Source organism: Scomber japonicus, chromosome 14, assembly GCF_027409825.1.
Source record: "Scomber japonicus isolate fScoJap1 chromosome 14, fScoJap1.pri, whole genome shotgun sequence".
NCBI classification, from domain to species: Eukaryota; Metazoa; Chordata; class Actinopteri; order Scombriformes; family Scombridae; genus Scomber; species Scomber japonicus.
In genome coordinates this window covers 12,520,921-12,581,868 of record NC_070591.1, presented here as the reverse complement: position 1 = coordinate 12,581,868, position 60,948 = coordinate 12,520,921, and the positions used below count along the sequence as shown (strand labels likewise).

The window sequence follows — 60,948 nt, the reverse complement described above, 5'->3', positions numbered from 1 at the left end:
AAAGTCAGTGATGTTTGCATGCATGCAACAGAATGCTGCGATTACATGGTCGGCATCTTAAACCCATAAACCATTGCGACCCTCCATAAAGTGTTTTAATGATCAGTAATGAGTGTGTGATTAAATCATAGGTGGAGCTAAACCATTAAATAAGACACATAGATTTAACATCATTCAAACAGTGTTATATGAAACTCTTTATTTAGTGAGGGTTACTACTCAAAATTGTGACTCCACTGGGGTAAAAAAAGCACATTCCTGTTAGTTGCTGCTGAGTTTCAACCACAACACAGGTTATGTTAACAGTGAGGAGGAACAGGTGCAGTACATCAGGTGGATAAAACAGTCAGTATGTCTATGGCACTCCGTAGTTTGATAATAACAGTAGATCTTTGTTGTATGTCACAACAACCCCATCTCTCTCTCTCTCCTCTTCATTTCCTGTCTACTCTTTCCACTGTTGCTATAACAAAGGCATAAAATATGTATACATTTAATATATGTATATTTAAAAAACAGTCAAAATTTGCGAGCGTGAGTTCTTAAGTGGTATTTCAGGTGTTCCTTCTGTAGAAACCCTCTGCCGCAGACGTCACACTGGTGCGGTCTCTCTCCTGTGTGGCTCCGCATGTGCTTCTTCAGATGTCCGCTGTGGGTGAAACTTTTAAGGCAGTGAGAGCAGCGGAAAGGTTTCTCACCCGTGTGGATCCTCATGTGTATCTTTAAATCCCCTTTCCGGCTGCACTCTTTCCCGCAAACGTGGCAGCGGTGCAGTTTCACCCCTGCGTGGCTGGCCATATGCTCAGTCAGAACAGTCGTACTGTTGCAATGTTTACCGCACACGTGACAACATTTTGAGCCCTTGTGCGATTTAAGGTGCTCGCTAAGACTTTCAGTGGACTCGAAGTTCTTCCCGCACACAGCGCAGAGGACACCTGTGTCCTTTGAATGCACGCGGAAAGCGTGATTTATCAAGTGAGGATTGGAAGAGAAGGATTTGTCACATAAATAACAGTGATAGCTGGGTGCAGCTGAGTTTAAATGAGATAAATCAGAGATAACACAACTCTGACTTTGTTCTGTCTGTGTTTGGTTTAGCCTTTCTCTTCCATCCTGGACACTTTCATTTTGAATCAGAAGCTGTGAGGGCAGAGGTAGCATTAAATGTGCATCTTCTGTTTCCTGCAACTCGTCAAACTGCTCCCCACTTTCACTGACCTGAGTCTGATGTTTTGTGTCTTCTCGCTCATTTTGTCTCCATGATGAAGAGGGATGAGGTAGGTGCAGGATATCTGTATCCTTAAACTGAACCTGCTCTTCTTGTTGCTGATTGGCCCATAGTTCCTCATCTTCCTCTTTAACGTGACGGGGTTCTGGTTCCCTCTGAGTGACGCTGAGACTCGACTCCTGCTGATAGTGATGCTGCTGCTCAGGGCGAGTTTCCTCTTTACAGACCGACGACTGAGAGATGTCTGTAGAAAACAGTAAGGATTTTATTTTCTATTCTGCTTTAGTTTTATCCCCAAAACACAAATATGTGCTGGAAGAACATATTTATCTTTTATATAGACATGCTGCAAAATTAAAAGTAGAAAAGTATTAAAAATCACTTGAAAAACGTTCTGTGTTATTCACTATTAAGACACTGTTTCACTAGAGCGAAATCCTAGGCCGTTCAGGTTGAGGTTCAGATTCAGGTTATTTTATTGATACCTGTAGGTATATTTGTTTTGCAGTGAGATGACAACACAAATATACAGTAGACAACAAATTGAACCTAAGAGACATAAAAAAGGACACAGAAAAGAGAAAAGGCATCAATGCCGAGAAACTGTCTCAATAAAGTAAATAAAAACCAATTAAGAGCTCTCTTACTAAAACCAAGCTGAAGCAAGTTTAAAACCAAACAAATAGATCAATAATTTTATAAAGCTGCTGTGCTATGTGTGTCTTTTTATGTACATGTTGCTACAGCTTGTTCAGTTCAATAATAGCAGCATACATCAACAGAATAAAATACATACATTTATTATTTCATTACTTAATTATCTTCATCAAATTTATTACCACTACTTGTTTGTTCTCATTTTTCTTTTTTTTTCACTTTTCTCTTTCTTACTTAGGGATTGTCAGTACAATAGTTATTGTAAAGATGTTTGAACCTTCCTCTTTTTCTTTTTTTTTTTTTTTTTTAAGAGATGTAACTATTGTAAGTTATCACAATTAAATATAGTAGGATACAACTAAAAATTAAAATTAAATACAAATAAATAAGTTTAAACAAATAAACAAACATGAACATAGTAAACGGTGAGACCACCTATGATTATTCTTACTGACACAGACAGATGTGTTTAAAGACAAACTAAACGTACCTGTTTTCTGGTTGGAAACTAAATCGAGCAGCATCCCTCTGAGACGCTCAATCTCCTGCTGAGAGCTGCAAGCTTCCTCTTCATATTTTGCGATGGTCCGCTCAAAAACATCAAATATCTCCTCGGCAGCAGCTGTCAGCCGCTCGTTAACGAAAGCCCTGAGCAGCTGCGGAGTGGACATCTTCAGATAAATGTTGTTTAATGAAGTGTGACAGGGCAGGTTTTATGGTTTTATGTCCTGTGGTGTTAGCTTAGCTACCAGACAGATGCTACGGAACAGACAAATCACCAGAGCGGTCTGCGCATGTCAGGTATGTGCTGCCCTCTACTGGACATCATTAGGTATGAACAGATGGATGCAGAGGATGAAAAGTGTCATTATTACCTCCTAATTAACAGTGGTGGGAAGCACATTTACTTAAGTGTACTTGTAGGTAGGCCTACTTGTATTTCGAATGTATGCTTTTTCTACTAGGAAAAGTTGCACTGAAAAAACAACAATACAGGCATTAAAAATATGACAAACTTGATTTGAATTTATTTACATATATTCAGTGTTGGGGAGTAACTGGTTACATGTAGCATTACGTAATCTAATTACAAAATAAATGTACTGAGAAAACAAATGTGTAATTAAATTACAGTTACTTATGAAAATGTTGACGATTACAAAGGGGATTTCATGAAGAATTTTGAAGAGACAACTCTTATTGGTAATAGAGCATTTTTAAACTATACTGTATATTTTTACTTAAGTAAATGATCTAAGTATTTCCTCCACTACTGCTAATTAAAGTAGTTTATATTTACATATTGGAGCAGCTTGGACTAGTTTTTAGCTGTTTCACTTTGCAGCGTTTTGTCAGTCTGAGGCAGAGTTATGCTGCAAGTGAAGAAATAAGTTATATTTTGCATTAATTAATGAACCTTTATTAATCTCATTTGGACTGACCCCACTTCATTCCCAAATCTATATAATCATTTTGCATTCACTGAAATATTTTTCCTCCCTTTGCCTTTTCCTTTTTAAATAAGATGTTAGATTTTACATGTCAGATGCATGATAACAATTAAGGTAAAAAATATAAAATATATTTTAAATATAAAATAGTTTAAACTGACCGTAATGAAATAACACCAGAAAATAAACTAATGAAATATATATATTATATATTAATGGTGCATTGAGCAAATGTTAGTGCATTTATACATATATACAGTACATACGGCTGTTTGACCGGCCATACTCAGGTACACATGTTATCAAGTACATATTACTCTCTCACCCAGGTGAAAACACTCACATGAAATCAAATGCTGTGTGAGGCAATGAGATGTATTTGCTCTGAAATTCTGTGACCTTGACTTTTGTTTAAAACACACATAAAGTGAGCGTGAACTGGACATTTTCATGAAACAAAATCAGTGTGTACAACAATCAATATTTTTTAAGGGGCCCTTATGTCGAGGGTAGCCTGAGTCGTGACCTGTGCCCGCCGCTCCCAGTTCTCATCCTCATCCACCCTGTTGACCATCTGTCCCACGCTGAGCTCAGAGGGGATGAAAGGACAGTCGTGATGTGAGATCACTGTGCATCTCCATCTGCAGCAGGTACACAGACACAAACAAGAATGTACTGAAGTATTAATGATTGTTTTATGTTGCTTTTTGTTTATATTTGTAACCTCTGAACATGGAGCCCTATTTAAAGAAGGACTGTAAACATGTTAAACTGGTTTGATACACCTCTTCATGGTCATAATTATCCATAATGTGAAACAATGAGGCTAGTGCATGACTTTACTCTCACCACTAGAGGGAAGCAAATACTTTAGGATACAACTGTGCCTATAAAGCTCGATTTAAAGCTGCAGTATGAATAGTTAGATTAAATGTCTGCTGTCTGTTGACTGAAAACAGCAGTGTTGTTAGGTGACAACTCATCTGCATGTTTCATTCATACACAGTTTGTGGGACAGGTGGGTGCTTGATGCTATTGTTTGACAAAACAACCACATTCAAAAAACTATTCAAAACTCTCAATTTTTGGTCTGCTTTTAACATTTGATTTAATGTCTTCTGCTACTTAATGTAGTTTTACTGTGCCCTCTTGCTTTTAGTCTGTTTTATTTATAGATTATTTACTTTCTTCCACTGTAAGGAGCATCTAATGAGTAGCTTGAAAAGCATTGTATAAATGTATTTTCTTTCTGGATCTAAAATATATCATTATTATTATTATAACATTGATATAAATATAATAGAGTTTCACTCAGAACCCTGTAGGGACAGTAATATAATTAATTTTTAAATGTAAGGTACTGTTCATTATTTTTGAATATGTATAAACTAAGAGAGGTTTTACATCCTTTTTGAAAACTATTAATCAAGATGAAATCATTCTAAATCACTGGTGGAAATTATTATTTACTCAAGTAGTCTACATTGTTCTTAATGTTGGGGTGCTTATATTTTACTTGAGTATATACATATTCTGCTGCTTTATGTTTTCACTGCACGTCATTTCAGAGATTCAGATTTCATTTCTATTCCACTACATGTATTTACTTTAATGGAGGACTATTAAATATTGATTTAACACAATAGTCAGGAGCCAAAATAAACACTGATTTTTTTTTTCTTGCAGTAAACATTCCACTGGTTCATACTGACCAATACAAGATCCTTTCATAATGTATTTACAGTGTATGATGATACACAAACGTGCCTATTCTGTACAAAAAATGCATTTAAAAGTCCATCTGAAGCTGATATGAAGCTTCAGGTATCAACGTGTGTCAATTCAAGTAAATATCTTATACTTTAAGGAAACACAAAGAGTGAATCTGATGCTAAAAGGACTGTAAATGTGTCAGATATCCACTAACTCAGACTGCTGTAGCCTCATAAACTTCAGATACATTTTTAATTCATTTTTGCAGAAAATGAATGAAAAATGATTTTGGCCCCTGTCACTTACTGTACAGTGAAAACACGTTTAAAGGGATCTTTTAACAGCCAGTATGAACAGGAGGAGTGATTACAGAGAGGAAATATGGTCACCTGACAGACATGAAAAATGGTGAACCCATCCTTTAATTGTATTTTTTTTTTTTTAGCCACTTGTGCGCATGTGCGAGGCAATTTCTTCTTTGCTTGACATCTCTTGGCTATCTTTGGTGCAGCGCAGCGTGTAGTCCAACCAGGGACCCAGCAGAAATGTCGGAAAGTGGGAGTCAGGAGCCCGCGGCGGGGCCCCTGAACGGTGGCGGCAGCCCGACGACAGGAGCCCCAAGACCGCCGGTCGGCAACAAAGTGACGGTGGTGCTCGGGGCTCAGTGGGGCGACGAGGGGAAAGGAAAAGTTGTGGACCTGCTGGCACAAGACGCGGACATGGTGTGCAGATGTCAGGTTGGTTAGCCTCCTCCGTGTTGCCGTCATTTGTTATGCGTGCGTCCCCGGAAACCGAGCAGGTAGCCCCGGCTGAGCACACCCGCTCTCCGCCGCCATAAGTCGGGCTTCAAGCTCACCTCCAGCCGGCTAGCTAACCAACATCTTCAGCCACTATTTCTGCTAATGTCACCTTGAATTCCTGCTAGCTGCTTAGCTGCACAGACACCTGCATACTGCTCTGATGATCTGTCTCCTGTCGTGTGCACATGACAAGGCGGCTGAAGGTACCCCTATCCGGCTGAAGCTCCCCCGGTGCATGATCCGCTTCACCGGGGCTTTTATGGCACCGTCAGTGCGTTAAAGCTAAAGGGCTGCACTGATGTTGGGCTGCAGGTTTGCTTTATGATTCACTGTCACATCAGTTCTTTACATGAGTTTAATTATAGAGCAGAGAGATGACCATTATGTGGATGTTATCCATCACCTCTGTGGTATTCATAATATTTCCATATGTCATATTTTAGTGTGTGTAATTTAGCCTTAGTTGCTTTGCCTGTTATAGTGGACTCATGCTTCAGTCTGTTGACCTGTGTTGGTTTTTGCAAAGTATATATATATTATTGTAGTTGAAGCTTTGGGAAAGGTGATTTGAGTGAACTTGACCATAAGTCTTCGAACTAACATCTAACCTTACATACATACATACATACATATTAGGATATGAGACTTGCTGCAGCAGTCGTGTCCTCGTCATGAAGGCTGCAGTAGTTACATTATAGTTGTATTATTCTGTTCAGTAACTGGACTATTGTATCAGGGTGAAATGACCATTATACCCACAGTACTAATTGTGATTATACTGCAAATAATGATTCTTCTCTTGATGAATCGTTTTGTCTGTGACTTGTCAGTAAATAGAGAAAAATGCTGTTATTATTTCCACACGCAGCTCAAAAAGATGTATTCAGATGTCTTCTTTTGTCTGACCTGCAGTCTAAAACCTGAATATATTCAGTTTACTGTCACGTATGACAAAGAAAAGCAACAAAATGTTCACATTTCAGAAGCTTGACTAAATGATTTTTGGCAGGAGTCAGACCCAAAAATGATGCAACGTCATGTGGAAAATATTGTCATAGTTGAGTTTGTTTGCTTTGCCCAGTTTGTTAGTTAGTTAGTTACAAACTGTGACTAAAAATGAACTAATCATTGCAGGTCTATAAAGCAGGATAATTGACAGTACAGGATAATGATGAGGATAAGCGTAAGGGACACAGCATCAACAAATAACATGATTCAAAGTACATAAATACTGTAAAAAATAAAGTATGGTAACCCTTTACCTATAAAATGGGAGAAGGACAATGGACTACGTCAAAGTTTACAGTCTAACAGGAATGTTGTTCTTCAGACAACCAATTATTGACCGTTCAGATGCACATATTTAAAATATTGTTCAGATGCTGTACGCTGCACTTAGACATACCCACATTGTATTTACACACTAGGTACAACTACGTAAACTTCCTTATCATTTCACACAGACTGGGAGGGTCGTGCTACAAAACAAGACAACACTGATCACATGTTGAACATACAGCTCAGCATGTCTGAATGTTCAGACAGCTGTTGTTTTTTTACCTAACATCAGGAATTTAAGGGTGTGTCAAAATGTACTCTCATACAAGACTAAAGAAACCAGGAAATATTCACATCTGAGAAACTGGAACCAAAGAATTAAGACTTTTTTCTTTAAAAATTACTCAAAATCATCAAAATAGTTGCCGATTAAAATTCATATTTGGCAATTAATCAATTATTTGTTGAAGCTCTACAGTTAACAACAGTCACTTCAGATTCAGGGCCCATGCAGTGTGTATAAATATATGCTAATTTGACTGTACAGCTAATGTCATGCTGTTGTTCCCTATCAAAGTTTCAGCACATCAAATGCTTGTGATTCTTTTTATCTTATCAAACTGTAATTTTAGCGCCTCCACTTCTTCTTTATCTGGACTCTGTCACTGTGTAGCAGTGCACATCGTTGCAGGAGAGGGACTCACTGGCTCAACTCCTGTCGCTTCTGTGTTGAATTTGCATGTGGCCTGGTTTCCTAATGCAAAGCAGGTGGCTTTTGAAATAAGAATGTAATGCCAGTGGGTGTGTGTGTGAAATTTTGTTTTGGGCTTGAGATGCGGCTGTGGCTTTCTCTGGAGTGTACTCGGGAGATGCCAGTCCCTGATCTGCTCGAACATTAAGTAGGTAGGGCAGTGAGTGAGAACAAGAAGGAGGACTGAACTTATACCTAAAATGTTAAAAAAAAAAGGTCCTACTTTGATGGGCCAGAGCCACATACTTAAATTACATTTGTTCCCAACATGTTGATGTACAGCCAGCTTGTGAAAGACAGGTCAGACTTGGTCTGCTGGTCTCTGATGTAAGGTGTGTAGCTATTAGCATGAATAAAACAAGTGTATTCAGTTCACCTCTCTGGATCCAAATGTGTTTTAGCAATAGTTTTACTTGGGCAACAAGACATTTTAAGTTCAGTTTAGTTTGAACACTTCCTGTTTCTTTTGAATAGACTTCAGTCAGTTGGAGCTTCTGGCTCTGTGTGTTTGTTGATACTTTGCCTGCAACACAGTCTGTGCATATATAGTAGTGAGCGACTAAAGCAGGATATGAGGTCAGAATGATAAGATTACTGCAGTGTTTTTGGATGCTTTAACCCTTTTAATACAAACAAGGACATTCATTTCATATTTAATAGTTCTTATACTTGCAATACATTTGTTTTCCTGTCATTTGGCAACTACTGGTTTCCATTTATTTCATTTTGGTATGAAAGTCCAGTTTTAATGGTTTGAGACTAAGATGAAATAAGTAATCCATTATCTTACATTATAGGGTTTTATTCTTTTTGAGCATAATGTTATAGTTGTATTAAAGCCAACAATAACACCGCCCACAGTTTTATACTCTTTAACTGACAACACTTTTTTGTGCTTTTTTGCACTTTTTCTTTTGGGCATGTCCCAGCACTCTACTTGTTAAGATGCATGCCCCATAACCACAAAGTCTGCAGTTCAGCTCCCACATTGGTTCTTTGATGCTTTTCATTCCCCCCACTATCTCTGTCACCTTGTTACTTGTCATCTATCAACTGTTGCTAACGAATACAAACTTCATATAAATCCCACGTCTGCAATCTGCCCCCAACCTCCCTAAAATTAAAATCATTTTTTCCCCCTTAGCTTTTTAAATACTAAATGACAATGACTCTTCAATAGAATATAATAAAATTACCAAAACCTATGATTTAAACCAGGTGTTTGATCAAGAAATAAGTAAAGACATTTGATGCCCAACAGTTTTCAATACTCTGTGTTATGGTTATTATTGATTTGGCCAGGACCACAAATGTAAAACTTATACCATATTATTCTTCGTCATTAAATAACACAGCCAGAGTTGCTAATCTTTTGAGTGTGCATACTAACTGTGGCGTTCAGAGGACTATTTGTGGTCTCTGTTGATAAGTTGACATAACAAGGATTCTCCTGCCTCTCAGATATGTCTTCCTGCACTCCTTCCAAGGCGACAGATATGTAAAAATAAACTCCTCTCTCCGGCTGTGTTACTGCACAGCGTCCACCCATACATTATGGCATGCATGCGTTTTTAGGGGTGAGGTGGTGGGGGGCTTGTGTGTGGGTCAGCAGGGAAGTGTTGGCGCATATAGTGTTGATCTTTTTATAAAATAGGCTTTGACAGCACTTCTGCACGGTGTTCCTTACAGTTCAGACCTTGGAGATTGCGGAAGTCACAGTTGGGGAAAGATGGGTGTGTAGTTGAGAAGGCGTCTTACCCAAAACACGAATCAGGAGACCAACGGGAGGGTAGTCAGCGGGCATAATTGTAAAATATCGTATATCCGTATCATGCTTCACGTATATTTACTCATTAGACTACTGCTCCAGTGTACTCCCATTCAGAGTTGCTGCAGCTGTATCTCCCATCCATTTATCATGTTGCATTGAAGAAGTAATAACAGTAAAATAACCAAGTTTATTTAATTTATTTTTAGAGCTGTAATGATTAGTTAATTAATTGAGTAGTACATGATAGTAAAGTGAATATCGTAGAGATGCCATCTTGGTTGTAAGAAATTTTAACAGGCACATTCATACATTATTCACAATTTTCTGATGTGAATAATCCGTTAATCGATAAAATAATTGGTAGATTAACAAATATAGGAAATAATGGTAAGGTGCATCACCTTATGTGATGTTTTAGAGCTGAAATCATTAGTCAATAAGTTGAGCAGGACAATGTAAATTAGCATTTTTTTCACTATTTAAGAGACAAACCAGTTGATTAATTGAAAAAAACAACAGGCAAATTATTTGATAATGAAAATGATTGTTAGTTGCGCAATATTATTCTGAATGAATACTGAGTTTGTTTTCAGCATGAGAAATCAAAAAATCAGCTGAAGACTGAAGCCAGGTTAATGAACTTTATCTCACAGTTATATAGTCTGTAAAGGGATTATGTTTTTATGACTTAAGTTAAAATTTAAATGAAACGCATTAAAAGGTCAAGTACAGTTACAGATGACGGTATGGTTAAATATTCCCTTTCTGTTGGAGCAAATGTCTGAAAAATCCAGTCAAGATTACCCTGTGGGTTCAGTTGGTGTGTTGCATTTGTGTTTCTTAGATACAGGTTATTCGCTGTTAGCTGTGTCATAATAATATGTCGTTTAAGCTGGAGGCACCTGTACCACACGCACATTCAATGCAACGTGGTTGCTAAGGAGATATTTGCTGAATCCAGGGCTTGGTTGACTAACTATTGTCTCTATTGTCATGTCGTGGCTTCTTGTGTGCAAAACATTCCCTAAGACACATAAGAACTAATTAAAAGGTCACACCTAATTTGTCCTATATAAAAACTAACCCTGCCCAGCACACATACCTATCATCTCAATGCGTCATCCATTGCAGATTAATGTCCAGGTGCTTTCAGTTTCCTGTTAAACAATACTTGAAAAAGGTAGGTGGTTGCCAACTTTGGGGCTTAAACTTAAGACAATTCATCTATTCAGGAGGTGGTTTCTGTACTCACCATGGCACCATGCTGCTCAGAGACAGTCTGATACACAACCTGTGTGTTTGATACAAGATACTAAACCTACATCTGGTCACCATGTTTGACACAAGATATAGTTGTAATGAGTTCTAGGTCTTCAACACATTACTACACTTAAAGCTCCAATGACAAGTTGATGAATTAATCAAGGAACTATTTTGACAATCGATTGTTTGGGTCATTTTTTTTTGTCGGGTGTCTATATTTAATGTCGTCAAAGTATAAAAACTGGAGGTGAACATATGTAAAAATGCTGCCTGCAAGTCAAAAACCAGGGCTTCAGCCTTCACTGAATCCTTTGCTTGTTATGTTACATCTACTTACTCCTCGATGATGATCTGTAGCCTTGGTTAACAAGGTTGCGTAGTTTTCCATCTGATTCAGCATCAACCATGTATTTGAGCCAATAGGCATCTTCCATAAGCAAACCAGGCAGTTCACAGTGGCCTCATCAGGACCTTAAAGCTGGAGTGTGGGACTTGATGCCGCCTTAAAACGATGGACACGTTGTTTTCAGTGTCACGCCACCTCTGTGAAATGATTTGTTTCACTATCAGAATTTAATCCATTCAGTCCGATAACATATGGAAAATCTTGAAGAGCCACGTGATTAACGGCCAGTGCAGGAATGTTGCGCCTGACACAAGATTTATATTCTGTGAAATACATTTATCTAGCAGTGGTAGGCTTAATCAGCATTATGTAAACTCATTTGGCAAGGGCTTGAATGTAACAGACGTTCATTTATATGCACTGCACTGCAGGTTTAAAGAGACGAGCTAAAACGGACTGTTTCAGTCAGAGGCCAAACTGAGGATCTGCATAAAGAGCCAGTATGCAACAAATAGAGCATTTTTGTGCGGATCAAACTGTTCTAATTTCAGCCATAGTAGCAAAGTCTTCCCTCTCCACATCAAAGCACAGCACTGCCAGATCCATGTCGATCTCCGGTCAATAGCACTGTTGCAGCTCCAGATCAGGTAACACATCTTGATCCATCAACGACAACAACAGTAAACTCAGGCTTTACTCAGGTCCTGTCTTCGTACTGAAAGAGATATAAGGCAAGGCAAGGCAGCTTTATTTAACCAGGAAGTCACATTGAGATGAAAAACCTATTTTTTTAAATTAAAAGTTTGAAACATTAAAACACACAATTAAAAAAGAAAACCCAATTATAAACATAAAACAAAGTACAGAAAAATAAGAGAAACGCTAAAAAGTCTAATTTCATACTAAACTTTTTAGTTTTATATTTTTTTCCCACTTTGTGTCTGTGAATGCCTCCATCTGTCATATCTGGAAAATCACTGATCTCCAGTCGGGTCAAGTGAAATTGTTTGTGTCACAACAGCCCTTCAGTTTGAGCAGCTCATCTTTCCTGACACCCCTGTGTTAAGCCAAATCCCTTTTTATTGTAACCTTAATACACAGTTGGATAATCTGTGCAGCACTTCACAAACCACAGAACAGCAGCAGGTGACCGAGTATATGAAGTTTCTTGTGGTAGGAATGAGAGGCCCATCACGGGACACTATGAGGCCCGGAGTTACCTTCTGCCTGGGGGTGGCATGGATTGTAAAAGTATCTAAAAAGGAGAGGCATTTACTCCCCCTCCCACCTGTTCCTCCACTCCACCTTCAGAGCACTGCTGTGACCACGAATAACCCTATGTGTTCAAAGCACATGTTGGTCATGATTTATATCCACAGGCTACAGCAGTGGTAAAAACGTCCCGGTCACAGGATGGTGTAAGTTGAGTTGGCACCTCAGGTACTGAACAGTGACGCAAGCTGCACAGGCATGAACGAATCCACAGCTGCTTCATTATTCAATCCCTCCAACCCCCCCTTAATATTTGTAATGGACCAGACATGTCATTTGATTTGAATCCAAAAGCTGAATGAAAACTATTCCCCTCAGTATTCAGCGTTAAACAACGTGTATCATGGCTGAACTCCTCTTGTTTCCTCATGTACATAAAATTGTGTTCATGTCAGTCAGCAGCGGTGAACACAACAGCCACTTTCATGGATTACAAGAGAGTGCCAGTGTGTGTTTTTGGTTGTTTCTGCCTCCTCGGCGTGTCATGCACAGATCTGTCTGATCATGTGGTTAAATCGCAGCATCACTGAAGCACATGGTAAATATAAACCAAGCTGGAAGATGATCCCACTGCTGAACGTACTCATTCTGTTCACTCCTATTATCATTCTCTGGGTTTTCTCATCTGTATCTCATCATTTATTCTTTCTCCAGAAGTTTCTAATTTCATGAGCTGCAGAGCTTTGTATCTCGGTCTGTGAAGTGTAAAGCAGAGAGGAGCAAAACAGGTCAGATTGTGACGCCAGAGGACTCACTGTTCCCTTTCCGGGCTCCACTGTTGCATTTTTTTTTATCTTCATTCTCAGCTGTTGTAAATCATGTGCAGGCCTGCATGCAGTGTCCAGATTAACATCAAGTGAGCACATACGGTCTGGCTTTAAATAATTAGTCAAAAGATGTTTGAATGATTTGAACCTATTGATGTAGTAGTTGAAAGTGTGTTTTCCTGCTGTCTGGATGAGGCTTAATCATTAAAATATTGTTTCTGAGAACATTTTATTTATTTCAGTACATGTGCACAAAAAACATATTTCAATTTAATGTTTCATAATTGTTTTTAGCCTAAATATAAGGTATTCTTGTCGGGTTATTATTTGAGGCATCACCACTGAAGGTGTTAGTAGGTGAGCCAGAAAGGTAATGTCAGTGACTGCTTGTAGAGCTATAACTATGAGTTTATTAATAGATTAGTTTATCAGCTAATGTCTTGATAATTGATCTTTCAGACTTTTGCTGGATCCAGCCTCTCAAATGTTATAATGTAATGCTTTTATTTGTTATACAATACAATAGAGTAAACTGAAAATCTGGATTTTGACTTTTGGTTGGGGGAAAAAACTTCATCTGAAGACTTCAACTTGGACTGTGGGAAATTATAACGCCCATTTTTCACTATTTACTGGCAGTTTATGTACAGACAAAATGATTAAGCAATTAATCAAGAAAATATAATTGATTGAACTAGAAAATAATCAATAGTTGCAGCCCTAACTGCTTGTATTGAAGAGTAGAATAAAAACATTATTTGTCTCCCACTTTTAGCTTCTTGTTTTCTGAGCTAAGTGACAATGACTGCCAAACCTTTGATACTTGATAAGTGCCACAAAAGGCAGGTAAGCTTGTTAGTGGCTTGTAAAACAACATGTCATTGGTCGCGCTACCTGTCCTCTGTTGCAGTATGGCGTTGGCTTCTGGCTGCACATTTGTTTTTATGTTGGTGTTGGGAGCAGCAAGTCTTGCTCGGACATGTCTCCAGTTATGTTGTAGAAGGTAGATGACTATTTAAACCACAGTACCAACAATCCACTTGACATTTCTGTTACTGACACCTTTGTCAGTAAGTTTACACTGGAGAGAAACTTTAACTGAAGTTTGGGTTTGAGTTCATAGTGAGCAGATGTTTCTAAGCAACAGCACAGAGCAGCAAACATACTAACACACAGTGGCCAGAGGTTTATGTATGATGCTTGTTGCTACTTGCCAAACTATTCAGCCTGCCTTCCAGTTTCAGACAAACAAACTTTCAGAGTTTCCATTAAGCTTGTGCTTCTGTGTCTCTGCTTGTCTCCCTTCATTGGTCTCTGTCTCTTATCTGCAGGGCGGCAACAACGCAGGACACACGGTGGTGGTTGACTCAGTGGAGTACGACTTTCACCTCCTCCCCAGCGGCATCATCAACCCCAAGGTCACCGCTTTCATTGGTGGGTACAGACGCAAGCAGTTGTGCGATCTACACTTTGATTTGCACATACATACACACACACGCACATTTATGCACACACTCTCGTTCCAAGGCCATCTTAGCTCGCTATTTACTTGATGAATTGATTGAGCCTCCTTTTAGTCTGGCACTCGTCATCGCCAGCAGAACAGCCTCCATTTTAAAGACTGCCACAGTGAGTGTGATCGGCTTGACTCAGAGCCAGACTGCAGGCTACATCATATCCACTCATCTGCAGTAACTTCATTAGCTAATGGTGTATTACTTCTTCTTTCTGGCTCTGCACATCTGCGCTTACACATACACAGCTGTAAGATCTGTCGATACTTAATTAAGTTTGTCCTTTTTCCTCTTTGATATATATACGACACGTTAATGCCATTCTGCAGGTTCAAGCACTCTGAGAGGTTTGCAGTGCAGCGTGTCAAGTGTGACCTGCACTTCAGCACATGGTGCACTTGTTACATCATTTGTTGTTTTTGTCATTTTAGCTTCATTATTTTAAGTTTTTATATAAAAGAAAAGGAAGTGTATTTGTTCATTTTGATTGAAAAGTGAAATTGGACAAACAAAAGTTATTGCAGCCATTTTTTTCTTAGTCATGATGACTCTGTTGAACTTTGTATTCTCACCACTTTTCACCCCACTTCTTACCAGAAGCTTTTTCTGTGTTGCTCTCGTCAAAATGCCACCATTAATCCGAACACTATGCACAGCATTTCCTTAACAATACGTCCAATTTGGTGGAAGCTTTTACCCAAAGTGCCCAACAGTACCACCACTGTTTTTTAAAGCTGAGAGCTCCTTGAGGGTGCCTACTCTCTGACAGAGACTATTTATGCTCTGCACATCGAACCTTCCACGAGACTAAAAACTGTAAAACACAGCGACTGAGCTCCGGTGATTATTTGGCATGTGTTAAGATCATTTTTAAAAGAACAGCAGGCTAGTTTGTCATTCATGTCTGCCACTTTCTGTCTTTCTCATTTCTAACATCCACAGTGAATGGAGATAGAACTATAAATGTAGAGCTGTAGTGTTTCTTTCTATGATGAGGCTGTATTTTGTATATGTGATTCATTGTCATACAGAAAATGAGCCCAAGCTGTAGTTCATCATGCCTCACAGTAACTTTCCCTCATGTAATATGTCTCTTAAATTCAAGACTGTGATTCAACAGAAAATTTAATTAGCTTTTACTGCTATCATAACTGAACTTTAGACTTTAGCCATTTCACATCTGTGTGTCATTTTGAAAAGAAAATCTAGGTTTGTCTTGTAGCAACAGGTCTAAATGTTCAGTGTTACTCGGTAGTGACAATTTGCATCGATACATGAAGCAACTTCAACTGTACACTGTGTGCTCATAAAACTGTGAGACGACTAGAAAATGCTTGTGATTGTATTCACAGTGGTATCATTATATCTTCATTGTGCAAAGAGAGTGGAGAGGTATTTCTGTTTATTTTTATTCTCAGACCATATGTGAGTACATTCATGCCCCCCAGCGCTGAAAGTTCAGGTCTTTCCTGTTCTCGAGCAGCGAATGTTACATCTCTCACATTTATCTCCACACTGTCATTTCACACTGATCATTCATCATTCCTTACATTTTTACATTGAATTTGGTCAAAGTAATTACTTCACCCACACCACTTAATGCAACCCAATTAAAAAGATAATTAGGGACAGATGTTTGAATACTCTTGTGAGCAGGCAAAGTTTGGGCCAGCTCTGTCTGATAAATACATCCTGTTACATCACAGTTAGGCTGCCAGTGCTCACCTGTGGCTGCTGTTACAATGATAGATGTTGACTTACTCGGGTTTAGATGTGACTTTATTTTAATTTACTTTATTTGTTTGGACTTTAATAAGTAATATTTTCGATAGAGATACGTTTATTGAGTCCAGTAGTTTAGAATTTTTCAATGAGCAGGCATAGATTTAACTAACTATGGAAGAAGGGTGTATTCAAAAATAAGTGTTCATTCATTCTTTCATTCATTCTGGGATTTCATCTTTTTCTTTTTGGATATTTTACGAAATATAACATTTGACAAATAATACAGAAAAAAACAGTATTAAATTGCAGCCATTAATCATTTTTGGCTTATTGCTATTTCACTTTCTATTACTAGAAGCTTTGTATGAGCTGTGCTGATTTCAAGGCACTTCTTAATCCCAGCACGAGACACTACGCAAAGCATTTTATTAACAATATATACAATTTGGTGAAAGCTTTTACACAAAGTACCCAAACAGCACAATGATTGTACATTTAAGGGCTGCTGGCTCCTTTTTAAAGAACCCACTCTCACACAGAATCAATCAATCAAACTATCAATCTATCTGATTAAAATAAAATGATTAAAATGTAAAAATGATTAAAATGAATCAATATAACACGATTTTAAGTAAAGCTGTTACGATTAGTTGCAGTTCATGATCAACAGAAAATGAATCAATAGCTATTTAGATAATCAAATAGATGTTTTAGTACTTTTTTAAGGAACAACATCAAACTATTTGATTGTAGAAGCGTCTCAAATAAGAAGATTTGAAACTTTTATTTGTCAGATATGAAAGTAAACTCAATATATTTGTATTTTGAGCTCTTGATATGACCAAACAAACACAGCAAAGACATTTGTTCATAATTTTACATTTTATAGGAAAAATGATTCATTGAGAAAATGATAATCAGATGTAATTAGCTTCACTTTTGGTGGAAATTTTCCAACTGATGGATTATGGACATGTTTATACCATGAAGAGAAGTCGCAAGGGGTCATATTGGGAACCACTGAAGTTGATAGATCCTCCAAATCTAAGAACATTAATATCATGGAATCATATGAAACAACTGCATCTTTACAATCTTTATTCAGGGTTGTTCTATATTATAAACTTTGTTTTTTTGTGCCTCAGGTAATGGTGTAGTGATCCACCTTCCAGGCCTGTTCGAAGAGGCAGAAAAGAACGAACGCAAAGGAAAAAGTGAGTTAAACACATACTTTACGTAATGAGCAGAAACAGAACAAGTCTGTGTAGAGACTCAATTTGTATTTGTATGTTCAGGTCTAAAAGACTGGGAGAAGAGGTTGATCATCTCAGACAGAGCACACATCGGTAAGTCCTGCCAGTCACTCTTTAAAAAAAAAAACAACAAGAAGCTATGTGTGAATGTTTGAGTGCACGCATGCAGAAAAAAAAAGCGTGAGTGTGAATGTGTGGACGCCCTGCTTTCTTCTAGGTGTGTGAGAGTGTGTGTACCCTCTCTCCCTCCTCCGCAGTGTTTGACTTCCACCAAGCGGTCGATGGCGTTCAGGAACAGCAGAGACAAGAGCAAGCAGGCAAGAAGTAAGAAACCAGTTACTTACCAATGGCTGCAGCACACACATACACACATTTACAAACAGATCAGTCATCAGTCTGACAAATCTTGTGAGTCATTTGTTAAGAGAAAGCTGGTTTAATACTCAGGGACATGATTTCACCTTTTGCCTCATGATCAAGTATTCAGAGTGTGTTTGGAAACAAAACATCACAGACTAAAGCAGACCATGGATAAGAAACTGCACAACTCCTCGCTTTCCTCTACTTTGATTGTTTGCATATTTTCAGCATTCTTGTCGCAGTATTTCTTCATATGAGGATTTGTCACATGAAGTTCAGTAACGCCTGTGATCCGCTGTCTGGATGGTTCTATCTGACTTTTGTTCTGCACCTCTTGCAATGCATTTTGTGTCACAATTGTTGGTACAAGGGAGATTTTTTTTTTTTTAAACCAACAAAAATCCCTCTAGTGGCTGGTTTAGCCTAGAGCCTCTGCTTTTTCTGAATTCAGCACTATGAATAAAACTAATTGATTCATCTTTCAGACAGAAATAACAGCAGGAACATGTGATGGTTCTGCTTCTCACATGTGAAAACGTGCTGCTTTTACTTGTCTTACATTTTAGTAACTTCAGTATTTTGGATATTTTGCAGTAAGTGGAGCAAAGCAAGATGTTGTGCTCTAGGAAACTTTGATGAAAATGATTTCAGATGTTTTTAAGACCTAACAAAAAAACATAACCTGCAGATTAATCATAATAAGAATATTAGTTTCCTCTCTAGTTACATTTATTTTAATAATATGTCCCCATATCCAACAAAAAAGTCAACAGCCAATTTCTAAACAGATCCCTGTAGATAAATATTGACATATTCATTATATATACAGATTATTTTTTACAAGATAACTTTTAATTAAAATTGAACAGATATCTAAATTTCTTTTATAAATGTGCACTTACAGTTATCTACACTTTAAATGTCCACATAAGTCCAGAGATGTCTCTCCCCAGCGACACACATGCATATAATTTCATCACTGCTCTGCCTGGAGGCGTCCTCAGAGAGTTCAGAGGGCAGACAGACGGTGCAGCCGCCCTGGAGCAGGGACACGGAGATGGAGAGTCAGTGCTTCATCACTAAGAGACTTCATGAATCAGCAAACAGACTTTTAGATTGTGCAAATAGAGAAGTCTTTCATGTAGTCAGTCCAGATACCCTGACTGTATAAGTCTGTTTTACTACACACCATTTGTTAAAACAATTTTGTTCTAATACATGTCCAGCCTGGGCAGTGAACCGTACAGATCTATGTGAGGAATGTTAAGCTGACCCTGCGAAGCGTTCAGTGTATTAACCTCAAGAGAGACCATGTGTATTCCTGTTGAAAGCAGGGTCATCTTTACCAGCTCAGAACCAAAGCCTCAAACACCCAGTCAGATACTGTGTGTGTGAGAATGCTTGTTCACTTTAGTGGCACAGTCATTGTAAGCTTTGAGCAGATTGCTTGTACAGACCGGTGGATTTTCAGCTTCTCCAGGAATCCTACGAGCTCCACTGCTGGAAGTCAGGGCAGATTGCAGTCGCAGAGTCAGATAACTGACTCAAGTTCCTTAAAACTAGACATATCAAAGGTCTGGCTTATGGAAGTAATTCCACAAAGGTGCTAAAACATGCAACAGGCTTAAAATAACAACATTTTTGATCACAGTTGAAACCAGTTCTTGTAAGTTGATGCATCACTCAGATTGTTTACAGCAACAATTCTTATTATAGCTGCTGAAACATCCACACAAACACAAGAAAGGTGTAGAATTTCCTCTGGTTACAAATGCATTAAAGACAGGCCACAGCAGCCCTGTGTGAGCCACAGTCTGATCCTAATGTACACCACGCTCATTTTTATCCCAAAAGATGAGATCTATTGATTCAAGAGGATCAGTGTCACATCTGCTGGGAAAAATGATGTGCTCCTAACATCTATTTGAACTCTGTAACCAATCAAAGTTGTTGAAATAGCAGAATTTTGTTGTGAATTGCGATGTGATGTTTATTGCCATATTTAAGATTTAAAAGGTATCATTCAACACTTTATTGAGGATTTTTATGCCACATTTTAAAATACTAATAACCATATAAAGTATCAAAGTCTTTTGAGTCATGCACTCTATACACATGGGGAATGAACATTGCATGTGACACACACACTGGTGCTTATGATGAAACTCAATAACCAAGAGATCTTTGGCTATTTCCATACTGTATATTGCATGCTGAGTAGGCAAACTGTCTGGTGCTAGTCATTCCTTTTAATAAGCCCAATTGCCAAATGGAATAAGTTTAGAGTGTTGTACAGTATGTAAATGTTTAGGTAGTTTAACAAGGGCACAATAAGTCTACAGAGTCTCAATGATATATATATATATATATATATATATATATATATATAGAGAGAGAGAGAAATGTAGTGTCGTGGCTTTTGTTGATTGGAGGGTTAAAATTGGGGTTGCTTGAGCTTGTAGAGAGGCAGAAAATAGTCATATGACGCCCTTCAGCATCTGCTCTTTCTCACAAGTCCATAATCAACATTGGACTATTCAGATAAAACCTCACCTGTTGCTTACGACTCCATCAACATCTGTATCAATTTACTGTCATCCACCCATGCATGCATTTTGGTGACGGTATGAAAGTAACTTCAGTCGGACATGTTACAGGAGTTTCAGGGTAATCGAGTGGATGATATGAAACTCTTTTGTAAGTGTAAAAAGTTATTTTCAGGATTGAGATCACATGCTAATGCCTTTCCTTTTTTTTTCCTCTCTCTTTTCTCCTTTCTCGGCCTGCTCAGCCTCGGGACAACAAAGAAGGGGATTGGTCCAGTGTACTCAGCTAAAGCAGCACGTAGCGGCCTCAGGATATGTGACCTGTTGGCTGACTTCACCCAGTTCTCTGAAAGGTTTGCCCCACCTTTTCAAGATAAGCTCTCTAAGAGTTTTGATTAGGTTTATATTTTATGTCAATTAAGCCCTATAAAGATGGTAGGATGAATCATAAATTTGTGCATGTATAACGGCATTATCTGTATCATGCCTTACAGTCATTTTCCCTCACTGAAGCTTCAAGGAAAAGCAGGGAATTTCTCAGAAACTTGATACAATTTTACATCAGAAACTTATCTCCAGCTTTATCGCCTGTTTGAAACACAGGGAACTTCACCATGAATGCAGGAACTGTTTTTAAGGAACTAGGTACAATAGAACAACGTGAACTAAACTAGAAACTGAAAGTTATGTTTGTGATTTCATCTGCGCATTTTTATAGCATCAGAATAGAATATAAAAATCATCATTTTCACATTGGAGGAACTGACAAGTCATTGTTGTTTTGTTTTGTCTTTCCATTTACTGGCATGTGATGCTGATGTTTGAGTCAAAACTCATAGTGAATCTACAGTTCTTTGAAAGGTTCTTGGTTCCCTTGCTTGTTACAGGTATAAAGTACTGGCCCAGCAGTACAAGGCCATGTACCCCACTCTTGAGATTGACAAAGAAGGAGAGCTGGTTAAATTAAAGGTAATGCAATTAAACAAATAATATTTCTCAAGATATTTAATACATTTTCGTCTTCATAGTAATTTTGTATGTTCTCGTTTCGTAGGATTATGTGGAGCAGATCAAGCCCATGGTGAGAGACGGGGTGCACTATATGTACGAAGCTCTTCATGGTCCTCCAAAGAAGATTTTGGTAGAAGGAGCCAATGCAGCGCTGCTGGACATAGACTTTGGTCAGTACTTCACTGTGTGTGTATATACAAGTATGCATGTGCACCACAGTGACGCACGCTTTACTCTTAACTTGTTTGTTTGCATATTTTCCATCTGACCCATCTGATAACAAGCCAACTTCTGTCTGCTAACCTGTACTCTCAGTATAAATGTCATTTCTAATAGTAAATCGCTGATCAGTGCCTCTACGGTGACCCAGTGATATTGCCCTGAAACACTTAAGCTTTGTCATGCTCTTTACAAAAGCCTGCTTGGAACTCAAACTAGGGATGATGGTAAGTTTACTAACTACTGCTGACGTGCTCTGGCATCCAGGCTTGATGTGCACGCTCACAAGATAAAGCCACACTTGACTGTGCATGAGCACAAAAGAGACCCTGTATCAGCAGTCTGCCAGTGAGTCGACCAGTAATTATTAAATTCAGAAATGTTCAAATATTGAAAGCATTACATTTGTTTTAGTTTTATTTGTCCTCTCAGATAATGACACCCCAGACTAAACACACTAATCCTCTAGATGTCCTAGTATGTCACTGTAACAGAGCAGAGCTGTCATTAGTGAAAGCAGTGACGGCACTGAGCAGATTAAATTACAGTCGAGGTCCAACACTGATAATCAAAACAATAATGTTTGTAATAACTCTGTTAGCATGAGGATACAGTGTCCTGCAGACTGATTTTAAAGTCTCTCTACTTCTTAAGAAATGGTGGCAAATGTCACATTAGCAGCAATCTATAACTTTATCACCATTATTTTACAATAACATCATGTGTTTGCAAAACTGTTGTCAAGGCTGATTGGAGTTCAGGAGCATGTAGGACATCAGTGTTTAGCTTTGAGAGAACAAGCGACTGCTGATGGATGCACTGGCTGGTGCAGGGACCAAACTTGTGTCAGCTATCTATTTGAACACTGAGACGCTCTGCATGTGGGCAGCTTCCAGCAGCTGAAAATCTGCACTGGCACAAAAGTGAAGTGGACAAATTCTGAAGCACATCATTTAAAATAAAAATACCTGAAGTAAAGCTGGCTTATTGTTATTATTACCTCAGGCACATCCTCAGGGAAGAAAAAAGACCAGTTGCATTCTGCTTCACTCAGTATTTAAAATATTAGACAGGCGAAGTTCTTTCTTTTCAGACATTCCAACTATCCACAAGACGGTTACCCTCAAGCCAAATTCATGACAAAATATTTGAGAACATCTTATGCAATCAAGAGACCTCGCCATCACGCAGTGAGCTCGTCCAAAACTATTGGAACATCTAATGAGCTGTAGTTTCAGTGGTGTCTAGTGATTGAGGCAAGAAGGTCACAGCCCTGAGGACAAGTCCAGCCTGGACTAGTCAGCCAGCTATATGAGGGCAGGTGCTAAAACAAACATATTCGCTATGTCAACATAGTGCCTTATTCGGTAACAGCTCATAGCTCTCACTACAAATCCACAGTGCTCTGATTGCTGCAAGACTAGAATATATGCTTTAATGTAGAGATCCCTCACAAATGTATCCCTCTTGACAAAATGTGCCCACTTAAATCTGTCTTTTAATTGCATGTTTGTTCAACCTGCCTCAATGAATTAAAGGACAAGGTACGATCAGTTTTTTCGGTCACTCTGTCATTGCAGGGACGTACCCGTTCGTGACATCGTCCAACTGCACGGTGGGCGGGGTGTGTACGGGTCTCGGCATGCCGCCTCAGAATGTCGGCGAGGTTTACGGGGTTGTGAAGGCCTACACCACCAGAGTGGGCATCGGAGCTTTCCCGTCAGAACAGAGCAACGTAAGAAGACACGCCCTGCATAACACCCATCAGTGTGCACACATGACATAAAATCATGTTTAAAGATGAGGATAATTACTTTATCTTACAAAGATGGCTTAAGCCTGCACAGTACAAGAACATTGGTGAAATAAACTTGTTTTTATGTAATATTCACCTTGTCTACCTGGGCAAAACATAATGATGTGATATGTGAAGTGACTATGAGTAGTACTGTTGTGAAACAGCTCCCCTCAGAGGAAGTGTCATTACACTGCCACCAATAACTAGCTGTTGTAACCTTCATTTGTTGGGTCAATAAATCTGTCTGTGACACCTGTTCATGACTAAAACTGTAGCTTGAATGCAGACGCCAACATTTATTGGTGGGACATTTTTAGTTTCTGTGACTGCTTGATTTCACTGTCACATAAGTCATATTGAACGATGGGAAGCACTTAAAAAAAAAAAAAGTATATGTATAAGTCTTTCTTAACTCATCTTCTTGTCTTTTTAGGAGATTGGAGAGCTGCTGCAGACACGAGGGAAGGAGGTGGGAGTGACCACAGGCAGGAAGAGGCGATGTGGTTGGCTGGATCTGGTGCTCATCAAATATGCACACATGATTAATGGCTTTACCGCGTGAGTGTAACAGGATTTTTTGTTGTCTATACAGTGCAGTTGTTTATCAGTTATATGCAGCTTTTCTGGCCTAATTTAAACAAAAGGGAGACATCAAGAAATAGATCATTGGTTGCCCCGTTTCTTCTTAAAACCCCTCAAGAATTCTTGTTTTTGACTGTTTTAGTGTCACTATAGACTAGAGTAACCCATCTGTTCAGTTAGTGCACACTAATAAGACCTTCCTGTCCCCTCTGTTCCCCACCAGGTTAGCTCTTACCAAACTCGACATACTTGACGTGCTCTCAGAGATCAAAGTGGGCGTAGCATACAAAGTCGGCAACCAATCTATACCTCACTTTCCAGGTGAGCTGGTGTATGATTGAGTGCTTGTTTGTCAAAATGTTTAAAAAGAATAAATGTCATTTTAATCCATAATGAAATGGCTAAGAACAATATTGTAGAAAAGTGTTCTCTCTGTCTTATTTCTCTTAAATGATGTTGGCAGTAAAAAACGTGGGTTTAATGATTCAATTGGATATCGTCTGACCTTTTTGTCAGTATTTTCTTATTTATAGAGTGCTCCATTTCAAGGCCGAAACGTATTGATCTACTGTCATAGAAGTTTAAATGGTGTCTCTCGTAAAGTTAATCATGTGCCTTCTTTCCATTGACTCTGTGCCAGCCAATCAGGAGGTGTTACAGTGTGTGGAGGTCCAGTATGAGACGCTGCCTGGCTGGAAGAGCGACACTTCAGCCGCTAGAAGCTTTGAGGAGCTGCCGGAGAATGCCCAGAAATATGTTCACTTCATTGAGGAGCATGTGGGAGTGCCTAGTACGACTGCACACACACACACACACACACACACACACACACAATCACAATCACACAATCATGAAATCCAGAATATGTATTAAGTCATCTTGATTTACTTAAATAAAGAGAGTTAGTTGGCTCTCTCAATAAATGTTCAGTAAACAAAAACTCTCCTGGAGGATCACGATTTTTGACGCCAATTGTTCAAGTTTCTAATCGAATCTAAACTTTTTTTAGTTGTGCATGACAAAGACTTCAGACAAGCAAATGCACCACAGTGACAGCAAAGTGAGGCGATGAAAGGAAGGATAATTACTTGGAGTGATGAGCTCTCGTCATACACATTCATGCTGTCAGGAGAAGTTTCACCTCCTCTCTCTCTGTCTCTCTGTCTGTCTGTCATCTTGCTGAACCGACACATAAAATAACAAAAAAAAGGGAGCTCAGTGTCCAAAATAAAGTAGTAAGTAAAGGAGGAAATCTGATGAGTGATGTGCAGCATATATACGCAGGCTCATATGGCCGCTATACTACATCAGAGGTGCTTGTCAGATGGTCATATAGCTTCAGAAAACCTCTAACCCGCACATACCTTTCAGACATCTGGTTAGGAGAGCGGTATGGGGCCATTTCTGGGGTAACTTTCCAGAAATTAACAAACTTCTCTCTCTAGCTCTCTTTTTTTCATTCATGACACAGTTATTTCTGTCACTTGTCATGTGAGCAACTGAGTTCAGCACTGTTTGCATTTCTTTATGTAAATGATACCACCCCCCCTTTATGATGCTGGCATTTCACTCCGCTTTAAACTGTCGCCATTCGTAACAACTATAATCGACCATAAACCAACCATTAACTGGTTACTATAGTGACATATTGTCTGATTACCTGAGTCAGCTGTTTTCTTGAGTGCGTGTAAAGGTGCTGATTGACAGACAGACCTGAGACCTGCTGCATTACAAAAGGACCCTTACATGACCCGATTTAGACTAAATGTAATTTGGACCCAGTCTTGATTTAATTCCAGCTTCTACTTGAAGGTAAGCTAACACCTACCTGTGCTTCTATGTTTCCTCAGTCAAGTGGATCGGAGTGGGCAAGTCCCGGGAGTCCATGATCCAGCTATTCTAGATGGTGGGAGGAAAAAACACAAGCAAAGAGGACGCACAGCAGCGAATCCACTCGACCCATCATCCACAACCCCCTCTCTCACACACAGCCTACCTACCTGTCTCAACTCTCCGACAGAGACATGAGCATTGTGTCTGTTTTTAATGCTTCAGCACTGTCCCATCAGACTGTCCCATGGTACAGGTCAAACCTCTCTGGATCAGACTCCCATCAGACTGAACTCCCCTTTATGAATGGTTCCCAGCGTCTGCATCTGGATTTTAAACCGTTTTAAACTTTAGGATAACAGTTTCACACTCAAGTCCCTCTTTTATTTGCCCCTGTTTATAACATAGCAGTTTATTTTAGACACATGCTACAGTCGGCAACACCAGCTGCCATCAGGTCTGATAAAGGACATAAGGGACACACACACACACACACACACACTCTCTCTCTCACACACACACACACACACACACACAGGTACAGACACAGGTTAACCCCCAGAGGAACTGTTCACGGATGTTTAGTTGGTCAAACTTTTGTGTGTTTTTGTTAATCTATGCTGTGTTTTAAATGCGCTGTCTGTTGTAAATCAGTTTAAAAAGTTTTAACCTCTGCACTTTAGATGCTTTGGACTTTTCTGCTTTATGTTTTATTCTGCCAGATGTACAGCACATCCTGACATGATAAAGGGATCCTTTAATATTTTAAAGTTTGTCTTTTTATGTTTTGTTTTCCGAATGTCAGACATCTTCTTATATTGCCTTGTTCAACCAAAAAAAAAAAAAAAACCTGCAGCAAGGGATTGCTTCCCACTGCTGTTGAGGAAAGATTGATGCTCATCTTGCTGCACTGTGATAATACACGTTTCAGGTTATTTTGACAGGTGAGTTTTCCTTTAGCCAGTGTAACTATCGCTTTTCTTTCAAAGGAAATTAGATCATTGTGATTGTTTCATATTATTAATACTGCTTTATACAGTCTTCTGTTGCAGAGTAGGAGAATGATGAATACTCAACAAAGAAAAGTATAAATATGGATCGATAAATATAAAATAGTTCCTCCAGCCTTCTGACGTATTAAGCAACAGGTAATTAATACAATACAATATTGTATGTATACATACACTACAGGAACATTAGATTTGGAGTGGACTTTCTGTCAAATATTTAAGCAAAATGGTGTCATTCAAACAAGTCAATCAGAGCTACATGGTGATATGGTGTCACAAATGGAAAATTATAATGTAATGAATATTTCCTCCAGTTCGGGATGTAAATCAGGTTTGCATTCTGCTACATACGGTATTTAGATATTTATGTGAAAAACAGTGAGTCAGTATTGCACCTTTGTGAAGTAGGATGACTAAGGGTTAGGGTAAGTCATATTGACATATTGTCAAAAATGTAAGCAGCAGAGGATATCCTGACTTTTAGTCACTTATACAAGTCTCCTCAAACACTGGACCTGACGGTTTCCATAAAAAAACTCAATGCCGGAACAAATGGGAGTATTGGTAGAAATGGGAGAAATTTCCGTTTTGACAACTTGCAAGCGTCATTACTAATCTAGATGTTTTTATTATTACAGTTCAAAATATTGTACATAAACCATAGAACACTATTTACATCCATTACATATGAGTTTAGTTACATTTAATGACAGACATTGGCAGAGTTGTTCACCTTTGGTTTTATGATAATTATTATAAAGCTGAAAAGTCCCAATTTTTATTGTAATTGAGACGTGGATGATAACGTTAATGGTGTAACTAGACAGAAGAACTGGAAACCAAACAACTCTTGGTGAAGCCGAATCATTTTAAAGACATATAGTGGTCACAAATGTAATATTCCCAATTAAAAAGCATACAGTAGTAGTTCAAATGCACCAACATACTCTTAAAATATATCATCTTCACATTACTAGAGGCATAATTTGCAGCCAGACTCACTTTTTTTGTTTTTGTGTCACATATGTTTGAAAGTCTTGATCTGTTTTGCAGTAGCAGCAAAACATGTTGTCCATGAACATGAGGAAAAGTTTGGGGGGGGGGGGGGGGGGTTATTCCAAAGTACTGTTAATTATATACATGATGGCATGAATGGTTTTATTACCTGAAATGTTGCATTCAGTATTTTAAAATAAGATGTGTCTCAAAGCTGAAGTACATTTTTCTGGGAAGCATTGAATCAGATGATCACTGTGTAACTTTGTGACAAAGTCAGTTATACAAAATGGTATCAAATCATATCTGATGACCTAACCATGAGCCGTACAGTCTGAACCACTAATCTCAGGATATACTGAACATCAACTAAAAGATATTAATGTATAAAATCTTCATGTTGTATTTCCAGTAACTGCTATCATGTAAAACAGATGGGACTCTACAAACTCAACAAAGCCTCATGTATAGTTTCAACAACGTTTAAGGTAAACTTTGTTAGAAGTGATGCCGTTCTCAAGGTTAAAGTCTCACTAACATGTTGCTCCTGTCTGTCCTCTAGTGGAGGTTAGGAGACATGAAGCTAGATACTATAATATTGTGACATACGAGTCTTTCATTGTCTATCACTGCTTGATCTACCAAACTTTCAGGACAGACTCTACTTTTACATCTGGTTAAGACTAATGAATGTGTTTTTAGGCTATAAACGCACAAATATACACAAAAACTCCTCCCAACACAGCCAGCAGATCCTATTAATGTTTTAGGTTTTGTCTAAACTCTTACTCCTTTTGTTTTCAGTGATGTATCCTTCAGTTTATAAGTCATCACATCTTCACATTTACCCAATATTAATCCTGACATATTTGATGTCTTTGGTATGAAACTTTGGTATTTCCACAAGAATTTAAAATAAGGTTCTGTGGATTTCAACAATGTTCAGCTGCAAAGTTTGAATTTGTCATGTCTGTGAGGTTTTAAAGGACAGGTTCACAAATGTTCAAGTCTTAAAACAACAGTTGTCCACATGGACACTAAAAGATATTTTCTTCACTGCAATCATTCCTCCTGTTCAAACTGGCTATTAAAATGTGATTTTAATGTAAGTGATGGAGGCCAAAATCCAGAGTGTGTCCACACAGTATTTTGTGCATTTAAAAGTTTATTTGAAGTTTATATGAGGCTACAAACGGTCTGAATTAGTCATATCAAGTGGATATCTGCCACATTTACAGTCTTTTTAGCTTCAAATTTCTTCTTTGTGTTTCCCTGTTGAGCTGTAGTGGAAGTATAGTAACAAAAAGAGGAACTTTAACAGAAAAACAACCAATGCTTAAGAGATCTCTCATGATTGATATGAACAGGAGGAATGATTATGGCAAGAAAAACCTATTGACAGTTTGAAAGACAATGAACCTGTCCTTTAAGGGGTTAATCACACAATGTGCAGTATCGTGTTACTTTGCATTATTAAAGTTTAAATCAGTCTTTTAAATATCATTTCTGGTGAATGTGTTATTCTGTCAAACACCACAGTTGTCAGATTTGTTCCAAATACTTTTCTGAACAAGATTTCTTTCATTACTCGGAGGTGGATTAATGCACTGCTCATTTTTTCTCAAATCATTTATGAGTAAAAGAATATTTCAATAATTAAATTCATCAAAATCTAGTAAAATCAAGTCAAGGACATTTTTATTCTTATTACCAAAAATATATTTGCATAATTCCAGGAAAAGAGATAAATATATAATATATCTTAGTTTATGTGCTTTCAAGAAATATTCATGTATGCTTTAAAGAAAAGTTTAATTTGGCAACATTTTTTCTTAATTTATGAATATATTTGTTACTCAGTAATATTGTTATAGTTGGTCCTGATGCAGCACCTTCAAATAATGTGCGCTTTTGACATTATCATTTATTGTCATGGACAAGACATTTTGAAAAAAACTAATTTGACTAATAACATGATTAGTTGTTACATGTCATTCTATTAGTGTCCTAGTAGCCATGACTGTATGAGCCAGCATACACAACAAGGACCTTGATACAGAGGCAGCTTCATTTTATTCATTCATTTCATTACATGCACCTGTGCTTTTCCTAGTGTGACATGTCAAAATGTTTATTTAAACCAGGAGGTTATTGTTTTGTGTAGCGATACAAGCATTCACACCACAAAAGTCAAATGATAAACTCATTCAATATAATAACTAATGAGTGAAGTGTTTATTTTTTACATGTAGTTTCACATTGGAGCAAGTTTTACTGCAGTCTTCAAACAAACAGATTGAAAACAGCCTCGTTGGAGTATAGTATATGTATGTATTTATGTATGTATATATCATTTAGGGTTAGACAAAACTGAAAGAAATAAACAACTAAGATGAGACCATGTTAATGAAATGGCCTCTTTTGTTTGTCAAATATGGGGGCAGATTATTTCCATCTGGGCCAACACCAAAATCTGTGGCTACTGTTATGTTTGAAGCTACAGAATTCATTTCTTGCCTCAAATAAACAAGGCTTATTTTGTTGTTTTAATTGATTTGTTATAAGTAAATACACTGTTGAAACTGTCTGAACTGTTGTAGGCTACTGTCTCGAAGATAGACAGGCATATACAATCAGTTACTACTAAATCAGTTTTAATAGTAGTGTTCCTGGAGTTGTGTTTTCATATAGTTTTTAATTGGGTTATTATAAACCTGCAGTTACCATGTGAAACACTACTGAGATAAACTTCAGAAAGGTCCCCTCAAAGATCACAGTTTGGAGTGAAACACCCAAAACTTTATGCTGAACAGTATTACTTTCTATTCAAAATGATATACACTCAAACATTCAGCTTGTGTTTACCATAAGAGATACAGAGCAAAATAACTTCCCAGAAGAAATATATGATCTACTTATAACCAATAATATAATAACAAATACTCCTATTATACAGGCAACCATTATACTGTAAGAGGTTCATGAGTAATGCAGTAATTAATAGCTTTATTAATGGTTAATAAATAGTTTACTTATGGTTTATAATTCGTTTAGTTACGCCCATCCCATTGAAGTTTATAGTATGTTAAATGAACCCACTCCAGACGTGTGTGTTGAGTTTCGTGACCATGGTGGCATCCTTTGCCCCTGAAAACTGTAATGTATTTCATGGCGTTGAATGTGTTACCATGGCAACAGTATTTGATGATGGGTCATGAGTTGCAGGGCAGGATGTAGCATCACCAAGGTGTTATGTCTCAGCTGAGTCAATGTCAGGTGTAAATACTTAAGATTATGGGAGTAATTAGTGAAAGAATGAAGCAAGTGACTTCCTGTTGCTGCCAGTAGGTGGCGCTATGACTGTCACTAAATATGAGACTGTACATGTGTTCAGACCAGGACGCTGAACAAGCATAGGCTATGCAATTTGGACAGGCTCAGACCATGTGGAGTCAAGTTATGAGGGTTTGAAATTTCATGGCGAGACATCGAAATTCGCCTCATCACCACGGCAACCAGGAATAATGGCTGAGAAAGCTTTTGATAACTTTTCATCTCCAATGTCTCAAGATGATTCTGTTTGAATTTGAAGTGGATGGAATGAAATCTCTAGGACTAGTTCGTTCAAATATGATGCCAAAATCGGCAGCAAAATCAATAATTTGATTAAAAATGGCCGACTTCCTGTTGGTGTTATGTGTCCAAGAGACTTTTTGGTGCGTCTTGACAAGATGTGCATGTGTAGGAGTTTCTTTTGTCTATGTCAATCTGTGGCAAGGGGCTCAATTGTATTAATTTGCTAAGGGGGCGCTACAGAGCCATTTTGCCACGCCCATTAATGCAACTAATTAAATATAACATTTTTCGCGGGGTCTGGTTTGCGTGCAAAATTTTGTGACTTTTGGTGCACGTTTAGGCTGTCAAAAAGGCAGTCACTTTGTCAGAAAAATAAAAATAATCCTTACTAATAATAAGCAACAGCCAAAAGGGAATTTCCATGACAACGGTGTTTTATTATGAAGTGGAACTGCTGCGTTCTGGATATGTGTGTTTAAATAAATTAAATATCACATTCTGCTTTAATTATTGTAGCCTTAGTTATAGTTATTATACTTTTATAGAAAATGAGCTTTGATATAAATATATGTATTGTAAGAGAGCACAAATATGGAGTGAGCAAAAAGCACAGCTGGTTTAAAGAACTGGTTTCACTGGTTATATTAATATAAATCAAATGAAGTGGCAACCAATTAAATTCAACTGTATTTAATTGTTTATCCTGTATTTATGTATGGCAACATCTGTGCTTTTGTAATTGCTTGTACTAAAATTAACAAAATAAATAAATAATTATTTTAATTGTATTATATTGTATACAGTAAGACAGGTGGATGAAATAGATGGATGAGGTTTTTATTCATCTGTTATATGTCTTTCTGAATGATTTGGGGTCACTTTTGAATTGTTTTGAGGGCAATAATCTCAAATATGAATGCAGAGAATAGTTTTCTTCTTGAGCACTAGAGGGAGACATCAGACTGTAAATAACTGAACGCTCAACACTTGCCACTGCCAGCCTGAGTGAAGATTTTTCTTGCCTCAGAATTGTTTCCTGGAAGGTATCATGAAGTCACATAGACACAGAGAGGCACACATAGTTTTATATGTCATTTTACTGAAAATCAAACAAATTCTACACAGCTCAAATTAGGCAGAGAGAGTGCCAACATCAGCCTCTCCCATCTCTGTAAGTCTGTGCTATTAATACTCTGTAACCACAGGTTGGCTTTGACCACAGCCTCACCTGCAGCTCATTTCCCTGCTTCCACCAAGCTTCCTCTGCTTATTTGACTACATCTGAATGCACCAACAACCTCTAAACACCCACAAACACTCACACACTAAGAATTCATCCAGATGCAATTAAAGCAGGAAAAGTGCAAAAACATGTTGCCTGATTTTCCATAAACTGGACATTCAGCGGTTGGAAACTCCACAGCTGTCCAGGGTGAGGTCATCCTGTTGAATAAACTGTGTCACCTTGAAGAACAAACACACACACACACACGCACACACACACACACATGCACACACACAGTGGCATTTGGCACAGGGCCTAGTCTTCCTCAGTACTGTGTGACTATGTTGATGAGAGGCTGGACTGCATCACAGCAGGCCGGTGGGCATCGCTGTCCCACGAATCACGATGTGGGTCGGAGCTGCGCTAATTTTGTGACCAGCTGCCCCTCCTTCCTCTTTACCCCTCATCATCCATCACCTCCTCCCCCCTTCTTGTACAACTCATTCAATCCTCGCTACCCTCCGAACTCAACCTCCGTATCCCACCACCATCCCCTTCATCCTTTCTATGTGCTGCTCGACCCCCCCTCTCTTTCCCTCCTTCATTTGAATCCCACAGTGAGGCCTCTTTGTCCAGTGGCTGCCGCTGTATTGTGCTGCAGAGGGAAGCAGAGTAAATGGACAAGCAAATGAGTTTTCTCTTTCAGCCAACTGTGGTGTTAGGACACTCTCTCTCTCTCACACACACACTCTGATGCACTCACCTACATGCACACACAAACATACACGCAAAGATACATGCACCCATTTAGGAAGCACTCTGTCTCTTTAAACATTTTCTTGAACTGAATGTCTTTTGTTTTGTATGTCCGTGACCTTTGACCTGGACATAAAGGCTTCTAAAGCCATCTCTGAGCTATGCTGCAGGAAAATGCTGCTGATAATTGTTTTCATTGCTTTTCACATTTGCTGCACATTCAGGTACGTGTTTTGGGCCGTAGCTCTGGTCTGGTTTCCACCAACTCTTGAAGGAAATATCTGGCTTTTACGTCACTATCTTCATCTGTAAGTTGCTAACGTTAGATGCTGTTTGGTGCTGGGCAGATAGGCAGGTGGGCAGGTACTAGCAGTTTATGTGAACTTTTTCACTGGAAACAGCTGCCTGCTGCAGCTGGAAACATGATAAGGGAGGTGAAAGTGAACCAAAACAGTAAACGTGCGGGCTCTAGCAACAAAACAATGGGCTGAAATATGTCAAATGTTCCACAGTGCTGACAGGAACTGCAGAGTTGGGTGATAATTCTTTGCGGGTTTGTGACTACGTGCAACACTTTTCACACACCTAAAGTAATTTGATATGAATACAAAATAGTGATTAATGGTGCTTCAACCTTTCAGGAACGCCCCATTTATAATGTCTTTTTCTCAAGATAGGACAAGAAGAAGCAAAAGGAATAACATTAAGATTTAAAGAAAAGAAGAAACAAACAACACAAAATGTTACACAATTAAAACCAAAAAAATAATACTTTACTTTAAAACTTTTTTTTAAAAATCATATAAAAATCATATAAAGTGACATCTTAAAGACAACCTTAGAGATGTCTAAAATCATAAAGAAATAAACAACAATCAAACAATAAAGTTTTGGGTTGAAATGTAGTTTACCTCCAGCTAATGTCATCCTGTCTCTGTCTCTCTGTTAAGGTGGTCTGACCTGTGTGCAAAGGTCAACAGCTAGTAGCATTAAGGTCACCAGTGTGTTTTTGTTCTGGCAGAGCATTGGCCACATTTTCCTACCTTCTCACATTTTAAAGAGACATTCCACCCTAAAGCAACTTGAGAATAAAAGTTTGGCATCTGGAATATTATCTTTTTACTGGAGTGTGGAACATTTTGCTCCTTTGCTGGAGGTCTTGACTCCTGCAACTAAACCACAAAAACTCCAATGTGAAAAGAAAAGAAGGGTAAAGGTCAGGTCAATGTCAACCCTTTTTCACTCTGAAATTTGCACATTTTAATTTCCCGTAGCAAAATTCTGCATGCTGTTCTTTATCTGCCATATCTGCCATATCTTCCTGAGCTCTACCAGTATTTTAGATTTAGGCTTGTTCAAATGTTCCTATCCATGAGAGCAATTGAAGGGCATCTGCACCACATCTACAGTGCTCTTGATCAACGCAGTGAGCCTCTACCTGATCCAGTAGCGCTGCACTGACCCGTGACTCTAACCTCTCTGTGGAATGCGTGGCTGTAAAAGCCTATAAAGTTTTTTTTACTCACTATCTCTCTTGACCCCCCCTTCACCTGCCTCAATTCTTCCCTCCTCCACTTTTCCAGCTCCTCCCCTCCTCTCCTCTCCTCTCCTCTCCCCTCCTCCCCTCCCCCTCTCCTCCTCAGCCCCTGAACTGTGCCACTCTGTAAAAGAGACCCAACGCAGCAGATGTATGACGGCCGACACTGTTAACAGCTGTCAGCTCTTATATCAGCTCCTGTTGGGTTTCTAACCCCACACACCAACCTATATATCCTCTGTACAACGATCACCAACAGTTGCAGCACAGACTTCAAGGGTGAATTCCCTCCTGCCTGCTTAAGAAAGTAGATTTTCTCAACAACAAATTCACTGCTTTCTGTTTGATTAAAAGCAATAAATAATTAAACAATCAATATTCCTTACATTTACAGCTATGCGTATATTCAGGCCTCTCGTCAGTCCCTTCTCTTTATTAACCAAATGATCAAGTAAACACAGGATCACCTAAAGTTTAGTTAATCCTTTAAGCTTAAAGTTGAGACAAGGTATACAACTATCCAGTCAGCTGTCATTTGACTTAAATATTATTCAAGTAAAAGTAAGATTGCTTGTTTTAAAAAGTTATAAGCTCATATAATAATAATAATGTGTTACATGTGGTCACTGTTAAATAGCCTAAAGTTTCAGCCTGACCATATTATGTATGAATATGTAACAGTTTAATCTCATTCTAATAGTCCCATAAAAACATTACTGTGTACTCTTGCTTAACTATTTACATACACCAGTTTAATAGTTGATCCTATTGGATTATACTCTGCTTTTGTGATATGTAACATCCTCCTTATTTTGTTTACTTTCCTGCACTGTAGCATGGCATCATAAGTTCATTGATCTTTTTCCATCTAAATCTACATAAATTAAGTTTTAATTACTTACCTTCAAATGTGCTCAAAAAACATACTTTGTTATCTTATTTTTCAGGGGAACTAATTTGCTGTATCACAAAGGAAAGAAAGTGCAGATTATTCTCTACTTTCCTTATCTTTGAAGGCGTCAGTACACACCTTCAAAGTTTCAGACGTTGTTTGAGAGAGTAGACAGGATTTAAACTTCTGTCCCAAGCTCTTTGTTTATTATTATTTACACAACTACTTCCATCACTTTGCATGTGTATGTGTACTTTGAATGCAACATCATGAATGTATTTGAGGAGAGGCTGTCCGTGCTGGTATACTCATTTCTACAACTCATAGCGTCTCACTCTTCTCTATGACAGCAGGCTTTTGACTCCACCTTCCAGTGTGGCCATCGGGAGCACTTTTGGTTTGTTTTAGACTTGTCCGGATTATACTTCCATGAACCGGTTCATTTCAAGTATAACCCAGCCTAAACTCTACTTCATCTATTGCTTTCTGGCATCAATCCCTCCTCAGCATCTGGCTGCAGTCCAATTCCTCACTGCCCATCTCTGGCAGCTCCATCCCTCACCTGTTGCCCCTACCGCTTCCCTTCCCTCAGCTGAACACTCACTCATGTCTGGCCTTCACCGTGGCCCCATCATCAACCCTGCTCCCAGTTCCAGCCTATACGCTCTGACTCTCAGCCCCGACCTCGACTCCAACCCCGGGTCCCAGCCTCTGGCCCTCAGCTTTTACCTTCTCCCCGACCCAGCTGCTGTCGCCTTCCCAGCCGTCCAGCTCAGCATGAGAAGCCTAGCAGCTGTTGATCAATGGGCAGCCGGGGCCAACGCCTGCCTGTCCCCTCCCCTGACCTCCTACCCTTACACATACACACACACATACACGCACACAGATGCACGCACACACTCCCCAGGGAGGCAACAGATGGGGGTCAGCCAGAGGAAAGGGGTGTGGTGGGCTACAAAGGGCTGGGTTAGGTGAGTGTTTTTGTGTGCGTCCGGGTCTGTATCTGAGTGTCTTTATGTGTCTGTTTGCCAAATAGCTTATTCCACAATTAGATCGATAGACTCACACTGCTTTTTGTATGTGTGTAATCTTGTATGTGTGTGTGTGTGTGTGTGTGTGTGTGTGTGTGTGTGTGTGTGTGTGTGTGTGTGTGTGTTTGAGGGGCTGTGGGCTGTGGCTGGACATTTGCTAGCCGCGTGTCTCCAGTATGGACAGGTGTTGGCGTCAGCAGTGTCCAGACTCGTTTCGGCAGCTGCTGCCACCCCTCTTCTCCCCCACTTCTCTCCTCTCATCTCTCCCTCCCTCCCCCTCCCGACAGATGTAGCCACACCACCGCCACCTCTCAGCTTTTTATGGGCCCTGCCTGTTTTGACTTTAAATATTTGCCCAGGAGGCGCTTGCTCTGTTTAGATGAGGTGTAAGGGGTGGAGGGGGGGGGGGGGGGTTTGAGGAAGAGCGGGGTGGGCTTGCAACCTGACACATAAACACACACACACAAACATTTTCTCTGTGTATTAATATGTAAAGTCCACTTCTAGTCATGTGTACACACAACTGTATGGGCAGAGGTTGAGGGTTAACTTTTTCTTGCCTTGCCAGAATAGAAGTAGCAGACAAACAGAAAACAGCGGAAAAGAAAACAGTTTATGTATTGATCTGTGGCCCCAATGATGAAGATCAGCTGGCAACTGGGAAAAACACCAGCAGTTAACAGCTGATAGCAAATGGAGCTTCAGAGAATTTGGATTGTATGACACCTCAAAGAAATGTCACTACAGAAACACCAAAAATGTGAACAGTGTTTCCAAACAGGAATGAGACATTAAGAGGTGATACAAATGCTGTAGACAGTGTTTTAGAGGTCACTGATCACAAGCTTTTCCAGAGGTCACTGATCACAAGTTTTTCCAGAGGTCACTGATCACAAGTTTTTTCAAGAAATGAGAGTAAAGTAATAGATGGAAAGTTAAGGCTGAACCTATCAGTCTCTAAATATGATCAATAGGTCAAATAACAGGGTATCATGTGAACGCTGTTGAGAATTACCCTATCACCAGACACATTTACCCTCAGTGTTTATCATCTTTCAGCTCTATTTTTTTTTTTTTTGGGGGGGGGGGGGGGTGTTATGAGCTGAAACTTTATAATTTGAGTTAACTCTCATTGCTCTCTTCAAGATTGTTTCCAGCAGCAATGAGCAGCTGTTTTGAGTTACAAAGCTCTCTGATAAATATAAACCATACACAGCATTGAATGACAAACAGACAATGTAGGGCCGGTGAACATTTAGCTGCAGAGGAGACTGATGTTTCACTGAGAAGTTAGTAGAAACCAAAACAAAGCTAAGACAAATGTTAGTATTGGACATAAACATGACAGCTCCTGTTGCTCCGAATCTGCTGGATGGACAAATGTTGGATGGCAAAAGTTAACTACAGTAACATGTTCACCATATCAGATTTATAAGGTGAAATTATGTCAATTTGGTGTTTACAGCTTGTTATTCTCCCAGGAAATGACCAAAAATCAAAGAATATTTCACCACAACAGTTCTCGTAATAAAAACTCAATTTATTTCAGACTCTCTTACTTTTCAATCAAATAAAAGTATAAATCTATTTTCTGATTTGACTAAATGAATCTTAACTGAAATTCCATTTGCTAGTTTTTTATAGGAGCTCTCATCTGTATCTCTTCATCAGCAAATGTAGTTGGCTTATTTTCCATCATGTAGTGGATGCTCCTTAGTCTCTATCACACCATATTGTACAGACTGCAACAATATATCAGCTTATGTACACATTTTCACCCTTTCTGCATTCTGCACAGTTTGCCGAAAGTACTTCCAAATAATTCCTCCTGGGTTTGAAGCAACTGCACAGCTGAGGTGAAACTGATGGCTAAAGAACAGACGACTCAATTAATAGCTACACCTGTAGTCAACATTTTCATGTTTTATACAGAAACACCAATAGGCAAAAACTCTGCATCAACACGCTAATCTCAAGGTGACACATGCACACTAAAGTGTGGTGTTTTTCCAAATGTCTCTGAGGAGCGACTAAAGCTTTTGCCTGTGATCCATCAGAGAGAGAGGGAGAGGGAGAGAGAAATGCAAAGAGAGAGAAAGAAGTTAGAGAGGAATGTGGATATAAAAGAATGATATACAGTTGGGGTTTGGAGTTGAAAGATAATTAGAACAGCAGTGAAGGATTCTGCTGTTGATCCCAGAAAAAACACCTCCGCCAGCTGGGTTCAAAGTCCAGGAGGGAGAAAAGACAAGGAAGAGAGAAGACAGAGAGAGAGAGAGAGAGAGAGAGAGAGAGAGAGAGAGAGAGAGAGAGAGAGAGAGAGAGAGAGAGAGAGAGAGAGGGCCACAGGAAAGGAGAGATTTGGGGATCTAGCAGAAGAGTGGTGGAGCGCACCTTGTTGTGCCATCTGGGCCTACTCCCCCACCACACACACACACACACACACACACACACACATCTCTCCTTCCCCTTATCCTTCTCCCCTCCTCCTCCCAGCCCATTAGGACCGAGGATTAAGGTGGTGGCAATTACAAGACGCAGCCGACAGGAGCGTACCTGGCAATACATTTAACTGTCCAGGGGAGGGAAACGGGAGGGTGAGTGTAGAGCAGAGGGAAGGAGGAAATGAGGAGATAGAGAGGTAGATCAGGGCAGAGGCAGCAGAGGAGGAGTAACAAATGAGATGGTTGGAAAAGGCAGATAATTAGAAAAAAAAGATAACACACACACGCACTCAGATTGTTGTAATAACAGCAAAAAGAAACTTTCTTGGTCGCCAGCTCGGCCGACTCATCTTCAAAAATGGCCGAGTGAGCAACTGAGTGCCAAACAGATGCTGGTACAATTGCTGCTGTGCCCCCCAACTCACCCCCACAACCACCACTGATTCTACCCCTCACCCCTCTATCCCTCCACCCACCCAGCCAGCCAGCCAGTGGGGGCTACAGCTATGGATGGCGCCCATATGGCCACAGCTGATGGAGGTGATTGTCAGTATTGTTCACTTTGTCAGCGATCCTGGGGATGCGGGAGAGAGCTAATGATAATGCAGAGTGCAGATGTGCTCCGGAGCAGCCCAGTCGTTAAGCAACAACAGCTTGTGTTTTGTGTGTCTCTGTGTCTCTGTGTGTGTGTGTGTGTGTGTGTGTGTGTGTGTGTGTGTGTGTGTGTGTGTGTGTGCGCGCGCGAGAAAGAGAGTTACAACCACAGCTGCTTGCCAGCCTGTCTGCCTTCTTGAGAAGACCTTCTGGAAAACACACACACACACACACTACCATACATGTCACGTGCACGAACACACACACTACTATTCATCTAAAGTACTTCCTGTGCGTGACGTATAGAAGCTTTGGGATAGTTCTCAGTTTTATATGAATAAAAACTTTCTGAAGTGGTGGAACAGACATAGTGCCTGCATTTTTTGACGTACAGTAAAAGCTCTTGCTCCGACCTTCCTAAAGGGGAACTTCAGCAATTTTACACATCAAGGTCTGTTTACAGGTCTTGAGGAGTACTTCGGCATATGTGAAAAAGTTTTACAAAGTGTTTTGTGGCAAAAATGACAAAAATGCGCAAAATTTGATCAAATGTAATCTGTGATGTCACTTGAGGCAGTGACGGTTTGTGCTGAAGACTACAAGTTCGAAAAATGGAGAAAATCTGGAAGGGGTAGAGTTGCAAAGAAGTGAGCATACCAGACCTCTGCATACTGCTTTTCATCTCTGCTTGAGGCGAGTGACTCCAGGCTGCCACCACTACAAGAACTCACCCAAATCTCTAAACATGACTGTCAGTGATTGAGTTGCACTTAATGTAGGCACTAGGTTTTGAGAAGGAAAAACAATGCGTGGAATAAAAGTCTCTCGAATCTGCTTTATCAATTTTTATCCTATTTTTAACTGTCCCTTGTGAGTAGGATAATGCTAAACCGATGGAGTACTTTTTAAAAATAAATTTTAAACGTGAGAAAATGATAGCGCCGCTTGTATCAGATCATTACTTGTACTTGAGGTATCGGTATTTGAAGAGAACAGGTTCCAACTGGATTTAGATCCACTAGTTGACTTGAACCTTTCTATGTTGGGTTTTCATGTCTTTCCCTTTAATTGTCTGTCTCCAGGTTTGGCTCTGATTTCCCCCAACAATCAAACAAACATGCAGGTTAGGTGAATTAGAAACCATAGGTATGAGTTTTTCTGTGTGTCTGCCCTGTGATAACCAGGCGACCTGCTGTACCCACCTCTCACTTGGTGTGTGCTGGGAAAGGCTCCAACTCCAAACAACCCAGCACTGGATCAATGAATGGATTTCAAGCTTTCCACTTATCTCTAATACGGCAGGTTTCTTTCACCAGCCCATGTTCTGACTCAGTATAATTGCTTGATTGTATGGAGAACGAAGAGTATTTCAGTCACCACAATGATGGATCACCTCATTTGACAATCAGTGTCCCTAAATGCTGATTTATACATAGTATCACTTCAATTCAGGCATCAGAAGTGTTAAAAGGAGAGAAAAACACAAACCAGTGCATCCCTCGAGCCACTGAAAAATACTGCGGTCTCACTAATTGTTTTGCTGCTGACCCTGACCTCTGACCTCCCTGTGTGAGAATTTCCCCACAGACTCTCATGTATCACATTTAATCATCACTGATTGTGTTGCTGTTTGCTTTAGCCCATTGTTATGTGTGACACAGTTGAGCGTGTGACCCCTTTAGTGTAAATGAATTAACTGCTGAAGTTGAGATATTTCCACTCCAACATTTGAAGTCGTTCTTGCTGCGGTTCCCAACCATTTATAGAAGATGCTTAGTTATCCATATATCAGATGTAGGTACAAAACTATTGGAAATCATTGATGAAAAGAGTGGGTTTAAGTCAATGTGGAAGTTTTACTTTTTTCATTATAACCTCTGTCTGGGTGTGGAGACGCTGTGCTGACTGAGATTACTCTGAGCAGCATGCATGGGAATAAATTACAATATAATACATTTGTGTATATTTCTCGCTTTCCCCCCGCTGCTGTTGCACTGTGCTGCTCTGTCTCGTGTGTTTGTGCGCTGTCAGTGTCCTCTTTTCACACCGCAACATTATCAGGAATGAATTTGTTTTTCACTGCGTGAGAGTATGGACGCGTTGCATGTTTCTGGAGCGTGAAAGGCAACACCCCTCACAAAAGATGATGCCAACCATAAACTGCAACTCTAGGCTTCACACGTCACACTTTACTATGTCTATCTTTATATACAGTCTATGGCAATGGTACCTTAAATTAACCAATACCAACTTGTAACCCTTTGTAATATGATGCATATGTTCATGAGTTATGAGCAGATACACTAAACAGTGATTTTCCCTCTTAGATAGCTCAGTTTGATTGTTTTCAGAAGAGGTCGAAGAAAAAAGTTTTAAAATTAAGTGCAGCAGAACTACTTTTCTTCTTTTCTATCCAAATGTTAATCCTCACACAAGCCCTCAAATCTATCTTGTGATCCAAAAAAGTTTTTTGATAGCACTGTTTTGCAGAAAGCGAACAGAACTGGCAAAATATTTTTGGTGATGAAACAGAAGCAGATTACCTCAGTTTTTTTGGACAGATGCAAATGAAGAAAGAAAGAATGCACTGAACTTTGAAAGAGAGAGTCTTGTTTGACATCTCACTTGCTCTCTTCATCTGTTTTTTATCTCCTCTCCTTTCCTTCTTGTCTACTTCTTCCCCACCACCATACAGATGGTCCCAAGCTGCCTTCAATAATCCAATGCACAGCCATGCCAGTACACCCCAGGCTACACCCCTGATGCTACACTACTCACACACACATACATACACAGAGACAGTGCCAGTTCCCTAGGCAGGACCCCTGTCTCTCTAGCCCAGATTGGATCAGTTTGGTTCCGCATGGAGCAGTAACACTGGGCCTTAGGGCTCTACATGGGCCTGCAGGGTCCCACATTGGCCTGAAGAAGCTTGGGCTGCAATGGAAAAAGCTCTGAGTCTTGATTGTTTTATCTTTTGATGGTGACTTATTATTATTACACAAGCTGGAGTGGCCACATGTTTTCGTTTTCATCAGCTGTCCTTGAAGAATTTAAACGCTGTTTTGTCAAGACACAGAAGGGCTGAGAGAGAGAAGTGAAAGAAAAGCAATGAAAGGAAGATGAGCACACACTGAAAAGGAACTTCTGGAGAGGAAAACAGAGAACAGAGAAGGCAGAGTTTGGCGTTTACAGGCAGGAATGGAAAAAAGACGGAGGAACAGAGCGAGGGAGAGGGCGGATGGAGGGTGACTGAGGCAGGGAGGGATGGAGGCAGATAGAGAAACAGGAGGGATGGAAAAGAAGGATGGGTACGCAGAGGGAGGGATGGACAGAGTGCCGCGGATGGGGGAGGGATGGAAGAAGGGATGGAAGGAGGAATGTGACAGATGGGTCGTGCCTGGCCAGAGCTGGGAGGGAACGGAGAGGTTGGCATCACAGGGTGAGAGAACACACACAAAAACGCACACACGCACGCACATACACACACAAACACACACACTAACACACACACACACACACACACACAATAACCACACACATACATGCATGTATGCCAGTTAACTCCTCTCGTGCACATTCTCTGCTGTCAGGAGTGTTTTCAACGTCTTTCCTCGTGTCAAGAAAACGTCGACCATATGATAAATAGACAAATAGATGGCGCGGTGGACATGTTTCGACATACTGTTTGCATAAATTCCCTTCCTGCTCCTGCAATCAATTTCTGCGTTGGCAGGCTAAGATAATAGTTCAACATGCTGAGTTTAATTTTTGTTTTCACATCAGCACATCTCCTCATGATGAGTTGAATTTTTGGGAAGAAGTTTCCAGAGTTGTCCTGGAAATGAGATTTAAAATCTTTGCAAAATTACAAGTCAGTGGGATCAACATGACCTTACAGTAAGTGTCAGGGACTTCATACTGTTGAAGTAATGAAAGTACAAATGCACACAGCACTGCATTGCTGTTTTCTTAGTTAGAGGTTTGCAACATTTTTAGGTCAAATTAGTCACATTTTCTTTTTAAATCTCCTTTGTTATAAGTCAACATTTAGAACCATATCATGTATTGTATGGCTATGTATTATATAATATACTCATATATCATAATGCATACATACTACACCACAACAAATACCATACTGTATTGTGTCATATTATTTTGTAGTGTATCATATCAGGGGGTCAAATATCAAACTATTTACTGTATTTGCATATATTTTACACTATACTGTTTCATATCACCACATGAAATTGTTAGTGTATCATATCATATTGTACTATACAATAGAACTGTACATGATATATTGGGCCAAAAATGTATTGCATATGTTTTTGCACTGTACTGTTATAATGTTTCATATTGTATTCGACAGTCCTGCTGTGCATGATATATTGTATTGTATTAATTTGGTGTATTGTATTGTATAATATTGTATCATAGAGTACCATATGACATAATATATTGTACCAAATATTATATCACATCATCGTATCATATTGTTATAGCATATCACATCTGTTGTTGGTAAACTTACAGTACTGTATTACCTTATTATATATTATAGTATATTGTATGATCATATTATATCATGTGTTCATTTTGTATTGTTTCATAATAACGTATCATGTCTTATATATCATAATGTATCATACTGTATATTGTTGCACTATATTGTCTGTCTTTCATTGCCATACTGTACCATGTCATACCATATAGTATTATGAAGTATTATAATATTTTGCACCGTATTGCATAGCTGTACTGTTTTTCACTGCATTTCATTGCAACAAAACATGTTATACTGTTGAGTTCATTTTTGTTGTCATGCCATTTTCATTTTATAATCAATTCAGATGTAGGTTTTCTTATTTTCTCTTTTCTTCCTTGTCTTGATTTGTTGATATTTGGTGTGTTACGTTGAAGGTATGTAGATTATTCACCAGGCATTTTGTTTGAAATATATTATCTTCAACCTTTGTTATACAGTATATAAAAATGATGAGTTATGAAACTCTATGGCTGCTGAGCTGATCTTGTATCTGTTGTTTTTTCTCTACATCTGGTTATTTGATGTTTTAAGGTAAAAGTTTTGTTATTCATTTATGTATACTGCTGAAAAACTTCTCCAAACAGGTCAGGAGAAACTCCACTTTTTTATTCAAAAGTTTTAAACATTGCACTTTAACAAAGTTTAAGGATATTATAAACTGAAGATGGAATCTAAGACACATACTGCTCCTTATTTCTGCTGATTTGAAAATGTATTGAATCTCGACACTACTGTGACACGTCAAATTCATCTGTGAATTTTGTGATTTGTTACACTTCAAATGGTAAGATTATTACACAGTTTATGGGATGAAAGCCATTACCCACAATACTCTGTGTGTGTGTTAGTGTGTGTGTGTGTGTGTGTGTGTGTGTGTGGTTGTGGTTGTGTGTGACCCTTTCATGATTTCGCCACTGTGTTTCAGCGGGAGGAAAGACATGAACTTGACTCTTCCACAACACCACAGCTGGCTGACTGCTGCTCGCTTGTCGTGTGTGTGTGTTTTTGGTTGTGTGTGTGTGTTTGTGCTTGTACATGTGTACAACTCAGCAGGCAGGTGCAGCAGATGTCCGGCACACACACACACACACACACATACACATACACGTACAGTAGAGTAACACCGTTAACATCTACACAGCAGACAGCAGCAGCCCAGCAGGTCGTGTTGGTGACACTAAAGGACCCCTCCCTGCGTGACCCCGTCAGGTCACCATGGCGATGATAAAGTGCTGAGTCGTGCACATGTGTCCCAGTGCCAGCAGTTTCCAACAACACCCCGAACACGCCCTGGTAATGCCCCTTATCTGGCAGACACACACACAGCTGGGAGAGGATGGCAGAAGTATGGAGGGAGATTGAAAAGAGGGCACAAACGATTTCTTTCTACAGGGCTGCATTGTTGCTTTAAACTTAGTATAAATTCATTTAATTGGGCTGTTTATCCCAGAAGCATCCCCTTCAAATGAATCCCTTTGATTGAAAGATGTATGTCTCTCCACCCCTGTCTCTCTCTTTTCCCTTTTTTCTTTTTTGCTTTCTGTCTCATATGATGAGAGTTCATGGCTGTTCTCCTTCCATACAAGAATCACACAAAGGACAAGTACTGTTTAATCCCATCGTAGCCCAGCCCTAAAGACAGACCAGCTGGAGGCCTTTGTGTTTGTGTATGAGTGTGTGTGTGTGTGTGTGCATGTATGCGTGCGTGCAAGTGTGTGTGTGCATGTGTATGTGTGTGCTAGATGACAGGTTATATAAACCTGTGATCTTCATTTGTGTGCGCAACTACAGTGTGTGCTTGTGCAAGTGTGTGAATGACTAAATATGTTTTTTTTATGAGCATAAGTAGATATATATGTGTGTGTGTGTGTGTGTGTGTGTGTGTGTGTGTGTGTGTGTGTGTGTATGTGTGTGTGTATGCAGAGGGGGTTGCAGAGGAGGGTTATGGGCAAGTAGTATGTGGGGGCCCCCTCTCTCACAGAGAGACACACAGATATTCAAGTTCGAGTTGCGTCGCCTTTTGTTTTCGGGAAGGGGAGGAGGGTGCAGTGGGTGGCTGGATGGCTGGCTCGCTGGATGGATGGCTTGCTGGGACACTGTGGCTCCCGTTTTTCCCAAAAAAAAATCCCCCCTTTAACCCCTCCTTCACATCCCTCCCTCCCCAGCCAGTGTAGTGCCACTGTATTGTCTGCTTGCAGGCGGGCTGCTTGTTGCTTGCCTTCTGTCCTGCTGTGCTGAGTGCCTGACAAAGGGGCTCTTTTAAATATGCAGACAATCCTCGATCACTTGCACACACATACACACACACACGCACGCACACACGCACACACACATTTGTCCTTGCTTTCCTCTCTTTCCTCTCGCTGTCAATTCTTCCATGACTAGACCTGGCCTGGGAGTGTGTCCTCTTTCACGGAGAATCAACAAGTCTCTGACACGAAAAGGATACACAGGGCTTCTTTTCCCTGTGAGAGTGCGGTATAAGCTTTGACTGAATCGTGTAAGTGTTGTTTAAAGGAGTGGTTGTCTTGTCAAGGCTAAACGCCAGAATCCTGTTTGTTATGGCCTTTGTTACGGAGCTTTGTTCCTACTGTACATTAAGCCTGCTTAATTTTTCATGCACAGGAAAATCAGGTTTATTTCATTGACTGCATTCCTGGGTGCAACATAAAAACCACAATCCCTGACTATTTATTCACACAATTTAACAAATAGCTAGATAACATTTTTTAAAGACAAAATAGTTTATTACTCTCCTTTCATGGCCACCCTGTTTTCATAGGACAACTAAAAATGAACATTTAGACTAACTTTAAAAATTATGAAATGCAAGTAAGAGGTAGGGATACAATGGTAAAACCAGCAGTATACATATATGGAATAAAAATCAAGTTAACTGTAAGATCTTCACTCAGATCTGAGGATATCAGGTACAGGCTTAGTCAGTGGTGGACTAAGTTGAAACACATGTAATAATATGCTCAATATATCAAGCAGTTCTTGTATTTTACGTGGAAACAGCTGTCTTTTAACTGTTTTTAGAAGTTGCAACAAAGTTATGGAGATTATTTTTTTCTCTGCCAAACCTGCAGATGTCAGTTTAGAGAGATGAGCTAAAAGCTGGTTTGAAAATGTGACACAACAGTCAAACATCAGGACGCTTCAGTCCACATGACACTCTCCTCTTTATCTCCTCCTCCTCCCTCCCTCACTGGAGTCCTCCCTGGCAGCTTGGCAGAGGCCGCTCCCTCACGCGAAGCAGCAGAACGCAGGGGCCCGGGCCCCAGACAGGAGCCCAAGCTGGTCTCAGCCTCCCAACATGTTGAGCTGGCCCGCCTTGGGCACAGCCAAATGGTTCTGCAGCTGCCCCTTTGTCCCCCTTCCTTAAGTAAACAAAGGACAGAAACAAATTAATGACCTACATTCACAGCAAACCTCGCACGGCCTCCTCGCAGAGAGACAGAGAGAGAGAGAGACAGTGAGAGAGAGAGAGAGAGAGAGAGAGAGAGAGAGAGAGAGAGAGAGAGGAGAGAGAGAGAGCAGTTGTCTACAAGCAGATGTTCACTTACAACACTGCAGATTGCAATTAATGATCACCAAGCAGCGCATAACCAAAGGATAGGGTTGCTGTATTTTCTGCAGCAGTTATCATAATGTCTGCTGTCTGGCTGAATTCATGATTTAAAGCACCGCTGAGAGCAGGTACATCAAAAAAGACTTTGAAATAGCAGGGAAAATAGAGTTGAATTATTTTTTGTGAGATATATCCCAAAACTGTAATATATATTTAATATAATAAGCATTTTTCAAACAGTTGTTCACTGTTTATCTACATTAATGGTTATTAGTTAGAACATGAACTTTTTTTCCCCCAAACTTTGTTTAAAATGGACAGAAACACAAATCTTTTTGACACTTGTTAGTTTCTTAAACTAATATTAGGCAGACGGACAACAATGTCATAAAGATTAGGAGTGAGCTTATCGCGTGAGTTTTCGTTGGGGGCTTATTGAAGAGACCATCTGTGGCCTAATGAATGCTGCTCCTTGGCCTCTGAGTGCAGGGGCTTTTAATGCATCTGTAAGAGCAGGTTTACTGAGCAGCAAGACATTAGCTAAAGCTGATTTCTTTACTGGAAAACTGTACTTGAGGAGCTTTGGAAGCAGGATGTGTGTGTGTGTGTGTGTGTTTGTGTGTGTGTGTGTATATGTGTGTATATGTGCGTGCGCGCAGTCCAGGTATTCCTCTCGTTGTGGGGACGTAAATCTGTTGACAGTTATGTTGTGGGGACTCATCCCCTTTATGAGGAGACCTTTACATAAATAATTAACTTTAGGGTGAAGACTTGGTTTAAAGTTAAGGTAAGTTTGGGGTAGAGTTACTGTAAATTGGGGTTAGCGTTAGGCATGTGGTGGTTATGGTTAGGATTAGGATTAGGATTGGTCTCCAGGAAATGAATGTACTTCAATGTAATGTCCTCTGAAGTGATGGAAGAACGACAGCGTGTGTGTTTTAAGGTAGGGGTTTGATTCTCAACAAGCTGCTACACATTTATTTTTTACGCAAATGCAACCTACACGTTCACCACAGTGCAGCAGTGCTGTAGATATATCAGGAGTTGCAAACATACACACAGAAAACACACAGCGAGTGTGCAGTCCTTCATGCTGTGTCCAAACATGTACTCACACATGTACATACGCAACTTCCACCCACACTGCAAGCCAGTAAGTAACCAGGCGCCAAAACCTCCCGCACTGGCCCTTCTGTAACTCTCTAAGTGTTTGTGCTATAAAAACTGTGTCCCTGTGGAACAACGTGTAGATTCATTTTATGGTAAAGAAAGCCAATATTTAGTTCATTTCAAAAGGCAGTTAAGGAATTGTTCACAGATTTAGGTGTAAGTATTAAAAACATTTTTAAAAATAGCTGCGATTGCTTCAATTTCATCCATGAAGGAAAAAAAAGAAACAGAACTTCACACATAGGTTGAATTTCAAGATTCTTATAATTTATTGCAGTTTGCACACAATTTAAAAATGTCAACAACAGCACACCAAAAATTACAAAACTAAACACAATTAGAATTTACTCCCCTTGAGAAAAACAAAAACAAAAAAAAAATAAATCAACCCAACTATGATTGTCAAAGCTAAAAATGACTAAATCTGAAAAAAATAACATAAAAGTAAAGGTTTTTTTTTTTAATCTCGAGGAGGAGCAAATATATCTGAATCAAAATCTGCTTGTTTTTTCCCAGACAGTGATTGTCCTTTTCCAAAACAGACTCAGTCATTTCACACCCCATCCATCCACCCAAACCACCCCCCCCCACCCCCCTCCCGCCCGTCTGTCTTGACATTTATTTTTATACCTTGCTTTTTAAAAAAAAAAAAAAAAAAAAAAAAAAAAAAAATCTCCCCCCTTTGTTTTCAAGTAAGCACAGCAAAAGATGGAGATGTCTCGTCAGGGTGGTTAGTTCACAGCGTCTTTGAGCATGTTGACTTCACTCCCACAACTCCACCCCACACTCACACTTTAAGAAAAAATAAAAATTATAATAAAACAGCCCGGACTACAGCAGTTTAAGGCGGTCAAGTACAACCAGAGTAACAGAACAAAAAAAACCCAAAAACAGCAGTGATGATGAAAACAACAGCAGGATGGAGAGAGCCCATATGCAGAGACGCTGCCAGTGAGGAAAGAACATTTTGAGGAGAAAAAAAAAAAAAAATGAGACGACGCGGTGCAGAAACTGCCGCAATGTCACCCACACTGTTGCATTGGCAGAGCCTGTATGTGCCACCAGATGACAGGGCGGCACACAGAACCCCACACGTACAACCACCCCACCCACCACATGCACATCAACGGGGGCCATGACCACACGCGTATACTCACATATATCTGAGGGCTTGATACTGAAGGAGTGCCATTTGTGGCGGGGGTGGGGGGTGGAGTGTCAATATCTCTACTTCAAATGTTTTTGGATTGTATAAACGCTTGACCAGTATTTAAAAAAAATTATCACCAAAAAAAAAAAAAAGAGGTTAAAAAACTGAAAAATTAAACTGATGTAGCCCCAACCCAAATACAACATTCACATACAAAAAGAAAAGACTTTTCCATCACATGATCAAAATATAATAAGACATCATTTTCTGATAAATTCAATAAATTCCATGAATTTATACATGATTTTAAACAGCTATTTTTTTCAATGCTCTACAGTATCAAATACTTCCATAGCGTCAGAAATGTTTTTTTTTCTTTTTAATAAAGGCATCTTTTCAGCAAAAATCTGATTTCATGTCTTTTAGCTTAAAAAGGTGCATTCAGGCATGCCAATTCTCTCCCATCTCAAAGTAAGGATTATGTTTTAAGTGGAAAACACACACATGCACACACACACACACACACACACAAACATCTTCACACAGCTGCATCCAATGTGAAATGCACTGCACTGAGTTGGGTGGATATTTGCACTGAATCAGCACGGCCCCGCTCAGCTCAGCACATCTCGGCTCAACGCAACACAACAGTGTGACAAAGATATCTGACCCTTCAACTTTCAGCAGGACAGCTCAGTTTCGGCCTCTCTCCTTTCTTTCTTTCTCTCTCTCTCTCTTCCTTTATGTCCTTCACACTTTAGCCAAGTCAGAGCCACAAAACTGCACTCAACAGACCTGAAATAAGTGCCCAATGAGCAGAAATAATTAAGAAATGGCTTGACCACGCCTAAAGCTGGAGAGGACGGAGACAAGAGATGGAAAACAAGCATACAGCAGTGGAGAAATTTAACGCCTGAGGAGGAGCAGGAGGAGGAAGTGCTGGGTGGACGTACAGTAGATCTTCAGTAGGTTAAATTGACTGGTAATAGCCAAGTCATACACTCATAAACACACGCACGCGCACACACACACACACACACACATACAGCAGAGAGATCAGTGCATATAGACACAGGCTTAAAATGCTTCATCATATCGCTTCAACATCCAACGGAAACACATTCGGTAACATTCTTCTCGGAGCCCAGCGACAGACCTATGACGAGTATAAAAATCCCAACTTAACCTTTTCACTGTCAAAAAGTGTTATTATGTTCAAACATTTCTGCTCCAACCCCCTTTTCCCTCCCCCGATGCAAAAACCACAACTTAAAATGTTTAAGACAAAATCAAAATTTCATGCATTTTTTTCCATAGTCGTGAGAAATATATTCAGTTTTTCAACAGACCGCACCCTGGAGTATTCACAAAGAAAAGAAAAAGGAAAGCCCGTTCTCAAATATTTGATCAATTACAATGTGTACAGTAATACAGCAAATTCACATTTTTATTTTAAAATATACAAGTTTGGACGTCATGCAACAACAGCAGGTCCCATTACAAAAAAAGTAACAAAATAATAATAATAATAATAATAATCATTAATTTAAAAAAGAAAAAATTAAGATTTAAAACTATAGCAGAACAATATACAACCTTAAATTAAATACCTTTTCAACAAGAGATGTTTTAAAGACTGCCAGCTAGATTTAAGAAAAAAATTCTATTAATAACAATAATAATAATTATCATAATTATTTGTAAAGGTCTTTTCATTTTTAGAAAATACTTCAAATTGATTGGAAGTGAAAAAAGGAGACTGTGCATTGCATGAGTGCCATCAGTTCGCCTGTCAGTCAGTCAGCTTTCCCCTGAACACACAACACCAAAGAGCTAAACAAGAGAAGCGGGGAGCGCTTCGCCAACAACACCTCCATGCCAGTAGAAAATAAAATTAATACACACAAACCACACTCATACACACTCACGCACGTCAGGTGAACTTTTTGCCAGAGTAGTGCAGTATCGCACGCACACACATTTCTTCAATCTGTGTGTGGCGGTATCGACTCGTGGTGATCACAGTACCCGTTTAGTGTATTGTAATGCTTTTTCACTTCAGTGTGTTCGACCTGAACTCCTGCCGTGGTGTTTGCTGTCTGTGAAACTGGGACCAATAGGCTGGCCAGCGTCGGAGTGATGTGTCTGAGATGAAACACAAAGCGAAAACTCTTCAAAAAAGGCGAGACCTTCTCACTGGGACACATGTCCTTAGACGCAATGAAAGCCACCAAACAGAATTTGTGCCAAATAAAAATAAGTATTCAGAATAAAATAGAATAAAAACAAAATTCCCCAAACAACAACAAAAAAAACTCAGTAGTAACATTTTCATGTGCTATTAAAGTGCAATTGAATGAGATTTTGCGACATACAAGAACATGACTCACTTAAACCCCCAAATAACAAACTTTGCCACCTGCCTATCACCTCCCCATGCCTCTCTGCCCTTCTTTCACTCTCCGGTCTCTTTCCCTTTATCCACCCAGCAGTCTGTATCTACTTCCACAGTTCCTGGGAGCTGTCCTCAATCGCCCAATCCCTGACATTGGGCAGTGCCAGCGGTTCACTCTTCACTGACAGCGAGTTGACCAGTTCGCAATGGAACTTGCGGATGTGTCGGTAGAGGTCCCCAGACTGCGTGAAGCGCCGTTCACACCACTTACAAGCATGAGGCTTCTCACGCGTGTGCACCACTGCGTGGCGGCTGAGGTTGTGTGAGTACTGGAAGCTCTTGCCGCAGGTGGTGCAGGTGTAGGGTTTCTCACCGGAGTGTGTCCGCTCGTGGCGCTTCAGCGTGTACATGCAGGAGAAGGTCTTGCTGCAGATGGTGCAGGTGGGCACATTGACGTCTCCGGCAGGCTTGGAGCGGATGCCCTCCTGCTCCCTGAAGTGGGAGCTGAGGTGAAGCTGGAGGATATGCGGGGAGGGGAAAACTTTATTACACAGCGGGCACATGAAGATCTGGGTGTGTTGAGCTGACAACATATTGGAGACGTAAGGTAGCAGGGAGTTATCCATGCTGGCCGCCTCGGCCTGGGCACGCTCATTTTCACCCGCCAAAATGTCCTCGTCGTCCGCTGTGGCCGAGGGCTTCTCCTCCCGCTCCAGCTCTGAGGCCAGAGAGGCCTCTCGCAGAGCAGACAGGTGCGCTTCCAGGCCGAGCCTCCGCTGGGCCGACAGAGGCCCTCCGACCCCGTGGTGGGTCAGGCCCCCATTGGTGCTGGGAACCGTTGCCTTGGTAATGCCACTGTGCTCCATTTCGTAGTCCCCACCGCCCAGTTCCTCTTCCTCTTCTGAAGCCACGCCCCGCTCAACCTTCACCCTCACAGCCAATGGACTTTGGAGGCTGTCTGGTGTAGCTGCTCCGCTGAAGTAGGACTGGTGATGGTTACTGTGGTTGCTACCGGCAATCGGCTTGACTGACAGATCCAGGACGCAGTCAGCCGCATCATTTGACACTCTCCTGCCCCTGTGCCCTCCACGAGAGCTGACGGAGCGGTGGGATCTCTGGGAGAGAGATCCAGTGGAGCTGGTGGGGCTGCCGGCTGGAGAGAGGAGCTTCCCTCTCTCCCCCAACCCTTCCCCAGCCTGCGTCTCCACCTCACTGTGCCCTGGGCTGGTTGTCGCTATGGCTGGCGTCCCTGGTCTGTCAGCGGTCGGCAGCCTCAGCCACACTGGTCCTCCCTCTGCCTTTCCCTCCTCCTCTTCATCACTGTGCAGCAGGTCGGCAGTAGCAGGCCGGCCTGTAGAACCGTCTGAGAGACTGTCGGCCTTATCGGAACAGCTGGACCCATCCTCCTCCCTGCGCGTGCTGTCTGCCTCCGCTGTGGCCTTCTGCTTCAAACGTTTCTTACACACCTTGACAATGTCATACATGTGCAAGTAGCTGGCCGCTGCCAGAACATCCTCTACGGGAAGATCCTGGAACTGCAGCTTGCCCTCATACATGAACTCCAGGAGCAGGGAAAACGCTGGGGCTGTGACAATGTCGCTGTTGAGGTGCACCACATCTCTTTTGTCCAGCTGATCCTTGTAGAAGAGGTGAAAGTACATGCTGCAGGAGGCCAACACAGCACGGTGAGCACGAAACTGGACATCGCCCACCAGCACCGTGGAGTCACACAGGAAGCCCTGGTGCCGCTGCTCGCTTAGACACTGGAGTAAATGTCTGCTGTGGTCTGGGAACTCCATCCTGCCGTCCTCATAACCTGTAACCACACAGAGACAGAGAGACACAGCCAAAGTTAGATTTATGTCTGATAAAAGTCTCAGTATATATGATGGCAGATTTTAAATGTAGTATTAAAACTATTTTAAACAAGGCTTTGCAACGTTTTAAATAAAAAATATTTCCTTCAATAAAAGTAACTACAGAAGAAAAAAAGAGCAATTAAATGTGGATGAAATCCTACAAAAGACTATTTAAAATCAGAGACAACATAAACAGATATTCTAAAGAGAAGCAAAACAATACACTTGATTTAATTTCCAAATGAAATATGCGTTTACGGTAAAATTCAAGTTGAGCATAGAGATCATGACATTATTTTTATCATCACTTAGGCTTTTGTGACGGCAAACAAAATGATCTAAAATGTGGCCAACAATAATAATAATGATTTTTTTAACAACTGAGAAATGCGAGACAGAAGAGAAAAATGCAAAAGCACATATGCCATGAGATGCTGAAAACAGACCCACAGACAAGACGACAAGCAAGCAAACGCAACACACCAAGAGAAGGTAGGTCGTTTAAAAACAGGAATACAGAGGAACAAAAAACAAAAAAACAAAACATGCAGCAAAGATACCGCACATATTCAAAATCTATTAATAATTTCCATATACACACACACACACACACACACACACACACACAAGGTAATCCATTATTTTTAACCTCACAATTACGACATCAACAGAAATACCTCTGCTGCTCAAATTCACAAACACCATGCAGGTGAGTGCAGGGTCATGCCTACGTTCCTCCGTGTGATGCAAAATGTTCATTTTATTTCTCTAATTCTTTACTTTATTAAGTCTAAATAAGAAGAGTGAGAAAAATAATAGTATTTTAAAGCTGCGATAAAATAATCAGTAATTCATCACAGGTAAAAACCGCCAGCGACAGATTCTTCTACTCTGTCTCTTCGCTCTCTCTCTCTCTCTCTCCCTCTCTCTCTCACTCTCTGTATCTCTCTAACTCCTCCTCTGCCTGCACTCCTGGATTGTCGCTGCTCCTACGCTGGTTATTTTTATTAACCCACTTTGGCCTGGCCTGGCACAGCCCTTTTAGGTAACCGGCTTTTCAGCTGTACACACTGTCCTCACGTACACAAAACACACACACACACACACACACTTAGTACCAGCCTACCTACAAACCACCTCCACAGGCTAAGTCGAGCAGGAAAACTGGCCAATTGAAATAGCACTGTCGAAAAAACAAAACAGCTTGTCCCTCGTTTAACCTGCAAGCTTTCGGTGTAAGAGACAGAAAACTTGTAGCAATGCTTTTTTTCTTCAGGTGTCCTTTAAATAATAAAAAGAGTTGGTTCGAATTTATCTAATTTGATCAAAATAAATTGACTGTATATCTCGACGCATGTGAAAGATGACAGGAAGAAGAGAGAATGAAATTAGTAAAATGATCGCGTCCCACCTGTTAACCACGTCGATTTGTCCTGCCTGAGAAAATACATCGGCCCCGCTCTGCGCTGTGTTAACCAAAGCAGTTAAATCACCTCATTTGAATGAAGCTAAACCAAGAATGTCAGTGTGTGTGTGTGTGTGTGTGTCGGAGTGTGTGCATTGGTGTGTGTGTATATGTGTGTGTGCGCTCGCCCTCCGGCTCATTCAGACTGCTTTTAATGAGGGGGCTTACGGGGACAAGGGTGTACCACCTCCCACCTCACCCACCCTCTCCCACCCCCCACCCCCCCTCTGTCCAGCCAAACCCCTCTGCCACCTCCTCCTTCCACACGCACACACACACACACACACACACACACTTATACTATCCCTTACTCACGAACTGAACTCCCTCCCATCTGAATCTTACAAGAAAAACCCTGCACATCCACCCCGTGGTAGAAGCTGCCCTCTTCCTCAACCCCCCCCACCACACCCCGCTACCTCCTCCCCATCCCCTCCGCCCACCACCACCCAGAAGAGAAGATTTACAATACAATCACTGTAAGTGCCCTGCTCGTCACAGCATCAATCCTAATCCTTAAAGATGGCTAAAAATAAAGACGGCAGTGGCGGCGGTGGGGAGGGAGCCGTCGGCGGAGGCTCAGGAGGACAGCAGCCCCGTCACCCGGCCCCGGCCAGCCCAGCTCAGCTCAGGCAGGGGTCTGAGAGAGACACACACACAGGGGCAAGGGGAGGGAGAGAGAGAGGGAGAGAGGCTGGGACGGCCAGGGAGGGAGGCTTACCCACATCTGATCCAGCTGACGGGGGCCATATGGCAGCTGCTAGCCAGATAAAGAGATTAAGACTAGGAGGGAGTGCGATTACAGCTGTCTAGCCAATTCAGGCAGCTCAAATCTGCAACTTCTAAATTAGTCTCCTCTACTCCAGCCGACAGGAGGGGGAAAAAAAGTGGGTAGAGTGGACCGCACATGCTTTCAAGTAATTTTACAGCAAGTTAGATTTAAAACCGGGAGAAATACACAAATGATATGATGGAGATTTAAATACCTGCCTGTTTAATTTACACTATTTTATTAACTTAAAATTAAAAATTTGAGTATTTTAACATGCTCAAATTTAACTAATTAAAAAGACGCCTAAAAGTATCTTTTAGTTAAACAGTTTTTTAAACTTTTAATAATTAAAAGAACTTTCTATTACTTGAGAAAAAAAAAGACATGAGCTCGATTTAAAAAAAAATTGTTTACACAGTTTTAACTTTGCTTTCGATTAAGGAGAGTTTGCTAAAAAAAAAAAAAAAAAGCCAGATGACACATATAAGAAACAGAACACACCTCTTTCTCTTTTTTTTCTCTCTAGACAACAAACTAAAAACACAGCAGAACGTTCCCCGGACTGCAATTATTACCCCTCAGACAGACACCACCAACACGAGTTTACTACTCAAGCACTCACCAGCAGTTTCACACAGCACTCACACTGGTTTGACACCACCGGAGATCCCCACAACAAAACAAAATAACTACTCCACAAACCCCCGGACGCTCCGACTCTTTTCACTCACACACACGCACAGACACACACAAATAGACACAAACACACACACAAAACGATACCTGCAGCAGTATGCATCAACTTGATTAACTCCACTGTAGCAGAATAGCTTGGCTCTCTGGCTGGGAATGGCTGTGTGTATCTCTCTCTCTCTTTCTTTTCTTGTTCTTTCTCTTCCTCGCTCGCTCTCTTTGAATCAATGAGTGGGTAGAAGAGGAGAGGAGAAGAGGGAGGCAGGCAAAAAAAAAAAAAACACGCTGTTCAAACTGCGAGGGACAGATGCAAAGTGGAGGAGATGTTGGAGGGGGAACGAGATACCACCTCCCTCCTCCTCCTCCTCCTCCTCCTCCTCCCTCCCTCCTCCTCCTCCTCCTCCTTCTAACTGGCGCTGATCGGCAGCCACAAACACAGCGCGCGCGCACACACACACACACACACACAGAGCACTAACTCTCCCAGGCTGCCGCTGAGACTCACAATAAAGGACTGGGGAGGGGTGGAGGGATGGAGGAGGAGGAGGTGGGGCGGATGGCAGCCTGTCAGCTGCTCTGACATCATCCTCAGATGGAGATGCTACCTCCAGCTGTGCTCTTTCTACAGCCATATGCTGCCTCCTCTACACTCCTGCCACCAGACTCCTCTTTCATTCTACCAACACCAACACCACGCAACTTTGTCTCTCTGTCTCTCTTTCTCCCCCCTCTCTCTCTCTCGCTCTCTCCCTGGGAAAAAAAAACCCCAACCCCAAATACATACACAAGTCTTACTAAATGCAGTGGGATGATGATGATTTAGTTTTTTGTAGAAAGAGGGGGGTAAACTCACCAAATCATGCAACCAGAAGAAGCACCTACTGCCACAGAAGCTATCAAGAAAAAATGGAGAGTTTATGGTATATAAATAGAGATTTTGAGTATGAACTTTTTAATAACCTCTTATAAGTGTCGTGAATGTTTCTTTTATTCCTAAATATGTCTCAGTCTCTTTCCCACTAACTATAAACAAAGGCCAAACACAGCACATTTGCAACTGACAGACGCAGGCAGCTGATATTGTTTTCCACTTCTTTATGGTTCAGTGCTGCTGCCTCGTCTTGCATTCATTCATTCACCCGTTCATTCATTCATTTATCTATCTAACCCCCACACACACCCTACACCCCCTCTCACACACCCCTCCTCACCCCCTTATACACGGACCCCTTTTCGGACACACTGACAGGAACAGAAATGAAATATAAGGGGGGGGGGGCAAATCATTAAGAAAGAACCTAATGAGTGCAAATCCTAAACAAAAAAAAGGTATACAAGGTTTTAATAAACCGGGGAGAAACTTATTACAACAGCTTTATTTCGCTTTCGTTTTTTTAAAGGGGAAAGCGTGCACGACAGGAGCGTGTGAATCTGCAGCCTGTTTCATTGAATGATATTATTTTTGGTTTATTTAAAGTTTAAAAAAGATTAAATATGGCTAAAAGGTGGTAAAAAAAAATATAGAGACGAACACGCAAGGGGAAAACTTTACAGATATAATATAAACGTCAAGGTTTAATTATTGTCTTATAATGCAGTCTTGGAGAGCAACATGTGAGCGTATACAACATTTGTAAACTGGTTAATTACGATTATTTTATCAGGTGGGAAAAATAACTTAAATAGATCTTTGCTCTCTTAATTGGTAACAAAATCCAACTTCTACCACCTTTAATAAAGCGAGGTTTAAAAATTAAGCCTTGTGCTTTTTGCCCCCTCTACAAGTCTGAAACATTCAATTATGTTAAACTTAAACTTTAATTTACTTCACCGCTGGAGTTTCAGCTTGCATGTTTAATTGTAGTGTTAAGAGAGAAAGAGAGAAAGGGGTTGTTTTTTGGGAGGGGGTGGCTTCACAACACAGAAAACCACTGTTCAATTTCTACTTTATACTTATGACACATTTTTATAAGTTAATAACCCAACGACATCTTGTCTGAATTGAACTAAAACTATATATTTTCAGCCACGACAATGACTTCTTTATAAGCCCCCCCTCCTTTTTTTTAGTACAAGAAAAAAAAGGGAAATTAGCCAAAAACTTTAAAGTAAGAGTGAGAGCTGTGTGAAGAAACAACAACAACAAAAAACACTGACGAGGACACAAGAAGAGAAGAGAGTGTAATTAATTTCTCAGCTGAAGACATGACAAGAAAAGAAAGAAAGAGAAATAGTAAGAGAGAGAGGGACACACTGACCCTCGCAGCTAGCTATAGCCCGGTCGTGGCTAACAAAAGTAAACGCGAACAGGCTTCAACATATTGAGCTATTTACAGTTTGTCTGAAGGCCTCGGTGCTATGACAACAGCTGCTAAGACACCGCGGAGGGACAGCTAACATGGCAACTAGTAGAGAGTGGAGACAACACAGTCATGCTAAGGAGGATTTAGCTACTTTTTCCCCCCTCTCTCTCTACCTCCTTTAATAGAAGCAGCACTTACAGACAACAAGGTCCAGCGTCTTCCCGTGCTTCCTCCGTCAAAATGCTTTTCCTCTCCTCTCTCTTTTTTCTTCCTCCTCTCCTCTCCCCTCTTTCTTCGGAGACAAAACTAGATTGACTTTGGACTAATTTCCATAACAGGCTGCCGAGTGCCGAGGCGAGCAGGCAGGCAGGCGGGAGGGGACGGGGAGTGTAGCACTCTGCGGCGGCCAGATGTTTCCGAGCTGTTGCTGCTCAACTCGGGGAAAAGGAGGCGAGTTGACTGGCACGGAGAGGAAGCCAATGGTGCCGGCGAGGAGGAAAGTGAAGGCAAATTGGAAGCGGCCCTCTAACACAGGAGAGGGAGGGATATGTCTTCCTTCTCTCTCGTCGGCGTAGGTTGACACCAGGCAACAACAACAGCAGCAGCAGCCAGCCAGCAGCAGCAGCAGAGCACACTCACTCACTCACTCACTCACAGCGAGAGGAGGCAGGAAAAGAAGAAGCTGGGCCAAACCAACTGGTTCTGCGAGTCAGTGTGAGGCGGACTGGCGCAGCGGAGAGTGAGAGAGGCGCGGTGCTTTCTGGGTACTGTAGTCCACTGGAGTAAGGGGGGTGGGGGGGAGGGGGGGTTAGAGGGGGG

The 60,948-nt window shown here is 40.5% G+C and overlaps 3 protein-coding genes across 4 annotated transcripts; 1 reads left to right on the top strand and 2 right to left on the bottom strand.

Moving 5' to 3' along the window:
* Positions 1-519: 519 nt before the first annotated feature.
* Positions 520-2,620, bottom strand: LOC128372499 (zinc finger protein 501-like). The gene is made up of 2 exons (XM_053332594.1): positions 2,376-2,620; positions 520-1,472 (listed from the first exon to the last, which is right to left on the bottom strand). The coding sequence occupies exons 1-2, from the start codon at positions 2,554-2,556 to the stop codon at positions 520-522; spliced, it is 1,134 nt and encodes a 377-aa protein (XP_053188569.1). The 5' UTR covers positions 2,557-2,620.
* A 2,964-nt stretch (positions 2,621-5,584) lies between these two features.
* adss2 (adenylosuccinate synthase 2) lies at positions 5,585-26,981 on the top strand. Of its 2 annotated transcripts, none has more exons than XR_008322925.1 (13): positions 5,585-5,786; positions 14,629-14,731; positions 17,682-17,750; positions 17,832-17,882; positions 18,047-18,113; positions 20,941-21,048; positions 21,583-21,664; positions 21,750-21,876; positions 23,506-23,660; positions 24,157-24,281; positions 24,529-24,626; positions 24,954-25,095; positions 26,156-26,981. XR_008322925.1 is itself a non-coding variant. In XM_053333157.1 (13 exons), exons 1-13 carry the CDS (start codon positions 5,595-5,597, stop codon positions 26,206-26,208), a joined length of 1,380 nt encoding a protein of 459 aa, XP_053189132.1. In that variant the 5' UTR covers positions 5,585-5,594; the 3' UTR covers positions 26,209-26,981. The 2 variants fall into 2 exon arrangements, 1 of the variants encoding a protein (XP_053189132.1); XM_053333157.1 differs by having other exon boundaries at positions 24,946-25,095.
* Positions 26,982-52,071: 25,090 nt separating this feature from the next.
* zbtb18 (zinc finger and BTB domain containing 18) lies at positions 52,072-60,858 on the bottom strand. The gene is made up of 2 exons (XM_053333155.1): positions 60,328-60,858; positions 52,072-54,853 (listed from the first exon to the last, which is right to left on the bottom strand). The coding sequence occupies exon 2, from the start codon at positions 54,834-54,836 to the stop codon at positions 53,142-53,144; it is 1,695 nt and encodes a 564-aa protein (XP_053189130.1). The 5' UTR covers positions 54,837-54,853; positions 60,328-60,858; the 3' UTR covers positions 52,072-53,141.
* Positions 60,859-60,948: the final 90 nt, after the last annotated feature.

Coding starts and splice junctions, on each gene's coding strand:
- zbtb18 (XM_053333155.1), bottom strand. CDS start 54,836: ATGGAGTTCCCAGACCACAGCAGACATTTACTCCAGTGTCTAAGCGAG.
- adss2 (XM_053333157.1), top strand. CDS start 5,595: ATGTCGGAAAGTGGGAGTCAGGAGCCCGCGGCGGGGCCCCTGAACGGT. Junction 18,114..20,940: donor CAAGAGCAAGCAGGCAAGAA/GTAAGAAACCAG, acceptor CGGCCTGCTCAG/CCTCGGGACAACAAAGAAGG. Junction 21,049..21,582: donor TTCACCCAGTTCTCTGAAAG/GTTTGCCCCACC, acceptor TGCTTGTTACAG/GTATAAAGTACTGGCCCAGC.
- LOC128372499 (XM_053332594.1), bottom strand. CDS start 2,556: ATGTCCACTCCGCAGCTGCTCAGGGCTTTCGTTAACGAGCGGCTGACA. Junction 1,473..2,375: donor AGTTTCCAACCAGAAAACAG/GTACGTTTAGTT, acceptor TGTTTTCTACAG/ACATCTCTCAGTCGTCGGTC.